Below are 72089 nucleotides of genomic sequence, written 5' to 3'. Positions count from 1 at the left end.
GTCATTTGTAGATTCTATATTTTATATATATCAATATATATTGAACTCATATATGAATATTTAGAGCATGTATGAGTGTATGTGAGAAAGAGAGATAGAGAGAGAGATAATAAGAAGATAGGAGAGGTACAACATTAGTCAGAAGTCTACTGAAAGTATTGGTGGGTTTCCATGAGAGTATCTTTAATAAATTGGTAGTATATGCAAATAATATATACCATTATGTGTGTGTGCATGGAAGGAAAGAAATGCAGATGGTCAGTACAATTATAAACCAAATTTTATAATATTTCCAATGACTTATGTTATGAATGTAGTACTAAATGGTAACTACCAAGTTACCATAGGTTTTGAAATTAAGTTCAAAGAAGCTTACATTTTTATATGAGTGCAATAATCTTGTTGAGATAATTCGTAGGTTCAATGTTGTTTTCAATTATTGTTTTATAAATCTAAGCTCACCAAAATTCTGACAGAATACTTTAAATTTCATTACTCTATCAATTGTCTTAATCTATTCTTTAAAAATATTTGATATGCCAATATAATTATTAAGTATATTATGGTACTAAAGAAAATATAACAGGAAATACAGATGTCAAGATTAGGGACAATGTAATTTAGATTTATAAATATGTCATATGGAAACTGACGGATTAAGCTTATTGTTTTTATATAGAGATTGTGATACACGATGCATTTCATTCTTGGTGAATGCACATGGATGTGACTGCTTAAACCATTGACAACAAATAAGAATTGAATTCTCAGTCCTGTAGAAGAGATCTGTATACCATTAAAACTTCTAACAATGAATTGTTGTCCTTCTTGATTTCAAATTCAATAGGAGAATTTTGATAAAACCCCTGAAACCCCATATAAACATACATGAACTCACATTCCCAAAATAAATGGAAGATAATATTAAATGACTGAGACTCTTTCATTAATTTACAGAAATGTTAAGATTGTGATTTAAAAAAGTACAATTAATAATTACGCACTATCATCCAGTCTATATGTTGACATCCTTCCCAATGATGGAAGACTATGTATCAATGTGTCAATTTTGGATGACGTAATTGGTTTTAATGTGGTTAAATCCTATATATTAATACCTTACTGCTGTAACTTTAAGTCACTTTGTTTTAACTTACTTTTATGTCACTACAAATGGAAGCCCAAAAATATGATCCTATTGCCATGCTGACCAAAGGTCAGAGAGCTGGGACTAACCTCTATTCCTTCAAAGTTATTATGTTTCTACCTCAACAAAACTCCCACCTAGATTTAAATCAGTGCATTCTGCTTTATCAAGGTTATTATCAACAGGTGTGGCTAATAACCAGACCTTGTATTTCAGGAATAGAGAAGTAGATATATTTCTACCTCAAACAAAAGTCTAAGGATCCAACTGGGTGTTCCAATTCTTTTAAGGAGATAACTTTGGATTCCACCCAGGGAGTTGTTTGTTTACAGAATATTTTGGTCTACAGTGTGCACTTGCCTTGTTTTGATATAGTCACAAAACGTTTAACTATGGATAAAGCCCACAAACTTCAACTGGTCTGTTCATTTCCCTGTATCATGTTATTGCCCTTTTTGTTGTCTTTCTCCTACCTTTTGGGATATTGTAAGCAATTGGAAATTAAACTCAGGCTATTTCAGTATTCACTGAAACTCCCTCCCGATACTATTCTATGACTTTCTGTCTTATTATTTTCATGTCTTCATTTTCTTTACTATATTTTTGATTCCCAATGGCCCTAACCTGGCAAGAGATATTTTCTTCAAGTTGGACTCCGACAACTACATAATTGGTATTAAGCATCTTTTGTATGTTTTTTCCCATTTAGTCGCTTAGTAAAACTTTGATTCTATTCTATTGAATATTTTGTACAAAGATAAACACAATTCAGACATTAACTTTAGAAATTCATTTTCTTTTCCTTTCTTTTTTTCTTTTCATTTTTGTTTTTGTTTTTCAATAGAGGGATTCTCTGTAGTTTTGGAGCCTGTCCTGGAACTACCTCTTGTAGGTCAGGCTGTCCTTAAACTCAAAGAGATCCTCCTTGGCTTCTGAGTGATGGGATTAAAGGAGTGTGCTACACTGTCTGGCTAGAAATTCATTTTGTTATTTTAAGTGAACATAAATGCTATATTCAATTACTAAAAGTCCTTTGCAAAGTTTTGTATCATTTCTATGTGTGTGAACACACAAAATCTCACCAATGTGACTAACTAAAATTTAACTAAACAAGGATAACAGCAATAGACAGGCTAAGCTGGAATGAGGAAAGTCAAGAAAGCTTGACCTATACCAAACAACTAAAGGCAACAATAGAACACTAACAGAAAAACAAATATTCTTTTGTCTTTCCAGGATAAGAGCAGGTGAATTGGTTATCCAAAACCAAATGATCATCCCTAAAAGTATGCAAACAAATAACATTAAACACACTGAGCAGTCTGTATTTAGGAAATACATATGTCTACAAATAACACTATCAAAAATAAGTTAAGAAAATGATGAGAAAACTTATTCTGCCTACATAAATCCTATCTACTAACAGATTCAATGAGAATGAATAAGAATCCATGCCTAAGGTTGATTATGCATAATATATTCAAACCTGTGATCACATAGAGGGCTTAAGTTATGTTCAATGGGTCATGAAAGAGCAAAAACACCTATATGTGGGGAAGAATTTTTATAGAGGAATTGAGTTTTAATAAGATTAGGGAATGTATTACACACATGTAGAAAAATGTCAAAGAAAAATTTAACTAAAATGTTTTATTAGACATACAACATTGACAATAAATCAATTTGGTTAGTGATTTTTAAGAAAAGTCGTGCTATACTAACTTTCAAAAGTAGCAAAGGGAGGTCATAACAGTCAGTAACATTTCAAAGGGGAAATGCATGTGTAACAGTCTATGTGAGAACTATGGTTGCAATTTAATCACTTAACATAAATCTATTGTACTGTTCTAATTAATAATTTTCTCAGAGCTGCAATTACATCCTTGTTCCTAAGGCTGTATATCATGGGATTGAACATGGGAGTCACAGTGGTATAAAAAAGAGAAAGGAGTTTGTCACTTACTGCAGAATGTCTTGACTTTGGCATTAAGTAGGTAATAGATGCAGAGACATAAAACAAAAGCACCACCACCAGATGGGAAGAACATGTGGAGAAGGCTTTTGCCCATCCTTGAGCAGTGGGCAGTCTCAGAATGGTGGCAATGATTTTGCTATATGAGGTCAATATTAATAAAAAAGGGATTGCAGCAAGCAAGACAGTCACTAAAAAGACAAACAGTTCATTAAGAGAAGTATCTCCACAGGCCAGCTTAAGTACAGGGGGTATGTCACAGAAGAAGTGATCTATCCGGTTAGCATTGCAGAAATGTAGAGAGAATATCTGACAAGTTTGCCCTAGCTGGAAAGGCAATCCATTGAGCCAGGAACCCACTGCAAGCTGTGTGCATTTTGTCTGGTTCATGACCAGAGGATAGTGCAGAGGTTTGCAGATAGCTACATAACGGTCATAAGACATCACAGCCAGGAGAATACTGTCTGTAGTTGCCAGAATTAGAAAGAAACACATTTGTGTGGCACAGGCCAGAAGAGAAATGCTTCTGTCCTGGGTCCAAATGCTATACAGAATCCTAGGCAGAATGACTGAAACATAACAGATTTCCAGAAAAGAAAAATTAGTCAGGAAAAAATACATGGGTTTGTGTAGTGTAGGATCAATTCTGGTTATCACAATAATGAAGCTGTTTCCAATTATGATAGTCACATACATTATGGAGAACATACCAAATAGAAAGCCCTGGAGGTTTGGAAGGTCAGAGAATCCCAGGAGGAGAAACTGTGTCACTGTGGAAGTGTTTTCCTCTGCCTTGATGTCTGCGTGTTTCATCTGTGGGGATGATTCAACCAGAATTGCACTTCCCTTTACTCAGTATTATTTTATCATATAGAAATTGATATTTTCATATTCACAGATTTTTAATTTCTGCTTACAAATATTTGTATATATATTCATAAAAATATATATACTGATGAAATTATAGTTTGTCCTAACATATATTCTTTGGCACTAATTATATGTTTGAAATAAATGCTATTGTTTTAACATCTTTCTACTGAGTGATTAATAAATATTCTTATTAATGGCATGATGACACATAATATTTTAAATATTTATCTAAGTAACCAATGTGACAATTTTAGAATTATTTAATTTTCAGTTGGCTCTTTAATACCAAAATTGTTTTCTTTTATTATGATAAAAATTCTCTATTTACATATTAATTATCTAATGAAAAATGTATTCAATGTTCTAGTATGTTTTTTAAAGCTCAATTTATCCTGATATTCCTCTATAAATGCTCTTTCATTGAAAAATTCATGATAAACTGGACCATATTTGATAAGATTCTATTTTACATTTAAATTTTGTAAGTTAGTTGTAATATCTATGCATTCAGAATTTACATTTTTACATCTGTGGAATTCTTTGACACCATAGACAAATCAAAAGATATAGTAATTAACGCATTTTTGACAAATGGTACTTACTCTCTAGTTTCATTTGTTTCTGGCTCAGCAGTCCAAACCACAGCCTTATGAATCCTAGAAGTGCTGTCTACACCCAAGATATTTCCTCAGCTCCTGTAGGCAAGTTATAAACACAAATTACTAAAAAAAATTTTTTTAATCATTCACCTTTCCGCTCTGTCTCTACCTCTCTATCTCATATCTGCAGGTGTGAGGTGTCTCATCTATAAATCTCTAGATTCTCATTTTCACGCTATGAAATAAATTCAGCAGAAATTTCAAGTAACTACTGGCATTTTGTTTAATTTAAAATCTTTATAAATATTAGCTGTTCTCACATTTGAAGCAGTGGTTTTCATTCATTTAGATAGTGTGTCATTAATTAAAACCATTAATATACACTGTATTGTATTTTACTAATGAACTTTAGAAAATGAAATTAATATGCAAACAAAAGAAGATATAGACTTTTAAAAATATTATTGAGACGAGATTGTGAGTTTTGTCTTTATGGTCTCATTTATGGTCTTTTACATATATAATTGCCTTGTTTTTTGAAGAGTTTTCTATAAAAGATTCTGTGGAGCCAAATGAAAATATGCAATAATTATAACATTTTCAGATTCCCTTGTGATAGATATTGACACTCTGCCACTAGAACCAGTTGCGATCATTGTAGGTGTCAAGGCCACATCAGTGATCTTCACTAGACATTTCATTCTTTATCGTAGATAGGTGGAGTTTTATGATATATGTTCCCGAGATGTCATATCACTGAAACATTTAAATACATGCCTGACAGAGAATAATAATTGAATACACCTTACCAATTACATGTTGATTTTGGTGACTATGATCCTTAATTCATCACTCCTTCATATCAAATCAAACCGTGATGTATTAAGGATCATAGTCATCATATATCATCAATTGTCGGAAACAGTGTAAAGCCAAACACAAATAGTTTTTGAAACAAACCAAAATAAATAATTAATTTTTTAAATTACGTCATGTAATTTTATCCAAATGCTGATATAAAAAAAATGTAAAAATAAAAGAAGTCAAACTTGTTAGTCAAATCCAGTCTACGCTCTTAGGAATTAGATAAGTTATAATTCTTACCTTGATTTATTGATATACAATAATAAAAGGTTGAGGAAGTTTCTTTTTCTAAGATCAAGAGTTTTCTTTTATTTGAAACAGAGTTACAACACCTCCCAAAATATATTCCCCTGTCATAACGAACTATTCTAGTTAACAAGGATTGTTCGCTAACAAGGGAAAACTTTTTTCCCGTTAGTTTCTAAATGTAAAGAACCCTTTTGTCCTACCAGTCATGAATTTAGCATTAGAAGAACCGCAAATTAAATTAACACATACACACACATATATTTCTTAACAGTATCTGAAAAAAATACTGACTAAATAAATATACATATTTACTGACTATAAATACATTGACTATATATACATATTTATTCAGTATTTATTTCTGTTATTATTAATATATATGTACTGACTAAATATATGTGTAGTGAATATTTGTTTTTGTTACTATTAAAAAATACTAGAGTTGCAAAAGGAAAGAAGTTGGTAACTATAGTTCTGTAGTACTGAAGAAATCAGTGGGATCTGATACATCCATAAGTGTATCTGCATTTTATATAAGCAAGACATTTACCATGACTGAAAGTCTGTACTATCTTAGAATAGATTAAAATGTATTTTTGACACAGCAAATTTAATGATACTTTGACATCTTCAATATGTCTTTCATTCAAAAGCATACTGCTGAGAATATACACATTTGATCTCATCTGACAAAAATAAAGAAACAAGCCAACAAATAATAAATAAATAAATAAATAAATAAATAAATAAATAAATACAGTTGCCAATGTTCTGTCATTAACTATTTGAAACAAGGACATATGTAGAATTCTAAGTAACAATATTACACCAAAACTAGCTACAAATCTTCAACTTCCAAATGAATTGTCTAGCTGGACTACCATTGGTGGGCTAGTATTCTCAAGTCTTGACAGCAATTGCATTTAGATGTCACATCCAGAGGTTCACCTAGTCATTGATTGAGCTCCCCATCAATGATTGCCCTTTTTGATTCCTTATTCATGAGGAAAGTTTGGATCAAAACTCCAAAGACCCCATTTAAACAAACATGAACTTATATTCACAAAATAAATGGAAGTAATATTAAATGACTGAGACTCAATTGTTAGTTTACAAAAAGGTTAAGATTGTGATTGGAGAAACTATGATTAAAAACCATGCATTATCATCCAGTTACATGCTGACATTCTTCCAAATGATGGAAGACTATGTATTAATTTGCTGATTATAAATAATGCAATTTGCTTTAATGTTGTTAAATCTTAGACATTAATAGCATACTGGTATAATTGTAATTCACTTTGTTTTTCCTTACATTATGTCACCACCTAATTGGTATTAAGCATCTTTGACATGTCTTTTTCTATTTATTATTTTAGTATACATTAGCAAACCTAATATATATGTTTAAGCAAATTTTATATTTTTCAGTCTTTATAAGGCTCTAATATGTGTTTCAGATCATAATATTAAGTTTGTCCCCTTAAATTTGTATCTAAAATTTCAAAGAAATGAATTCTTAATTTTCTTTCAGTTACTCGTTATTACCATTGGTATTTTCTATTATTTTTTAACAATTTGTTATTATCTTCTGAAATTAATATTAATGAGTTAATATTTCATATGTATTCCTAAAATGTCTTGTAAATGATTTTTTATTCATGAAAATGTCTTTTTTATTCAATATTTTCTGTCTCATAATTCTGAACAAATAATATTTTATTACAATACCTTATTATCATCTTTAATGCTATTAAAATGTTTCTTTGAACTTTCAAATAAATTTCTAGGGTAAAATCTTGTGCTCAGACACATATTCACCTTAAGACAAAATTGGAAGGCAACTACTTCATAGAAGTGAGTTTTCTCTTAGCACTATTAACTTTACCAGAATTCTGCTTTCTTTTCTCTGGAACCAAGGTGGGTTAAAATAATTTGATCTTGTAATAATGACCATACTAACTTATCTCTCCTGAACATTCAGCTCTACCTTATGGGGCCTGCACATAACCTTCACACTAGTTCTTTGTGGATATAAACTAGGACAATTGCTTTTCTCTTGTAGTAACATCAATCACAGAGAAGCCTTGAATTCATTCTGACCTGCTAGAGTAAATCACCCAAAGCATCAAACTAGTTTTGGTCAGCTAGACGCTGTCAACAATATGTTCAATATATTGAATGGGTTCCCAGATGCTTGGGAATTTTAAGTTTCAACATTTTAATTTAAATTTCAGACTTACTTATGGTGAATTTTCTAATCTCTTAGCTCTCAGTCAACACAAACCTTTTAGATCCCAGGGGTTCAGTTGGTTTCTGTGATGTTCATTCTACATTTTGATCAACTCTTACACATAGTTAGAATTCTAGAAGTTATGATACCTTCATATTATGCATGACAAACCTTTACATGAATACCTAACATGAAATGAGTTGATGATACTGATGATAATAGTATTTAATCCTTTAGTATTACATATTTAAAAGGAAAACAGATGTCAAAAGAACAGGAAGATATTTTTAAAAAATATTTGAAATTTACCATAAATAGATAAATCTGTTTTTCTTTTAGTTTTCAAAACTAACAATATCTCAAGTATTGAAGCAAGTAACTGTTTCAATTGTTCTTTGCATCATGTTAAAGCAGACTTTTGTCTTTTTCCTCTTTGTAATAAGGTTTTAAAGTGTATGGAAAATAACTTGGGTATATTCAGCATTTAGAATTCACTGAGTTGCCCTTCTTTTACTATCCTTTGTCTCTGTGATTCTTATCTCTGTTCCTCCTACTTAACATTTTCTAATCCTTACGCTCCTATCCTGGGACATAGGAACCCACCACAGTTAAGATCTCCTCAGAAGTCACCCCATAATGGTGGCCCCTAACATTGGTCAAATCTTTTATGGCTAAATAATTTTTGCCTGACTACCCTGTATGAAAGGTGCTATTAATATGTAAGCCATATTTACCTTTCATTGTAAAGTCCAAAAGATCAATATTTATAACTTTTATTCAGATTTTAAGTTCTGAGTGTCACTCAGCTTTGAATTTAGAATGTATAAAATAAGCTCTCAGATGATCATCCTGGATGGACTAACTCCTGCAGGGAAAAACAATTTTTTTCACTAGCATTGATAATCAAAAGATCTAAGGAGTATATGTATTTCTATAACTAAAATTATATCTTTTGTAGAAAGGGTATCAACTGCAGATAACTTTGAGCTGTTCCAAAATCATTGATCTCTTCACTGATTGTCCTTATCAATTTGATGTTATTTGCTTCATTTTGTCTGCCACATGAATTAGTTCATGAGGGTTTATGCATACATTTCTTATTAAGTTCTTATATATCATATTAATTCTTATTTTGTATATATACCTGCATTATAATTTTCTGGAGTCATTTATATATTCCTATATTAATAAGTATTTGGTCAAGTATTTAGTAAATGAACACGTGGAACAACATTATTTTCATCTACTCTTACAGAAATTGCTCATATCAGTTATTTTCAGAATTTATTGAGTAAGTTCTATATTAATCATAATTAATTTAAGGAGAAAGGTGAAATTTTCAGCCAACAGAAGGCAGACCACCAGTCATATATAAAGACTTAAGTGAGATTGGTGTTCCACATGTCAGTTCTAAAGCATATGTACAAGTTTGCATAGAAAAGAAACCTGAGAATTTCTGATGCTGGGAATGTAAAGTTGTAATTTTTTGTCCATTGTACAATTTTTCATATTAAATGTTAATGGACTAAAACCAACGATAAAAATGTGGAAGTGAATTAACTGAAATTATAATGAATAGAAACTAGTAAGCAAGATTTCACAGTACAAAGGTATAATTTTACAGGTCCAAATATACAACACAAAAGTTTTCATTTTTCTGTACTACATGACATAATTCATGTAAACATTCATTCAACTATTTAATTCAATAGACAACTAATCATAGAGAAAATTATGAAAAACTTTATTCATTCCATTGAAGATATAAGATATTATGTTTTCTAAGTTTATTCAGTCAAATATTTTCCTCAAAAACTGCTTCCTTCAAGAGACATACACAGAAAATGCTATTTAGTTTTTAATTTACAACACTTTTTTTTCTCTCAACAACTGTGAGATGTTCTTCTGTATATGTGTTGCTTTTATTGGTTAATGAATAAAACTGCTTTGGACTGTGGCAGAGCAGAATATAGCCAGGCTGGGAGAGACAGAGAGTAGATGGAGTCAGGGAGATGCCATGTAGCTGCAAAGGACACCTCTGGGACCTTACCAATAGGCCACAGAATCGTGGTGATCCACAGATGAATAGAAATGGCTTAGTTTAAGATGTAAGAGCTAGTTAGGAATACACTCATAGGCTATTGGCCAGGCAGTTTTGCAATTAATATAGTTTCTGTGTCTGGGCAGTTGGGAAAGGAATGAGCAGTCCCCATTTACAAAATGGCACCCACCATTTGGAGCATGGATCCACATTAGATCAACAAAAAAGCTTAAAAAAAAAGAGGACTTTTAGACCAACAAAAGTGAGAGCAAGAAACAGTCTCTTGATAGCTACATTTTTTCACATAGGCTCTGTTTGCTGGTGCCAAGCAAAGGTGCCTCTCTTTTCAGAGTTGGCTTCCTGGTTCGTGCTGGTTTGTGTTAGAGGCAGGATTAAATCTGGAACAAGGTAGTAAAGATGACAAAATAAATATTAAATATAATAGAGCAAAAATTAAGCCACATAAAGATGGAATATGCACAGAGAGTCTGAATTATGCATATTATTGTGCTTTTTAATTTTTTTTAACTTCAGAGAGACATTTGTTTCTAGGGGCTGCTAAACTGTACCATCATAAAGGTATTTTGTCTTCAAAATTTGTGTCTAAGGATAAGTTACTTTGCAAAAAGGTTCTACACTTGCTTCCAAAAAAGATGAGAACCTATCGATTCCTTTGTGGCTAATGTGATTTGATGTAATGACACCCACTGAAAGGTCTATGAACCTTAAAATTACTTTGCCCAACAAACAACAGGAAGCAGTTTATAGAAAACTACAAACAAATTCCCAAATGACTGTTTATAAATATTTGTTTCCATTTAAATGGGATTTATTATAAGTAATTAATGGTCATAGTTTCTAAAAATATATATAAGGGAATATAATATATAGAGATGAATACATTATATTGGTATTGACTTTGGTTTATTGATACAAACTTAAGGTCAATTTTGTTATATGCATATTTCTACTCTTGTTTGATGGAGGAAGGTCATTGGCTAATAAAGGAACTGCCTTGGCCCATTTTATTGGTTGAAAGATAGGTGGGAGAAGTAGGCAGAACAGGACGCTGGGAGGAAGAGGAAGTGAGCTCAGTCTCGACAGCTCTCCTCTCAGGAGCAGACACCTGAGAGAGACGCCATGCCCCGCTCCCGGGATGAAGCTCCGACCCAGGATGGACATAGGCTAGAATCTTCCTGGTAAGCGCACCTTGGGGTGCCATACACAGATGATTAGAAATGGGCTAAATTAATATGTGAGAATTAGCCTAGAAGAGAATGGGCCAAGCAGTGTTTAAAAGAATACAGTTTGTGTGTTGTTATTCCGGGCATAAGCTAGCCGAGCAGGTGGCCAGGGTGCTGGGAACGCAGCCCCGCCGCTCCCAATTACTACAGAATGGCGCCCCATGTGATGGGCTAAACCCACTTAAAAAAACTGAGAAGGCTTAAAAATAAGGGAGAGAGAGTTTAACACAGATTTTTGCTGTTTGTTGGTGGTGTGCTGTAGAGAGATTTCCTGATTCGGCAACAGTAGCAGAAAAAACGCTGTGTCATTTTAAAGTGTGACTTCCTGGGGCTGTGCCGCCATTGCAATCTCTGTCTGGCTCCTGTGGGAGACAGAGCTTTTGAATAGAGCATTTGGAGTAAAGTGCTACGATTTGTTTGATGGCAACTAGACTGGCTGTGTTCTCGGGTCTGCTCTGCTTGTTAGAGGCAAGCATGCGCTTTCATCTAAGAGAGGCTTCCTGACTCAGCTTTAGTTGCAAAGCCTGCAGCTCATTAAGAGGTCCTGCCACGAAACACTTAAATGGTGTTGACGAAAAGCTGAACACATGCTTTTCGGTTTTCAGCCATAGCAGGAAAAAAGCTGCGCCGTTTAAAAATGCCGGCTTTCTGGGCTGTCCTGCCAGGGCAAACTCTGACTCTTTTATGCAGGCGGTTCCTGCGGTTTGCAAGCACAGGCTGCTGAAGCTCGCTTGCTGGCTACAGCCAGTACCTCAGCCATGAGGCTGGAAAGCTAAGGAATGGGCTGGATCCAGCCAGCAAAGCCACGCCTTTAATCCTACTGATATTGCTTGGTAAATTAAAGACTCGTGTGGTCAGAAAAAGAGAGATATATAGTAAAGAGAGACTCAAAGACAAAGAAAATTTCTAAATGGTTTGAAGTGTGTTAAAAATATATGCAGACTAAAATTTAAAGTTCTTAAAGTAACAAAAAAAAAAAGAAGAGAGTTGTTGTGTGTGGTACACACCTTTAATCCCAACACTTGGTAGGCAGAGGGAGATAGACCTCTGTGACTTCAAGGTGTGGTAGCACACGCCTTTAATCCCAATGCCTGGGAGGCAGAGACAGGCGGATCTCTGAGAGTTCAAAGACAGCCTGGTCTACAAAGTTACTTCAGGTCAAAGATACAGAGAACCTATCTCAAAAAGCAAAAAGTTAAAAGTAAAAATAAACAAAATAGAGGTTAAAATAAAATGAACAAAGATGGAAAATACACAGAGAATTTTGATACTGAATGCTATTATGCTCTCTTTAAATTATTTAAATGCCGAGGAAGGAGCAACAGATGCTAAAAGATATTTATTTATAAATTCTGCTGAACTAATCCAACATAGATATTTTGATGCCTTGACATTGAAATTTGGATCTAAGGACATGATGATTTGGAAAGGAGTTTCTTATTTTGTTTTCACAGAGGATGAGACGCTGTTCATTTCTTCTATTCCGATTTAGTATGATGGACCATGTCCTCCTGAATGGTTCCTGTGCACGCCTTCAAAAAATTGCTTGGCTCAACTGCCAACTGAGATGAAACTAGCACACAGGTTAAACCATGAAAGACCTAATTAACGATGCCCCCATTCAGCAGGAAGCAGTTTGGAGAGAAAAAACTGCGCCCATATTCCCAAAAAATGTTTATAAACGTTCTTTTACATTTAAAGGGGGATATGATATAGGTATGAATAATTTGCATTAGTATAGATTTTGCTTTATTGATAGAGATTTACGGTCAATTTTGTTATATGTATATGTATTTCTGATATTGATTAAGGTATTGTGATTGTGTAGTTCACTAAAATGTAATGTATAATTAGGAAATATAAGTTGTTAATAGATAATCATAAATAATAGTCAAGTTTGTAGTCATGTTAGTTAATATTTTCTAGATGTGCGTAGATATATTTTAGATAGACATTCTTCATGTCTTTCAAAGATTACAGAATAGGACATTTAATGTTTTAATAACTGAGGACTTTTCATGACAATGAGACACTCTGCTCCTGGCAGCACCAATCTACTTCAAGGGAAGATGGGCATCGAAGAGGCACCTTATGGAGTTTGATAGCCATTTGGGCAAGAAACTGCTCTTGCCTGGACTATTGCATAAACTGGACATGGAGAACCCGCAGAGAGAGGACTACTGAACTTGCCTAAGGTGAGATGATCTTTCGGGGTTCCTGATTCATGAAAGAGTCTGGGAGACATTCTGCAGGACACAATAGATAGTGACTGAACTGACTTTGAATTTTCCTGCTTTATGGAAATGTCTGCTGGATACCATGGGCCTGAAGGCTGAAGATGGATGCCCCAACGGTACAGAGGAACTTTGGGTGACTGTCCAGGCAGCGAGATGTCTCTGTCATTTCTAGAGTTTTAAAAGTGGCTTTTTCTTGTTTGCTTAGGTAGTATTGTATCTTTCTGGAGTCTTTGATGGAGTTAAGAATAGTTAGTTATAGTTTTCCTTAGTTATGATAAAGATTATTGTAACTTTTACTTGATAACTGTTTTGTTATATGTAATTTTGCTTTGTTAAAGTTAAAGCCTTTTTTTTTTGTTTAAACCGAAAAAGGGGAAATGATGGAGGAAGGTCATTGGCTAATAAAGGAACTGCCTTGGCCCATTTTATTGGTTGAAAGATAGGTGGGAGGAGTAGGCAGAACAGGACGCTGGGAAGAAGAGGAAGTAAGCTCAGTCTCGACAGCTCTCCTCTCAGGAGCAGACGCCTGAGAGAGACGCCATGCCCTGCTCCCGGGATGAAGCTCCGACCCAGGATGGACATAGGCTAGAATCTTCCTGGTAAGCGCACCTTGGGGTGCCATACACAGATGATTAGAAATGGGCTAAATTAATATGTGAGAATTAGCCTAGAAGAGAATGGGCCAAGCAGTGTTTAAAAGAATACAGTTTGTGTGTTGTTATTTCTGGCATAAGCTAGCCGAGCAGGTGGCCGGGGTGCTGGGAACGCAGCCCCGCCGCCCCCAATTACTACACTTGTTTAAGGTGTTATCTTTATAGAACTAATTTAAAAATGTCAGGTATAATTAAAAATTATGGACTAGTAGAAAGTAATTTATAATAGTCAAACTTTATCATGGTTGCGGCACACCGCACCCATCTGTGCTCTATGTGCCACCATACAGTTCATGAACCAGGAAAAGGGTCTGGTGATTAAAACACAGAAACACACAGACAGAGACACAGGTCAACCTTGAAACAGGAATGCCTCAAAAATATCCTCTTTATTGTGTCCAGGGGTAGCTTATATAGGGATAGCCATGCCCCAGCTAAATGCACCAGAAACCATTGTCCTGCCATCAGGAACTCCTGAGAGTCTCGTGCTTAGAGCAGCTGTAGGCACTCAGATCAGAGGAAAAGAAGTTGTTTAAAAGAAATTCAGAATCTGGGGGTTCACAGCTCCCAACATTTCACCGCCTTTATATATATAATTAGAAAAATGTAGAGCAGCTAACCACATGCAAATCCCACAAGAAATCCAACTGCTCTTATAAACTGAAAAATACTCTAGCAAACATGCTCATTCTATAGTCAACATGAATGATATTAAATGCTGGTACAAGATAGTCACAGCAGCCATCTGACTGACAAAAATTTCAACTGCCATGAAGGAGGCTGCAGCAGTGACAATAGCATACCTGTAGTGATCCCAAAGTCTCTAGGATGGCTTGACAGTTCCTCCTGCCTCTGCCTCCTTCAGCAAATCCTTTCAGCGTGCTCCACCACAACAGGCCCGGGCAGCAGGTAGGCTAGGAGACCTTACGCAGCTACTTCTCGAGGGAACCACTTAATGGGCTCCACATTTAGGGAATTTGGACTTCACCAACCTGTCTGGCTTCTTCGAGCTAAGTGGGCGCACTGCATTCTGGGGGATATTTTAAATCCTTACATCCATATTTTTGCATCAACATTTCAGGGGATGTCAAATCCTTATATTACACCAACATTTCACATCAAATGCTTTGCAGTTCTCAGAGTCAAATGTCTTTTTCAGTCCAGAACACAAAAGACAACACAACCAACAAACACCTTTTATCTTTTTGAGCAGTATAATTCTGTCTTTTGGAGGCTTTCAATTCACCCTCCTGCCTCCTCTTTCTCTGAGGAGTGTCCCTCAGAGCATCTCTGGGGATGCAAACACATGCTCTTTTCTCTTTTAAACTTTTTTTTTTCTTTTCCTTTCATTCTTTCTGTACTCCTTTTACTCTGTGCTCTATGCACCACCATACAGTTCGTGAACCAGGCAAGGAGCTATAGATTGAAACACACAAAGACACAGAGACAGAGACAAGGGTCATCCTTGAAACAGGAATGCCCCAAGAATACCCCCTTTATTGTGTTCACGGGCAGCTTATATAGCCATAGCCATGCCCCAGCCAAGAGTACCATAAACCATTCCTCTGCCATCAGAAACTCCCGAGTGTCTCATGCTCAGAGCAGCTGTAGGGACTCACATCAGGGGAAAAAAAAGTTGTTTACAAGAAATTCAGGATCTGGGGGTTCACAGCTCCCAACAATGTTAGTTACAGTTTCCAGATATACAAAAATGTATTTCAGTTAGATAGTCTTCAATACTTCAAAGATTACAGAATATGGCATTTAAAATGTCTTACGAATGTAGACTTCTCTCAACAGTGAGACATGTCTACTTCTGGCAGCACCTACCTACTTCAAGAGATGATGGGCACTGAAAAGGCTCCTTATGGAGTTGGTTAGCCATTGGTGCAAGAAACTGCTCTTGCCTCTACTATTTAATGGTATGTTTTATGATTTGGACATGCAAGACCCACAAACAATGACTGCCGCACTTGTCTAAAGAAGGTGAGAAAGTCCTTCAGGGTTCCTGCTCCATGAAAGAGTCTGCCAGACATTCCCCAGGACAAAGAAGAAAGTGACTGACAAACTGCCAATATACATGAAACAATTTTTCAACTTTTCTTCTTCATGAAAATGTATACTGGATACTGTGGGCCACTAGGCTGAAGATGGATATCCCCATGTGTCAGAAGAACTTTCGGGTGAATTCCTGGCAGGGAGATGTCTCTGTCAATTCTAGAGTTTAGGAACTTTCTTACACTGCACTTCTTATTTACTTAGGTAATATTATATCCTTCTGGGGTTTTTGATGGAGTTGAATAATAGTTATAGTTTTCCTTATTTAGGATAAAAGATAAATTATATATGAAACTTTAGACTCATAAAGAAATATTGAAATGGTAATTCTTGCTTGATAACTACCTTGTATATATAATTTTACTATGTTAAAATCTCCATTTAATTTAGGCAGAAAATGGGAGATGATGTGGGATGTTCCTCTCTATATGTGCAACTTTTCTTGGTTAATGAATAAAGCTCCTTTGGTCTATGGCAGTGAAACACATATCCAGGCTTGAATTCATACATATAGAGAGTAGGCAGAGTCAGGGAGATGCCATGTAGCTGTGGAAAGAAAAAGATACTGCTGGAATTTTACCTGTAGTACAAAGCCTCCTGGTGATACACAGATTAATAGATATAAGATCTAGCTAGAAATGTAAATAGACCAATGGCTAAGCAGTGTTGCAATTAATATAGTTCCTGTGTGATTATTCCTGTCTGGGTGGCTGGAAAACAAACAAACAGTCTCTATTTACAAAGTGTATGAATAGAATTGAAGATAGGTAATAAAAATTTCACTTCTTCAAAGCCCATTAGGTAAATCTTGCCTTTCTCCTGATTTCATTGGAATTACTTTGAGTTTCTCTCCATTTAAGTTGATGTTGGCTATGGGTTTTCTGTCAACTGCTTTTATTATGCTAAGGTACATCCCTTACATTTTTATGTCTCCAGGACTTTTATCTTGATGGGTGCTGTAGAAATGCTCTTTTCTACATCTAATGAGATGATCATGTATTGTGTTTTTCAAGCTGCTTATATGGTGGATTACATATACTGAGTATGTATCTTAAGTTATCATTCCATTTCTGGGATGAAGCTTTCACAGTAATGTTGGATAATCTATTTGATAGGCTGTTAGATTCAGTTAGTAAATACTACTGGGTTTTTTTTTTTTTTTTGGTTTTTCGAGACAGGGTTTCTCTGTGGTTTTGGAGCCTGTCCTGGAACTAGCTCTTGTAGACCAGGCTGGTCTCGAACTCACAGAGATCCGCCTGCCTCTGCCTCCCAAGTGCTGGGATTAAAGGCGTGCGCCACCACCACCTGGCCAGAGAACTGATTTTTAATGTATATCCATATATTTCTCTGGTTTTCCTAAATTTTGTTCTCAAAATTTGTTTCCCAAATTTCTGTTTCCCTTTTTATCTCTATTTTAATTAATTTGCATATTTACGATAATTTAGTTAATTTGTCTCAAAACTTATTAATCTTATTAATTTTTTTAAAGAACCAACTTGTTTTCATTGAAAAATATGTATGAATATGTACACACACACACACACACATATATATATATATAGTATGTAAGTGTTTTTCTATATTATCATTTTCAGTACTATGTTGAAAAAGTATAGCAAACTACTTCTTCAAGTGGTTATTATTTTTTTGCTTCTATATCATTTAATTGTGCCATTGTTATTATCAGATCTCCCCTTTTGACTTTATTAATTTATTTTAGGCACTTAATAATATGTTTTCTTAGAAATGTGTTTATCATATCCCATAGGTTTTGAAAAAGGTTGTATTTATCTGTATATTTAGTAATACTTTTAAAATATTTTTTCTTACAATCAATTTGGATCATTTAACCCTGTTTCTAACCCCTCTAAGATTCAATCCACCTATTTGTCTCTTAAAGATAAAGATAAATGCTCTTTGGTGTTATTCCTTCTATATACAAAGCTTCTCTAAGATTGTCACAAAAATTCTGGCTTTCCTTTTTGCAGTATATTTTAGCTGAAGACAGAAATAATTTATTTTTATAAATATCGTTGATAATATGTGTTTTCTGGTATACTGATTAATAAAAATGAGAAAATCAGCTGGAAATCACCTTGAATAGTTATTAATTATTACTTTCCGGAAATCAAACCAACTCATATGTCTGTACTAGGCCCAACAACAATAACAACATCCCATTTGTTATTTATCATTTCATCATACATGATAGTGATATCTATAACATCTATATTTATATATGTAGTGAATCTATAAGATCATAGATATTCCAAACACATTTTTAATCTTAAAAGTATACTATATTTAAATATAAGTAAATCATATGACTGTTTATATATAAACTGTCTAGCTTTATCTTGTTTTACTAACATAGCTATCTTCATTTCATGTCTTATTATTTTCTCATTTTTATCATTTTTGTTATCATTTGCTATAATATCATGTGTATTTTATATTTTTTTTAAAAAAAATTAGAGACAGAATTTCTCTGTGTATCCCTTGCCATTCTGAAACTTGCTCTGTAGGCCAGGCACTAGCCTTGATCTCATAAATCCACCTGCCTCTGTCTCCTTAGTATTGGTTATAAAGGTATGAACCACCTCTGCCTAGCTAATAACTTCTTAACAAACAAGAATAAGATTTATACATAAATGAACCTCCTTGATGATAACACTGACAGAAATACCTACACACCTTTACTAGGTGAGGGATGAGGACAAGCTATTGATTAAAGTGTGACTACACATCATTTGCCAGCACTGGTTGAAGTTTCTATTGTTCTTACATGAATGTAAAACTGTCAGTAGTTTTTTTTTTTCATTTTCATTTATCAATCTAATGGTGATGTACATGTCTTATTTTGTTTTATTTCTATTGGGGATAAATCTGCTAAGCCTCTCATGGTTCAGAAGGACCACCATAGCAGGCAAAAATCTGACTAATAGGGTAGGTATGAGGATAAAATAAAAATAAATTGACTTAGGTAAATTTTTTTCTGTCATGTCATGTTTATTCTTTCCGCGGCTACTCAAATGCCCACTAGGTATTTCTTACAGTTCTACCCATCCCACACGGTTTCCAGGTTATCCACAGACAGTTAAGAAGAACGTATTTCACAGAATCACAAGGACTGGTGGATCTCACAAGAAGACACCTTGCATCACAGAACGTGCATGACTGTGAAACTTGGCAGATACTTGAAGGATTAATTAAGATGTGATACAAAATTCTAAGAAGTTATTGTTTACTAATCACATTTTGAAGTGTAATTAGAAGTTTATAATTAATAATTGCAGAAAAACACAACGATTGCTTTTGCATTTTCTGAACACTTGCTTCCTTCCCTGGCTGCTGGGAACACAGTGTTGGTAACCACAGCAACCTGCGGGTTTGCAACTAAGGCACGGTGCTTGACTTCCATCAGCATCTAGCTGGCTGAGTTCAAATGAGTCTAAAGACAAAAACAGTTAATTTCCTGGGCTATGATCTTGTGGTAATTGAAACCAACGTGAAGAGTAAATACTGAATACTAGTAACTTGCTAGGCTAGAGCAAAAGACCAGTAGAGTATACCTTCCTGAGTTTGCTGACAGAGGGGCCAACCAGATGTTCTCTCTTCTCTTCTCTCTCTCTCTCTCTCTCTCTCTCCTCACTCTCTCTCTCTCTCCTCAGTGGATGCTGCTTAGTACTCTTTTCTTTGTGGAAGTCCTTTCATAGGGTATGTGTGTTGGACTAGTTTTATGTAGATTTGTATATGAGGGCAAAGGTTTAGTCAAGTGAATGCTTTCACACAATTGCTTCTTGGTATGGAAAAAGTTATGATTTATACACTCCTGGGACATTATGGAAGAGAGAAACATCATGATATTACAAGAATTTTACAGAATTAACAGTGACTTGTCAAAGAAACAGGTGTTCCCTGAATTCTGCGTTCGGGTTCTCCACCAGATCATATTCTTGTGGATTTGTCTATTGGCCTGTTAGCTGTAATTTTGCTGTAGAGTCTTGTGGGCTCTCCACATATTTCCATATTGCTTATTATTACTGGGAAAATTATTTTTTGTTTTTTTGAAGTATAAAATTATTTATTGACTGATTTACATTTAAAAAATTATTGTCTAACATACATTATTTCCCACCATGAGACTATAACTGTACATTTAAGCATTTTTTCATTATTTAAAAAAAATTGACCTTCTCCTAAAATATACACTCCTGGTCTAGCCTTGAATGTCCTATAAACTTTTGTCCTCTTATTCTTATTCTTGAATGTGTGCCTTCTAGTGTGTGTGTGTGTGTGTGTGTGTGTGTGTGTGTGTAGATGTCTATGGCAGATTAAATTTTTTTGTGTGTTTGCATGTGTTTGTGTGTGCGAATGCCAGGGATCAACATTGAATATAGCCTTCAGTCATGCTTAATCTCATTGCTTCTTTCCCCTTTTATTGAAAGCGTACTATGTTCTAACATTCTTTATCCTGATTATAATTCAATACTCTCTAATCTTTCAATACTATCCCTATCTCATATCCCATAAAGATCCAGTCCACTTATTTCTCTCATTACAAAGAAAACAGGTTTATAAATGATAAGAATAAAATATAATCTAATAATATAAAACAAAAACTAGTACATTAGAGTTGGTCAAGACAAACAAGCAGAGAAAAAGAGCCCATAAGAAGGCACAGAAACAGAGATCTACTCACTCAAACACTTGGAAATCCTATGACAATATTAAATTGGAAGCTGTAATATATACTAAATGAACCTGGTGCAAACCCATGCAGGTCCTATGCATGCTGCCTTAGTCTCTGTGAGTTCATATGATCTTTCTTCATGTTCATTGAGGGACCTCGTTTTTGTGGTGTCTTCCATGTCCTCTGGCTCTTACACTCTTTCTGACCTTTCTTCTATTTGGTTTTACCTTGACTTTATTTGAATTAATCACAATTTTCTTGTAAAAATTTATTTGATTCTTATGCAGTTTTTATTTGAAAAAATGGCTTATGTGACATATTTAACTTTTAAGTTTAAACATTCACTTTGAATGATAACTTGGAAGAACAATTTTGAATTAACAGTTGAAATTACTATGATTATCCATTCTTATATATATAAACATACTATCATGAATGAGGAAGAATATTAGTGCACATTATGATAGGAAATCAAAGCAAAAGTTTATGATTAAATGTAAGAGAAATTAGGCACAAGATATGAATCTGTAACTAATACTTTAAATTACATGCAAGAATCTTAAGGCACTTAGGATATCTTCCTCAGTATTTACACTATTCATAAAGATTATGAAAACCAAGATATATAAAAAGAAAAAAACATATTTCTCCCTTGAATATAATATAAAGAATAACGTTTTGCTTTATTTGTAAACATAAACAAACAGAATTCTAACATGTGATGAGGTAGGGCAAGTTTTCTGACTTGTCCGGTCACAGCATAAGGTAACAGAATTACTCTCTGTCTCTCTCTCTATTTCTGTCTGTCTGTCTGTGTTTGTATTTCTGTCTCTCCTTTTATCTCTCCATATATATTTATCTCTCTATATATTTATAAACACATATGCATATATATACATGCAGACACATATGTGGGTACATTTGCATACATGTGTATGTACATTTATTTTGTGACATAACTGAGATCTAGTATTTAAACAATGCTATTCTCTTGGTTATTTTCATCAAAAATATTTGGTAACTTACAATTCTAAACAGATAGCTAAAGCAACACCTGAATTTTAAACAGACAGTTGAATGTTCTAAGAGAAATTTAAAATGTGGGACAGTAAGATCATTAGGAGACATACAGTTTTGAAATTATATTGACTATGGAAAAATGAAAAACAAACAGATTAGAGGCAGATTAAAAGTACCATCAATTTTCTAAACAAATTTTTCTAGAAAAACATATTGAAAATATGATCAAAATTAGTTGTCATGGGAGCCAAATCAATGCAAAAACTCACAAAACACAAATGTTAAAGTTTAGAAAACAGACACAGAGAGCATTGTGTTAAGAAAAACCATAGATTAGGGACACCTAAGCACAAATGGAGGAACACAACAATTGTAGAAAATTGAAGGACGTGATCAGCTATGACAAATGCAAACTGAAGAACAGCGAACAGCAAACCTAAGCAGGACTAAAAAGGATACACAAAGCTCATTTTAGCAAATGACCCCAAAACTTGGTGGTAACTTACCGGTCTTACATGCTACAAAAGTTGCCTGGAAATACAATAGATAGCAATAAGAGCATTAATAGATCTCAAAAATTACATTTTCACAATGAGTTCATTCATTCATACTGGTTTTGCTCATTACAATAAGCTCTAGGTAACAAGTTTCTTTTTAAACATTGTAATTTGTTATCCACAAAACAGACTTTCAACATGATGTATGCATCTGTGTTTTCCTATATTAAACTTTTCCACCACGTCAATAACTTATTCCGCAGTTTTCTCAGTGCCATCATGATGTCCTTGTTCCTCAGAGTGTATATAACAGGATTCAAAGCTGGGATTAAAATAGTGTAGAAAAGAGACAGCAGTTTCCCCATTCCTTCTAACTGCTTTGATTTAGGTTGTAAATAAGTGATGCTAGCTGTTCCGTAGAACAAGATTACAACTATCAGGTGAGAAGAGCAGGTGGAAAAAGCCTTGGCCCTCCCTTTGGATGAAGACAATTTCATAATGTTGCAGATAATCTTGACATAAGAGACAAGGATCAGAAGAAATGGAACCATGACAAACATCACTGCAACAACATAGACAGCTACTGTATTCACAAAGATGTCACCACAAGCAAGCTTGAGTAGTGGGGGGATGTCACAGAAGAAGTGATCAATTTTGTTAGAAGCACAGAAGTGCAGAGAGAATATCTGGTAGGTCTGTCCAATTTCTACTGGAATTCCACTGATCCAGGAGGTGGCTACCAGCTGCAAACACACCTTATCCTTCATGAGTAAAGAATATTGTAGAGGTTTGCAAATGGCCACATGGCGGTCATAGGCCATTGCTGCCAGCAAGAGGCACTCTGTACCTCCCAACATAAGGACAAAATACATTTGTGTTGCACAGGCAAGCAGAGAAATGTTTCCTTTTAGGGTGTAAAGATCCATAAGCATTCTTGGGATAGTGGCTGTTACGTAACAGACTTCCAAAAAGGAAAAGTGGCTAAGGAAGAAATACATAGGGGTCTGGAGAGCAGGGTCAGTTTTTGCTAACAGTATTATAATGCTGTTGCATATCAGAATTCCCAGATACATGAACAAAAATATCATAAACAATGTCCACTGCAGACTAGGAACATCAGAAAACCCTAGAAGAATGAATTCTATCAGTGTAGAGACATTCGATTTTTCTGTTTTAAATTGATCTTCACCTGTAGGCATGTTAAATATGAAGTAGTCAATTCAATGCTATCATGAACTGCACTGAATTGTCAAAATAACCGAGTCATATGAACATATTTCATATTATATTTTAAATTCCAGTTCACCTTACTCTGACTATGATAGTTGATACTTCAAAAACAAATATGTTGCTGAAAACAATTGAATACATATATCTCTATTACATCTTTGTTCCCTACAGATTTTTTTTCCTTGAAAATTTTTGTGGCTTTTCATTTAAAATGAGTTAAGTCTTCCTTTTAAAATTTTAATTAGAATCAAATTTCTAAAGTTAATACGTTCTGAAGAAAAGGCGTTTGTTATGACTCTACTCTTTACTTTTATCCTTTGAAATATTCCAGGTATGAAAACCTTAGCCTCAACTTTCTGCTCAGCAAACTTTTCAGCTCAGCAGCTCTGATCCGGTTTGCAAAAAATACTAATTCTGGCAGACTTGAAGCTTTGAGTTATAGCACTTTCCTGCTGAAAGGAGTATATAGGTTCAATTGACTTGTGAATAAAGAAAAATGTAATATTTTTATCTCATTAACATGAACTTAATGAGTAGAAGCTATTGCTCAAATTATGCATTGTAGTGCTCTTCTTAATGTAGAATTCTTCTCCATAATTTTCTCTGAAATTCTGAGAAATCTCATGTGTATTTTTTCTTAAGCTATATTTCACCTACATATCATTGAGAACATTAATTTCTACCCTGAATCAATATAAACAATGAATAGATTTCAGTAGACAAAAATTCCTCATACTTTCTTACTTTTGTTCGTACTAGATTATAACAATTTCAAATACATTAATAACAACATTATTGTCACTAATATTACTTAAAATAAGTATTCTTTCTTTTCAGCTAAGAAAATGAACTAATACGGGAACTGAGGTAAATAATTAGTTTCTTTAGAGGATATTCTCAGAATTACGTGGTTCCTGCTTCAATGACTTAATTTTTAAGTTCAGAGATATCCTAAGTTATATACCGTAGCAACAAAATTAATCATTACCTTGATTTAACGTCATCAAATTACTTCGGATAGTAGTAGTGTCTTTTAACCTGTGTCTTATCAAACCCTTCTCAGGAAATCACTGCCAGCAAAAGGTAATAGCTGGGCATTTATTACTCTAAAATGAAATACGTACATTACACCTGGGGACCACCTGGACTCATGTGTGAATATGATTTCTAGTAGACACACAGATGGTAATTATTCTTGTTCTATTTCAGAGCCATGACTCCTGAATGGACCCATCTTTGTTGTAAACTCTTTTTGGCATAGATGACTCTTGTAATTTGGGGAAGTCCTCTCAAAGTCAGATGCTAATAATTGCTAGTTTTAGTTTAGGGAAAGATGTGAAGTATTTCTAGGTGTTGCAGTTGAGGATCTTACTGACAAGGCTTTGCTTTCCTTTATTTTTCTCCTGACTCACAAAACCAGATCATCCTGTCCTAAAGGACAATGAGCCTATGTTCTTCCCTACATTCTGGGCTCTTTATCTTGCATATTTAGAGTACTAGAACCCTTTTCAGCAGTGGAGTTTGTATTCCTAAATCAACTTTAAAAAAATAGGCAACAAAACCTCAAACAGCATGAATAATGAGCAGAATTTAGGCAAGTGTTTATGGGTCACACCTTACACAATTATCTTAGAGGATACAGTCATTTTTACTCATCCAACTTGCATTTCTATTGCTACTTTAGAACACTTTTCCCAATCTCATTTTCATTGTGTTCTGAATCCTGTATATGTTTACAATAGCATTACTGTCACTCCTTGTACCTCTGCATACATTATAAATGAAATATATCTTGGTCTGTTTTATATCCTATTACTAAAGTACCAAGTAAATATTTTGTGATTGACTAAAATATAACAATAACTGAAGTATCTCAGAAACTAGAACATTGCCTTTCCAACAATTTCCAAAAAAATAATCTTACACTCATAATAAAGTACACTTTTGTGGTTTGTAATTAGGAATTCTGATTATGTCATTCCTAGATAATAATCAAAGACACATGGACTACTGGGTTTCAGAAAATTCTTTGCAAGATCACATTGTCATTTAGAGACTATTTTTAATGCATAAAAGTTTGAAAAGTAAATTGCAATTCAGCAATACACACAGAAGAAATGCACACATGAAAATCATTTTTATAGGATGATTTGAGAATTTTGTACAAGGTATTCTGATCACATTCACCACTTAACCCATCCCCTAACTCCTACAACCTCTAGATCTTTTCTGTGTCTTGCCCCAACTTAGAAATCTTTACTTCAAAATCTCATGCAACCAAATTTGTGCTCATCTACTTTAGACAGAGTAAAACCACTAGAGACCAATACATCTTTATAGAAAATTGATTTTATTGCCCCAAGAACACACTAACTGCAAAATTCTCCTCAATTAGGGGTGGAAGTTCATTATCCCCTACATCCTTGTGCTTAAATGCTGACTCCTGAAAGTAAAGATTGTTTTAATTTCTGGATTCTTATAGATTCACTTGGTTAAAGTTCATCAAACAATGTTCATTTGATATGATATTCAACATCCCATTATCACATGACTCTTGTGTCTCTAACATCTTTGTTCTCCATCCAGGCACCAACTTCGAAGCTTCATACAGTGACAACTTTACTAAACCTTCATTCAAGGGCAGTCATGACACATACCTGACTTGGAGCTTTCTTGGAGAATGGAGGCAAATCCCCTAACCCATTTCTTCTATATTTAACCCTAAAGCCAGAATCATGTGGCTGAAGGTGCTGAGCTCTGCTGCTTAAAGGGCCTTGAACATTTTCCCTTCATTCCATTAGGTCTTTATCAGCTTTCTGTCCTTCACTGCCTAAGCATGATTCTCCTGAAACTTGTTCTGTAAACCAGACTGCCCTCAAGTTCAGAGATACACCAGCCTCTGTCTTCCTAGTTTTGGGATAAAAGGTGTTCCTCAGCATATCCATCAGCAAGTTTTCCTTTAGTTTCCTTTCACAAATTGGAATCTTATCTGGGTGGTACTTTGTCATTGTGAGCACTTCCTATCTTCCATTTCCTAGTCCATTTATCTCCTGGAACACAGGACTTAGCTCCATCGTACTTCCTGAAACACTTTTCTCCTCAAATTTTACATTTTGTAATTTACTCTGCTCAGCTTGCTACCTTTTATTACAAACTGTATTACAGCTGCCACTAATAAATACAGAGCAGTGTCTATACTAAGCTGTTTTAAGATTTCCTCTTCCAAACAAGTCAACCCATTACTACTCAATTAAGCTACAGACAGATTCTTCAGACAAGGGCAAAAAGCAGTCATTTCTTCAAAAAAAAAATCACAAAGCCAGTCTCTAGGTCACATAATATCATTCTTCTCCTCTGAAACCTCTTGATTCCCATAATTCATCAATTCAACTCCAGTAACACTGTTTTACATGCTCCTACTTGTGGCTCATTTAACAGTGATTAAAGTATCTTTCTGCTTTTTTAATTCAAATGTCCAAAGTATATATTAAGTCAAGCAAAAACGTAAACAGGCCTACACAACACCTCCAAAGTTTTCAATCACCAACTTCTGTTTCAGTTAGCATTTTCATTGTTGTGAAAAGGCACCAGGACCATGGTGACACTTATAAAGGAAAATATTTAATTGAAACTGCAGATTACTGATTCAGAGGTTCTGTCTATTCCCATCATGGTATAGAACATGGTAGCATGAAGGCAGATGTAGTGCTGTAGGAGTAGCTGAGAGTCCTACATCTTGCAGACAAAAAGAAATTGTCTGAGACTTTGGAAAGTATCTTGAGCAAAGAAAGCCTTCTCCCTAAAGTGGCAACTTCCTCCATATGTACTCTAACAAAACCATATTTTATTATAATGTCAATCTCAATTAGATTACAGGAGTCAATTGTAATGGGAGCTGCGGGCTGAGTTCCTGCCACACGGCTGCCTGGCTAGCTTTATGCCCCGAAATAACAACACACAAATTGTATTGTTTTAAACACTGCCTGGCCCATTAGTTCTAGCCTCTTAATGGCTAATTTTCACATCTTGCCTAACCCATATTTAATAATCTGTGTAGCACCAGTCTTACCAGGAAAGATTCAGCATGTCTGACCTGGAGGCTTGCTTCATCGCGTCTGCCCTGGAGAGGAGAGGCATGGTGTCTGGCGTCTGCCTCACTTCCTCTTTCTCCCAGCATTCTGTTCTGTTTACTCCACCCACCTAATGGCTGGCCTATCAAATGGGCCAAGGCAGTTTCTTTATTAACCAATGACCTTCCTCCATCAGTCAATTAAATTCAAGCTATCAGACTTCTATTGCCAATTGTACGGCTTTTGCAAATTTATACTCAATCTTTCATGATGTTTGCTGAACACTGGATGAGGGAAGTTGATAAGGGTTCATGCTGATATTGTACACTGGACATATCTTATTTAGCAAGTAAATACAAAAGTACCCACAGGCCAGTATTAGGGGCAGAAAAAAAAACATCCTACAACATCATAAGAAAGCTTACAAAGAAATTTAATTTTAAATGCTTAAAAAGCCCTTTGCAGAAGTTTATTTCTTATTCTCTATAAAGCTAAACTTTCACCACTACAATGGTGTTACTGCACAGATGAGACCTTTCTCTTTGTTTGCTAGTTTTTGTAGATCATGCAATTTAGATTTATAGATATTTCATATGAAAATAGACTGATTAAGCTTACTGTATTGATACAGAGATTGTGATACATATTGCCTCCTCTTCATGGCGAATGTGCAAAACATACCTGCTTAAACTGTTAACAATAGATAATAATTGAATACTCAGTTCTGTAAAAGACACCTATATACCAAATAAAGTACTAGGAATATTAGAAAAGGAGACACAAAAGAAATAGAGAGTGACAGGAAGGGGAGTGTATTTAGAAAATACCAACAATTGATCTTAACAAAGTAAAAGAGATTTTGAAGAAACAGCTTCTACTCTTCCCTTCACTGAGCCTGAATGAAACGGGCCCCATCAAAAATAAGTTATGAAAATGAAGAGGAAACTTCCTCTGCCTACAGAAATCTTATCTGCTAGCAAATTCAGTGAGAGCAGGAGTCAATGCGCTCAGCTGGTTAAGCACAATATATTCAAACGTGATCACACAGAGGGCATCAATTATCTCTGTAGTTCATGAAAGAAAAAAAAAGATTTGCATGTGGGGAAGGATTAGGATGGAGGAATTGAGTTTTGAGAGGAATGGGAATGTATTATACACATGTAGAAAAAAAATCAAAGAACAAATTTAATTAAAATATCTCATTAAGCATACAACATTAACAATATAACATTACAATTGGAGTATGTCTATAGAAAGTAATGGTATACTAATATTTAAAAATAAAAAAAAGAGGTAAAACAGCAATTAACACAAAGTACAAATATAGATGTAATAGTCTATGTGAGAACTGTGATTAGGTTCAATCACTGTACATAAGTCCATTGCACTATGCTCTAAGCAATAATCTTTTCAGAGCTGCAAACACTTCTTTGTTCCTAAGGCTGTATATCATGGGGTTGAACATGGGGGTCACAACCGTGTAAAAAAGAGACGAGTTTGTCACTTAATGCAGAATGTCTTGACTTTGGCATTAAGTAGGTAATAGATGCAGAGACATAAAACAAAAGCACCACCACCAGATGTGAGGAACATGTGAAGAAGGCTTTTGCCCGTCCTTCAGCAGTTGGCAACCTAAGGATGGTGGCAATAATTTTGCTGTATGAGGTCAATATTAATACAAAAGGGATTGCAGCAAGCAAGATAGTCACTACATAGACATACAGCTCATTAAGAGAAGTATCTCCACAGGCCAGCTTAAGTACAGGGGGTATGTCACAGAAGAAGTGATCTATCCGGTTAGCATTGCAGAAATGTAGAGAGAATATCTGACAGGTTTGCCCTAGCTGGAAAGGCATGCCACCAAGCCAGGAGCCCACTGCCAGCTGTGTGCATTTTGTCTGGTTCATGACCAGAGGATAGTGCAGAGGGTTGCAGATGGCCACATAGCGGTCATAGGACATCACAGCCAGGAGAATACTGTCCGTAGCTGCCAGCATTAGGAAGAAACACATTTGTGTGGCACAGGCCAGAAGAGAAATGCTTCTGTCCTGGGTCCAAATGCTGTATAGAATCCTAGGGAGAGTGACTGATACATAACAGATTTCCAGAAAAGAGAAATTAGTCAGGAAAAAATACATGGGTTTGTGTAGTGTAGGATCAATTCTGGTTACCACAATAATAAAGCTGTTTCCAATTATGATAGTCACATACATAATGGAGAACATTCCAAATAGAACGCCTTGGAGGTTGGGAAGGTCAGAGAATCCCAGGAGGAGAAACTGTGTCACTGTGGATGCATTGTCCTCTTCTTTGATGCCTGTGTGTTTCATCTGTAGAGATGATTCAACAAGGAGTACATTTCCTTATCCTCATCTGTGTTATATAATTCTGAAACTGATGTCTTCACATTTGGATATTTGCATGTTCTCAGTTTTGCTTGTAAATATATATGCATATATAGATATGTTCATGTAAATATATTTACATATATATATGTTTATGAAGATATATATGTAGAAATAGTCTTTATTCACTTAAAAGTTATCTAGAGAAAAATTTATCCTATATTTCATTTGCTTTTCTAAACTCCTTTTCACCCAATAATTCTGTATACATGCAATTTCATATATTGCAAATTTAATTAAAAATTAATGATTAGATGAGAACTACATTTGATGAGATTTTATCTTATATTTAAAATTTTTGGAAGTTTGGTGTAAAAGTCTATGCAAACAGCATTCATATTCTTTATATTTATGGATATTTTTTAACTATTTTAAATCAAAAGATATAGTAATTAAATCTTTCTTCAAATAGTACATACTCTGCAGTTTCATTTGATTGTGTTGCAACAGCTGAAGCCATACCTTTATGAATGCTAGATGATCTGTCTACCCCCATGGTATTTCCTCAGCTCCTGTATGCAAGTTATAGACCCTAATTGCTAAAACAAACTGCCTCAAATCACTTAACATTTCTTTCTTTGTTTCTGTCTCTGCCTTTTTATCTCTTTCTTGTCTTTTTGTGTAGGTGAGTTGGTTGACAACCTTTAAACTCTCATTTTTATACTAAGAAAAAAATTCAGTAGAAATTTCAATTAACTATAAGCATTTGATTTTAATTAATATTTTGTAAATATTAGCTGCTATCACCTTTGGCACAATGATTTTTTTAATGTAGACATCGTGATATTAATTAAAAGTCGGAATATAGATTGTATTGTTTTACTAATGAACTTTTGAACTTTAAATTAATTTAAATAAAAATAGGTATGGACTCTACTGAGACAAGCCTGTGATTTTTGATTTAAGCCCATTATGGTGACTATATTTAAAAAATTAAAAATTATATAAAATTTATATAATTTTCTTAATTCTGAAGAGTTTTCTAATGACAAAATTCTGTAGAACCAAATGAAAATATGCTAATATTTCTATAACATTTTCAGATTCACTTCTGTAAGATCTTAACAATCTGCCACCAGGTGCTATTTCAATGATCTTCAATGAGTATTTTCATTCTCTATTTTTAATAGGATTTTATATTATTGAAACATTTAAACATATACTTAACATAAAATAATGAAGTAACACAACTTAGCGCATACTATGTTGATAATCATAATCCTTAATGTATTATTCTCTCATATTTCATAGGATTGTATTTGCTGTTTATTTGGATCTTGTATCACCAAATGTCAGGAAAGTCATGAAAAGCTCAGCAGAAATGGTTTCTAAAGCATCACCAAAATAAATGATTTATTTTTTCTTTTAATTACTCTGTGTAATTTTATCCAAATGCTGATATTATGAATATAAAAATATAAAAACACAAATTTGTTGTCTGTTAAACATAGTCTCTGCTGTTTGGAATTAAGTAAATTGTTATTCTTACCTTGATTTATTGACATACAATAGTAAAATTATAAAGAGGTTTCTTTTTCTAAAGTCAAGAATTTTTCTTTATATGAAACAGAGGTCAAATACCTTCCAAAATATATTCTCCTGACATAGCATACTACTCTGTTTAAAAAGGAATGTTTTCTACCCTGGGGACAACGACTTTCCCAAGTTAATTTCTAATTGTAGAGAACTCCCTTTTTCCTGTCATTCATAATTTTAGTACAACAAGAATACAAATTGAATATATATATGTGTGTGTGTGTGTGTGTGTGTGAATGTTTGTTTTTGTTATTATTAAGAAATATTACCAAAGATAATATTTTAAATTTGTAGGTATGATTTTTTTGTAGCACTGAAGAATGAAACTTAGGCTTCTTGATGGAAAAGAAACACTCAACGACTGAATCAAATTTTCTTCTCTTTTACTTATTGAGGTAAGGGACTGCTAGATGACACAAAAAAAAATGCTGTGACCAACGTACCTATGATTTTATTTTTCTGAAATCAGTGGTTTCTGACACATACCTAAGTGCAACTTCATTTTATATACAATAAGACAGTTGAACAAGAATGAAATTGTACACTTTCTAAGAGTAAATGGAAAGGTACCTTTTGACACCACAGACCCAACAACATTTTTATGTCTTATATATGTATCTGCTTCAAAAATATATTGCCAAGTATGGGCACATTTTTCTCATCTGCTAAATAAATAAATTCATATAACTATCCATGTTCCATTATAAACTACTTGAACCAGGAAGGTATATATAAAAAAAGAATTTCCAGTAACAATAACACATCAAATCTAGTTGCAAATCTACAGCCACTGGGAGGATAGACTTCTAAATTTACTGGCTTTCTGGACTGCCATTGATGGACTAGATTTTTAAAGATTTAACAATAATTGCATTCAGGTGTTACAATCTAAAAATCCAACTATTCATTCTTTGAGTTCCCCATCAATGATAGCCCTTTTTAACCATGAATTCATATGCACAATTTTTATCAAAACCACAAAAAATGTATTAACACAGATTAACTCACATTCACAGATTAAATATAAGAAAATATTAAATGACTGTGAGAATCTGTATTTACAAAAAGTTAAGACTGTGAATAGAGAATTTTTGACAAAGAATAATGTATTGTCATTGAGGCTACAAACTGATATTTTTCCCAATGGTGGAAGATTATGTATTAGTTTGCCAATTTTAAATAATACAATTTGCATTAATGTGGTTAAATTTTAGATATTTACTTACTAGTATTACTGTAAGTCATTTTGTTTTTCCATATGTTTATATCACACCCTATTGGTGATAAGCATGTTTGATGTCTTTTTTCTGCTTATTACCTTAGTAAACTTTGATGCTATTTGCATCTTTTGTACAACGATGAATAGCAATTAAGGCATGAATTCTAGAAATTGATTTTTATTTTAAGTAAACAAGGCAAATGGCACTTATAATTATTAAAAGTCATTTCCAAAAGCATTTGTTCAACTATGTTCATATCAGTATTATTTGTAATAGCCAGAACCTGGAAACAACCTAGATGCCCTTCAATGGAAGAATGGGTGAAGAAAGTGTGGAATATATACACACTAGAGTACTACGCTGTGGTAAAAAACAATGACTTCTCAAATTTTGCATGCAAATGGATGGAAATAGAAAACACTATCCTGAGTGAGGTGTCCCAGACCCAAAAAGATGAACATGGGATGTACTCGCTCATAATTGGTTTCTAGCCATAAATAAGGGTGACGGAGTCTACAATAGGTGAACCTAAAGAAGCTAAGTAAGAAGGTGAACCCAAGGAAAAACATATAGTTATCCTCTTGGCTAAGGGAAGTAGACCAAATTGCCGGGGAGAAAATTGGGATCTTGGGGTTGGGGTGGGATGGGGGTAAGGGGTGATGGAGAGAGAAAAGGTAAGGGAAGAAGGGGGGACTTGGGGAAACAGGAGGATTGGGATAAAGGAAGGGTGGATAGGGGAGCACGGAACCACAATTCTTAGTTAAGGGAGCCACTTTAGGGTGGGCAAGAGACTTGACCCTAGAGGGGCTCCCAAGTGCCCAAGATGAGGTTCCCAGTTAGTTCCTTGGGCAGCTGAGGATAGGGAACCTGAAATGACCCTATCCTAGAGCAATACTGACGAATATCTTGCATATCATCCTAGAACCTCCATCTGGTGATGGATAGAGATAGAGACAGAGACCCACACTGGAGCACTGAACTGAGTTCCCAAGGTCCCAATGAGGAGCAGAAGGAGGGAGAACATGAGCAAAGAAGTCGGGACCACGAGGGGTGCACCCACCCACTGAGACAGTGGAGCTGATCTACTGGGAGCTCACCAAGGCCAGCTGGACTGTGACCGAAAAAGCATGGGATAAAACCGGACTCTCTGAACATGGCGAACAATGAGAGCTGATGAGACGCCAAGGACAATGGCATGGGGTTTTGATCCTACTTAATGTGCTGGCTTTGTGGGATCCTAGCCAGTTTGGATGTTCACCTTCCTAGATATGGATGGAGGGGGGAGGACCTAGGACTTACCACAGGTCAGGGAACCCGGACAGCTCTGTGGTCTGGAGAGGAGGGGGAGAGGAGTGGGGGGAGGGGGAGAAGGGTGGGAGGAGGGGGAGAAGGGTAGGAGGAGGGGGAGGGAAATGGGAGGCTGGGAGGAGGTGGAAACTTGTTTTTTGTTTATGTTTCTTTTCTCCTTTTCTCAATAAAAAAAAATAAAAAAAAAGAAAAAAAAGGCATTTCCAAAATTTTATAGCATTTACACCCCCAGCACACATAATGTCTCACCAATTTGACTAATTAAAGTTTGACTAACGAGGATAACAACAACAGAGATGCTAAGGTTGTCTGAGAAATGCTCAGAATGCCTTAACTGTGCCAAACAACTAAAGACAACTATAGACTACTAAGAGCAAAAGAAATAGTCTTCTGTATTTACCAGACAAGAGCACACCAGTAGGTTATCCAATACCAAATGATCAGTCTTGAAGACATACAAACAAGTAACATGATACAAATTGAGCAGGTTGTATTTAGGAATATTTATGTTTATGTATGTATCTATGTATATGTATATGTGTGTGTGTGTGTGTGTGTGTGAAGTTGTAAGGAGGTCACTTGGTTTTTCCAGCCATTTAGACCGGAAATAATCACATAGAAACCATATTATTTAAAATCACTGCTTGGCCCATTAGCTCTAGATTCTTATTGGCTATCTCTTACATCTAAATTTAATCCATTTCTAGCATTTTACATTTAACCACAAGGCTCATGGCCTACCAGCAAGGCTGCAGCATGTCTGTCTCCAGCCACGGCTCCATGGCTTCTCTCTGACTCTGCTCTTCTTTCTCTCAGAATTCAGTTTACTTTTCCCGGCCTACCTCTATTCTTTTGCCCTATCAGGCCATGCCAGTTTCCTTTACTAATTTACCAATCATATTCATAGCATACAAAGGGGAATCCCACATAATATACTAAAATATTAATGCTAAAAGAGATTGTGAACTTGAAAGAAATGTAGAAGTAGTATACGGAAGTCTCTGAAGAAAGGAAAGGGATTGAATATTTAATATATTTATGTTTAACATAAAAATAAAAATAAATAAAATAATTTTTTTCTGAAAATAAAAGATCAATCTTTCCTTTAGTGTTATTTTACACTGATCACTCAATTCCTTTGAAATGATTTTTTAGGTAAAGTTAGTTTGAAATGTCTTTTTTTTTGTTTTCTCTATTTAAAGTTTCTTTTTTAATTTTAATTCCATTTTTCCATACAATTAACTTTTATAATGATTCTCTTCTCTTAACTCCTCCCAGATTTTTGCCACTCTCCTACTTACCGCAATTTCATGCTCCCCCTTAAAAATAACAAAAAAAAATAATAAAACATGGAGTCAGTTTCTGTGATGGTAAACTTCTCCTCTTATCATAATAGCCATAAAGTGGAAGCAAACTAGAAATCCATTAATGAACAAAAAGATAATGTGAATGTGGTACATTTGAACAATAGAATATTATACAACTGTTAAAAATGTATAACCTTCAAATTTTAAGGTATTGAATGGACCTAGAAACAATTATCCTGACTGAGGCACTGAGAAAAAGACAAATATTATTTTCTATCCTATGTAGAATCCAGTTTTTAACCTTTGATATATGTGCAACAGTGCAAATAACCAGAGAGGTTGGGATCCTTAATAAGTACCTATGAAGAAGAGTAATTTTCAAAGGATAGAAGGTGGAATATAGTGTTATTTAAGTTTGTAGACTTCAATTCAGTTTTCTTCGTCTTTGAAGAGCATCACTAACTTAAAGTTGAAACTCAAATTGTGGTAAAGATGTGACACAGTATAGAAGAAGGTCATGAATTACTTCAGTGGCACAAATAAGTAAATATAAGAATAAATAATGAGTTTATCACTTGATTTTTGAACAGGTACCTAACAAAACAACAGGGGCCCCTCTCATGATCAGTGTCACGAATTATAAACCAAACTTTTCTGACTTCCTTTATTGATTTGTAAGAAAAAAAAGTTTGCAACTATAGTTATTTTGTGAATATTTTTGAGTATTTCTGAATTTCATCAGTCTATGTCTACAATGATGAGTGTGTTCTTTAATATGAAAACTATCTTATTTGTTACTTTATAAAAGTTTCTGTGGTCATGGTGTCTCTTCATAGCAATAAAAACCCTAACTAGATAACATTCTTAGACTGAGAAGCCACCACACCAGGAGCCCACACTTCTAGATCAGCATTATATCTTATTACATTTTAAATTTATCTTCGTATCCATAGGTAAATGTAGCTACAAATCCTTTTCAAATCTGACTCTCTTTACAGCAAATGGAAGCCACAGGAAAGATATTCCAAAACTAAAATGAAAGCTGTCATATGACCCAATTAAATTACTATTTATTCAATCTAATTGAAATCAGCATGTCATAGAGATGTTTTTCAAATGACTTTTATCTACAGTCATTTTCTTAATAATTATTGCATCTTTAAGACAATGACATGTGATTCTATGGTTAACATCTCTATTTTGGCAATATGGACATACTTTTGCCTTGTTTGGTGGTTTTCAGTGCAACAATAAAATAATAGAAACAACAATAGCAGCAACAAAATCAAAACATGACTACATATGTAAGCTAACACACTACCCCTGTTCAATTTTAAGCATATCATCATTATCCTGGTTAAAAAAGGTTCAAGTCCTTTAACTTAATACATTTATGGAAATGTGATGTACACACTAATTTAAATTTGATAAAATTATATGTATGAAGATATTTAAAATAGTATATTTTATGCCAGAAAACAGTTTAGGACAGTTTAAAAGATTTTGAAAATTATGTCTTTTGTTATTGTTATTCAAGGTAGCCATATTTAGTGTCACAGCAGGAATCCTGGTCTTCTGATTCTTATAATTCACCTCCCCTTTTCTGTCATGCTTCCTCAAGCTTAGAAGCAGGAGTTGAGTTGAAGAGCTTGACTCTTCACAATCCATTTTGTCTGTGTTATGTCCAGTTGTGGTTTTGTTTAATAGTCTTCATTTGCTATAAAGAATAGTTTATTTGATGGGGGTAACTGTCCTGAAATCATATAACCATATTCACTCAAACAGCACAGAAAGACTACGAAGTTTGCATTAAAATATTTGTTTATATCTATATATCTGTCTATAAATATCTGTCATCTAGATAACTGGCTAACTATCATCTATCAATCTACCATCGATCTATCTATCTCTCTTATCTATCATCTATCTATCAACTACTTTCTATCTATCTATCATCTATCTATCATCTATCTATCTATCTATCTATCTATCTATCTATCTATCTATTTATCATCTATCAGCTATCTACCTATCATGTATCTATCATCTATGTATCCATAATATATCTACCTATGATTGATCATTTATGTATCTATGTATTTCTATATTTTTTACCTATGTACTTATCACCTATAATTTAAGTACTTATGTATCTTTCTATCACCATCTATCTATTGACATACAAATAATAATCAAAGAAAAAAGTCCATCATTTTGAGACAGAAATGTAACATGTGAGGGACTGGAGGAAGAGACATGGGAGAGTTAGAAGAAGCAAAGGGAAATGGGAAATGATGTACAAATATTTTAAATAAAATATAGTATATTTAAAAAGTAAATATATGTGATAGCATAGACACAGCGAACATGTGAAAAGGAATCTACATAGTTGAAATATTTCTGATAAGTGTGGAAAAAGCTGCTAATTCACTTGTACATAAAACATTGGCTCGATATTTTAAGTAAAACTCTTCTTAGAGCTGCAGTCACATCCTTGTTTCTAAGACTGTACATCAGGGGGTTGAACATGGGGGTCACAATTGTGTAAAACAGAGAGAGTATCTTATCAGTTACTGGAGAATGAATCGACTTTGGCCAAAAGTAGTTAATGATTCCTGAACCAAAAAACAAAACCACTACCACCAGATGGGAAGAACACGTGGAGAAGGCTTTTGCCCGTCCTGTGGCTGTTGGCAGTTTCAGAATGGTGGCAATGATTTTACTATAAGAGGCAAGTATCAGCATAAAAGGGAAGGCAACAAACCCCACAACCACTAAATAGACAGAAAACTCATTCATTGAAATGTCCCCACAGGCAAGCTTCAGAATTGCTGGAATATCACAAAAATAGTGGTCTATTCTATTAGATCGACAGAAATGTAAAGAGAATACTTGACAAGTTTGTCCTATCTGGACTGGGATGCCGCCGAGCCAAGAGCCAATGGCCATCTGAGTACACTTTGTTGGGTTCATGACAAGAGCATAGTGCAGAGGGTTGCAGATGGCCACATAACGGTCATAGGACATCACAGCCAGCAGGAAACACTCAGTAGCTGCCAGAATTAAAAAGAAAAACAATTGAAGAGCACAGGCCAGAAGACAAATTCTTCTATCTTGAGTCCAAAGATTGTACAGAATCCTCGGAAGGGTGACAGATACGTAACAGATTTCCAGAAATGAAAAATTGGCCAGGAAAAAATACATGGGCTTCTTTAGTGAAGAGTCAATTAGGACTATGACAATTATGAAGCTATTTCCTATTAAGATAATTACATACATTAGGGAGAACATCCCAAACAGAAATCCCTGCATTTTGGGAAGTTCAGAAAACCCAAGAAAGAGAAACTGTGTCACTGTAGTAGCATTGTCCTCTGGCTTGTTGTCTGTGAATTCCATCTGTGGGAAAATCCAACGATAAATGCAATTATTTCTTTGGCGTTGTCTATAACTTTATCTTCATGGTAAACAGTATCATACTCAATGCCTGAAACTCAGAGAAGAAGCTCTCAAAAATGTGTTAAACTATGTTATTGGTTACTAAACACATCTGTAAGGATTTTTATTTTCATTTTCACTTTTGTCTTTTGATTAGATGCTAATGTGTATATTAGTTATAATGTACAATAAGACATGCTACTTTTAATTCTCATCTACTCAGAGGCAGAACTCCAAATTAATTCTCCTTTATGCAATGATTCTTAACTTTAAGTTTATATTTTTTAAGTTTTTTTAACTTTAAGTTAATTCTTAACTAATATTTTATTTTTGTATATGTAATTATCACACTTAATGATTTATTTAGCTTAATAAAAATTTATTTTGTTATTTTAAATTATCTTTTCATGTAAAGTGTTTTTCATTCTGCCTTTGCCCTCATTCTTCCAGATACTTCCCACCTCCCTCCCATCCAAATTTATGTTCTTTCTTTGTCTCTCTTACTCTCTCTCTCTCTCCATGAAAAAGATAACAGAAAGAATAAGACAATAATATTCATACAGAACAAAGCAAAAGTCCACCATAGTTAAAACAAAACGTGATGTTTTGTCTTGTATATCATCCTGAGAATGGTGAGTTGTAGGTAGACACAGTGACATTCCATTAGAAAATACAAACTTTCCATTCTCTGCCAGGTATCAACTGCAAATGGTTGTTTCTTTAGTGGTGGGACTTTATGGTCCCTTCTGTTTCTAAGTGCTGGATTTTGTCTGTTGTGAACCTGTGTTGCTCTACGTGAGGAACTATCCTCTAAACATTTGTTATACATTTAGGCAAGGACATATTTATTATCTAAATATTATTTTCTCAAATCTTCTTTACTTCTTTATTTCAGCACAAAGTCATTCATTGCTAAATAATTATTAACAAGCTACTATGTATAATGAGGTATAATTAATATGTAAACCCATGCTTACATTTCATCGTAAAGTCCATAAAAATCAATATTTATACGTTTTACTCAGATTTAAAGTATGGTGTGGCATCCAACTGTGAGTTTAGGATGCAGAAAATAATGTTAAGGGTGGTCTTCCTGTATCAAATAACTCTTGAGACAGAAAAAATTTCATTGGCATTGAGGGTCAAAAGAAGCTAAAGGAAGGTGGGCATTTCTATATCTGAATGTAGATCTGCTATATAAAGGGTATCAACTGCAGATCATTGTGATAATCCCAAATCACTGAAATAGTCGCTGGTTATCCTTATCCTTTTAGTCTCATGAGTTTCATTATGTCCACTGTATTGTTTTAGTTTGTCAGGGTTCATGCATGCATTTCTTATTTTATCATAATTTGTCATTTTGTCTTTAGGCATGTATTATAATTTCACTTGGTGTCGTGTGTGTGTGTGTGTGTGTGTGTGTGTGTGTGTGTGTGTAGAGAAAGAGAGAGAAAAAAATGAAAGAGAGAGACAGGAACAGAAACAGAGAGGCAGAGAAAGAAAATGTAAATATGCATTTGGTCATACTTTCAGAAGATTCATGCATGAATACATTGAATAGCATTTTCACCTCCTCTTAGAGAAATCACTCACAACAAGATTTATTTTCAGCATTTGTTGATTAATATCTAAGCTAATCATTTTTAATTCAAAGAGAAAAGATAAAATCACAGCAAATAGGAGGCTGACCACTAGGAATATTTAAAGATTTATGTGTGGTTGGTGTCCCAAGATGTTAATCCTAAAAGATATATATATTAGCTAGAAAGCTTGTCTTAAATATGAAGATGACGGGAATGGAAAGTTATAATTTATTTTCCATTTTGAAGTTTTTCATATTAAATATTAATGGACTAAAAGCAATTATTAAGATGTGAAATGAATTAACTGAAAATTTCATGAATAGAAACTAGTGGGTAACAGTTCATATTATGAAGGTATGATGCTACAATCACATATGTATAACAGAAAATTTTCATTTTTCTACACACGATAAATTCATGAAAACATGTGATCAACCATTTATTTCAATATATGACTAATTGTAAACACAGTGATGTTAAAAATTATTCATTCAATTGAAGAGTAAGAAGTATTAGGTTTTCTTAGTTTGTTTAGCAGAATATTTCTCTCAGAAAACGCTTCCTTAAAAATAGCATAAATAGAGTACACTGCCTTGTTTTCTTTTAACTTCATGTGCTTCTTCTTACACTTTTATCCATCATTGCTTACTGTTTATGAAATATAATAAATATCTGCATTGAACTAAACTAGGTTTAGAGCTTTTTAAGGAAAAAGAAAACACCATAAACAGATTCCCTCTACATCTCTAGAATTCTTTTATTTTTATTTATTAAACGTCTCTGATTCTTCTTGAAAGGTTTTAGATGAAGGAGTTTTACTTTTACACTGTTTAAAGAACAAATAATTGTACTCACATTTATGAATTTCTACATTTAAAACTGTATAGAAAGGAAAAGAGAATGAAATTGTATGATTCAAGACATTATTACATTCTCCTTTTTTGTGTGTTTTTGATTCTTCTCTAACTCGAGGATTCATGTATGCCAAGCAATCTACCCCTGACATGTGTCCTTAATACAGTCTTGGCACGAATTTCTTCAAATGTTTCACCATGGCTACTTTTATGTTTCTCACAATTGGACAACATTATTGGGAACCTTTAAAAATGAGTATTTACAGTAAGAAGTAAAAAACCAATAGTCATTTCAGGTAATTCTAGGAATATTCAATTCATAAACTTTATCTTTATTTAACTGGCATTCTTTATGAAATACTGACTTCTGTTACTGTAGCTGTTGCTGTGGTATTAAAAGTAACATTTAATATCAATCAGAGTTCACCAACTAACTATTCTATTTCTCTGAAAAGGTATGTGAAAAATATTGAAGATGAGGAAGAAAAACATTATTTTTTTAAAGCCCAAAAGAAATATGTTAATTTTTACAGATTAATTTTTCATTAATATTATCTCTTAACAGTCAGGAACACTTTGGGTAACAGTAAGTTAGCGTTCTTACCTTTATTAATTAAAACTTCAGAAACTGATGAAGAAATTAGTTAAACTGTGCTTCTGGATTCTGTTTTTGTCAGAGATTGGTATATATTATGTTGGTGAAAAACACACTGCAGTTTCTCTGGGAAGAAATATCTTTCCCATGTTACTTTTTAATTGAACAAAACAAAATTTTTCTTGCTACTCAGGGAGTTTAAATATTAATAAGTTGATTAAATCAGGAAAAAAAATCCCATGGGCTTTAGAACTAGTCTTTCTGTTATGTGTACAGTTATTAAGAAACACAAAATCTGACAGAAGAAAGAATAATAAAGTGGTTAGCACAGTAATTAGAGTTTTTATACTTTTTAAGTATTTTGGATAAAACCTAATGACAGCTCAATATCAGTCTGAACACACTGAAACTGATAGAAGAGAAAGTGGGAAGTACTCTACAACATATAGGCACAGGAGACCACTTCCTAAATAAAACCCCAGCAACACAGACATTAAGGGCGACATTGAATAAATGGGACCTACTAAAACTGAGAAGCTTCTGTAAAGCAAAGGACACTGTCACTAAGACAAAAAGGCAACCCACTGACTGGGAGAAGATCTTCACCAACCCGCAACAGACAAAGGTCTGATCTCCAAAATATATAAAGAACTCAAGAAACTAGACTTTAAAATGCTAATTAACCCAATTAAAAAAATGGGGCACTGAACTGAACAGAGAATTATCAACAGAAGTTCAAATGGCCAAAAGACACTTAAGGGCATGCTAAGCCTCCTTAGTGATCAAGGAAATGCAAATCAAAACAAATTTGAGATACCATCTTACACCTGTCAGAATGGCTAAAATAAAAAACACCAATGATAGCCTTTGCTGGAGAGAATGTGGAGTAAGGGGTATATTCATCCATTGCTGGTGGGAATGCAAACTTGTGCAACCACTATGGAAAGCAGTGTGGCGGTTTCTCAGGAAACCTGATTACCTATTTTATTCCTATGTTCATGCAAACAGTGACTTCTTTTGGCATAATTTATTATTCTCTGGAACCCTACCATGGGTATTTTCCTTTGTTAGAAAGGTATCCACTTTTAGAAAAACTACTTCCTAATGATGAAATATTGTTAGTAATTTTGAACATTGCATAGACTGTAAATAACTGTATGGAAAACAAAGGAAAAGTAGTTTTATTTTTATTATTATATCATATATCACATCCTTATCACAGTTTATCCTCCCTTCCAGTCTTCCCACTCTCTTCCACACTTCTCTCACCCAGATTCACCCTTCAACCTTTTCCACTCAGAAAAGAGAAGGCCTCCTGTGTCTATAAAATGTAACACTGCATAAAGAGCTACAATGAGACTAGCCACATACCCTTTTGTCAAGACCGGATGTAGAAAACTAGTAGAGAAAAAAGGTCCCAAAAATAGGAAAAAAGAGTCAGAAGAACACAAGGACAGAGATTTTACTGGTGATGTTTTGCAGTAGGCAAAGCACAATCATCTCTAGTTGTCTTACAAGCTTCTGTACATCCATATAAAGCAAGGAGAAACACTGATGTTTAACATCAGAAGATGGCTAAAGAGCTTGCACATCAGTATGAAACATAGAGTTGATTTAGAGTAAACCATTTCATTAATTTGTTTACAAAATGAAATTATGCTCTAATTAAATGTATAAAATATATAAAAATATTTTAACGGACATTATTTTTCTCACACTGCTACCAATCTGGAAAATAATTTTCTCAGTGCCCCTGTGACATCTTTGTTCCTCAGGCTGTATATTAGGGGATTAAACATTGGAGTCAAAATGGTGTAAAACAGAGAAAGGAGTTTGTCTGTCCCCTCATTCTTATTAGACTTAAGTTTTAAATAGGTGATGCTAGCTGATCCATAGAATAAAAACACAACTATAAGGTGGGAAGAGCATGTGGAAAAGGCTTTGGTCCTTCCTGTGTTTGATGACAATTTCAGAATGGTTGAGATGATCCTGCTGTAAGATGCAAGGATCAACATGAAGGGAACAGTGACAATCAAGACAGCAAATATAAAGACCACAATCTCATTCACAAAGATGTTTCCACATGCCAATTTGAGCAAGGGAGGTATGTCACAAAAGAAGTGATTGATTTGGTTAGATTCACAGAAGGGAAGAGACAGAATCTGATATGTCTGCCCCACCTGAATGGGAATCCCAATGATCCAGGAACCAACCACTAGTTGGGTACACACCTTGTGGCTCATGACAACAGGATAGTGTAGAGGGTTGCAAATGGCCACATAACGATCATAGGCCATCACAGCCAGGAGGAAGCACTCTGTGGCCCCCAGTATAAGGAATAGGCACATTTGTGTAGCACAGGCAAAAAAAGAAATATTTCCTCTCATTGTAAAAAGATCCATAAGCATCCTAGGAAGAGTGACAGATACATAACAGATTTCCAGGAAAGAAAAATTGCTGATGAAAAAATACATGGGGGTTTGCAGAGTGGACTCAACCCTTGTGATTAGAATGATGATTCCATTTCCCAACAGAATAATTATGTAGATGGATAGGAAGATTCCAAAGAGAAACCAGTGCAATTTGGGAATATCAGAAAATCCCAAGAGAACAAATTCCATAGGTAGAGTAAGATTTGTTTCGATGATTTTTAGTTTGTTTGCTCTTTGTAGGTTCCCCAGGTTGAATTTCATTTTCCTCTTTTCAAATAAGAAGGAATTTATGTTTTGGTCTTTATAACTTCTATTTTTCTGAATCTTGCAGTTGGAGTTTCTGTGCTCTGAAAATAGAAGGAATGAATCAAAATGTAACCAGTTTTATCAATAAGGTCTTCTGAATGTATTTGTCACGTTAGCTATATACTCTAATTATACCAATGAAATCCATGCAGACGTATGATATTATTCACTTGCCATAGCACAAAGATAATACGCACATACTTGATCTTCATGTTACACTATAGGGACATTTCTCTATCTTCCCTTGGTATATCATAGCCTCAGAATTTGTTTAAGCTAGTTCCTGACTTTTAAAAACTTTAAAACTTTCAGAATATTATTTATCTTTGAATTTTAAAAGTAACTTTGACATCTTTGAGACTTTATTATTATTAACTTCACTCATGAATTTTTAATCTTGCATGTAGTCTAAGCTAAACAGAGCTGAAGGTTTTGCCTCATTTGCCAATGACCGGATGAGAATTTCCAGTTACTTTTCCTGTGAATGGAATTACTATTTCTCTTTAGATGTATAAAACATTGAGGCTGATATTCCTTTAAACAAACTTTTTCTTTCACTTGTAGTGTAGAAAATGACTGACTATTGTTACTTTGTTATGATAATACGTATTTTAATAACAAATAAAATGTATTAAATAAAAATATTTATCTTTATGCTTTTATTAAATAATATCCAGCTTTCAGCAATGACAATGTGTTAACAATTATTTCAAAAGCAGGCTAAAAAGTGGGGTATTATGTAGGAAAGAGAAAGAATAAACATTTTAATCTCAAATAAACAAATAATGATTTATTATTTGGTATACCTTTGGCACATAGACAAAGATCTGGCAGCCTGATCCACAGACACTTGCTCAGCTGTGTTTATTGTCACTTTATTTACAATAGCCAGAAGATGGAAAATAAAACTGTTTTCCTCAATGATAAATTAATGAAGAAATTTGGCATGTGTACACTTTGAAGTTATATTGTGCTATAAAGAAAAAAGTAATCATGAAGTTTTCTAGAAAATGGATGGAACTAGAAAATTGTACATTGTATAAGAGAATGCAGACCCAGAAAGATAAACACCGCATGAAGCCTATTATTTTAAGTTTGAATTAAAATTCCTTTTAACTTCTCATATTTGATATATTTAAATTCCCTTCATATTATGCAAATATTAAGAATTACTTAATTTTAGATTGTCTATTTATAATTTTTATTATGTCTGTCTCTTTCCCCCCTTCATGTCCCCCTCCTCACCACCTCTCTCTCCTATCCCTTTCTCATTCAGTCCCTCTCTATCTCCTTGTCTCTCCATCTTTCTCTACCTCTCTTTTTGTATTTGTAGCCTCAGGAGGGTTTTGTACAAATTCCACAGCCCACAAGCAGAGGTCATAGGATTTCTTTTGGTATTTGATTTTTTTCTTGCATGTGTAACCAAGGAATTGAATTGAAGCAGCTACTTCCCTTATTATTGAGCTATTTAACCAAACTTCAACTCTGACTGTTCTTTACATAACCATGCTATTCTGTGTATTCATTTCTCCAATCCATTGTTTCTAATACTATGTTCTAGCTCAGGGTCCTATGAAAGCCAAGCTTAAATGCCTTCAACTATTTTCTTTTATTTTTGACATGATGAAATACATATTTAGAAACCCTTTAAATATGGAAAACTTAGGGCATTTACAGATTTCATGGAAGTCACTTGTCGCTTGTGAGAATTATCACGAATTGCATTCATAAAAATGGGTCAAATGGTTTATTATTTATATTTCATCATTTCATGTAATAAAAATAAGTTGTTTATGTCCCCAATGTTTATTGTACAGGAAAATAATGAGAATCAAAATGTTGGTGAAAAACAAGTCGTCGTAATGCCCATCCATAATCCAAGTTCTTAGGGTTTGAAGGCGAGGGGATTGGTGTGAGATCAAGGCAATCCTGGTTTGAAGGCGAGGGGATTGGTGTGAGATCAAGGCAATCCTGGCTGTAAAAGTAAAATGTCTCATAAAACAAAACATTCTCCCAATAGCAGATGCTGTTAGTTAAACAATCATGTTGGTTTTTGAAAATTTTAGAGACTTTTCTTTTTGTCATATTTTCAAAATTTTCTTTTATAATTTCTTAATTCTTTTTGTCTATTCATTTTATTTGGTGTCTATTTGTTAATGAAAGGACTTCAGCAGATTTTATGGAGGAAGTAAGGCTTGAAAATAGGCCAATGCTATCGTACTAGCAGATGTTGTGTCCTAATCCAAGAAAAGAAAAATTAGATGCATATATAAAAATGTGCCCTTTATGGTAGAAAACATACAGAGATAGTTACTGGAAAGTACCACAGCCTATTTCTCTGAAGTCAAATATTTAACAGTATTCAGAAAAAACAAAACCCTAATCTAGTTATCAATCATGTTGTCTAGATTCTGGAAAACCCCTTCTAGTCTGTGTTCATGTCAGTTCTGCACGCCACACAATGTAACATGATCCATTGTATTACAAATACATACAAGATTCTTCTCTACTATTTCATCCGATATGATTTCAAAGTAAAGTAATGGTACACCTTATCACTAGAGTTGGGTACTTCATGTGAATCAAGATATCAAAATATCATACTAATTTTTACTGATTAGATTAAAATACGTGGTATTGCATAAAATATACAATTGCTTTTTATTCTTTATTTATTTGAGTAAAATTCTGTATATTTTCCTTTTATCTAAATTTATTTCATGAAAATTAAAACAACTTTTACCATATTAAGCACATTTAGTCACATACTACATACAAATTCTGTCAGGATTTTTATTGGGAGTCATATGTCCAATATAAAGACACGAATCTTTACAATCAAATCAGCTACTGTTCAGCAATCATGACACTTGTAATGTAGAAGAAAGAATTGCTGCTTGTTTTTCCATCTGCCAGGAGAATCTTTAATACAGGGAAAGTGTTTCTAGGAAAGCTGTTACCATAGTAGATTTCCCTTTATTAGCAACACAACACACTGTACTTTCATTATAATCAAAACAACACTCTTTCATTATCCTCCTTAATATTTTTTCATAATGATAGATAAATGTAAAAAAATAAATTTTCAGTGGGTTACAATATTATTTTATCAATTAAATTATTCAGTAAAAAATTACAGGATTACCAAGCAATAAAACTTTAAGTTCAATATATTAAAATTCATTATTTAAGATGATTAACATGAATTATTAAATCATGATTCTCAAACTCATATTGCAGAGAGAAATGAGAACATATTATCAGGTTACCTTTTTGGTTTTGTTAAAGTTGTTCTTTTTCATGGAAATACTTTGTTTTTAATATATATAAACAGGAGCTTTAACACATTGAAATCAGAGCCTTAGTTGTCTTCTAAACACCCTATGTCATTTATAGGGAAAATACTTCTTTCCAGTGGGGATAACTATTCTCAATTGTCACACCTAAATTAATACCTAGGTGCCCAAGTTTGCAATTAATTTGGCAAGTGTCCACATTACAAATTACTATTGTGTATCACACACTAGACTTTTTTGTAACATCTCCACAGAATTCTTCCCCAAACACATTCAAATTATTCACTAAAAAAAAAATATTCACTAACCCCAGAAGAATAAATATTACAGCTTTTATATTATCTATGAAATTTGAGCATTCACATTGTTTATCTGTTTGATTTCTTAGCTGTGTTATGTTGTTTGTTTTCATTCCCATGGGAAGAATTACACTATCCAGAGGAATGAAGATGAACCACCCTCCCATCACATTGTTATGCTCTAGCAATCTAACAGATACTCCAGAAACAAATCCTTCTGAAGCCACAAAATCAATGCCATGAACAACTGAAGAGGATTTGAATTGTGGAAGAAGAAGGCATTTAGCACATTCTGCTACCAAATGTTAATATTTTAAAACTCTCATGCTTCATTTATTCTAAACCGCTTTATACCTTGTCCTAAATATTTCTCAATTTAAAAAATGTAATTCATTTAATGGCTGGAATACTTTTCATTTTTTATTGTTTTTTTTTAATTTTTAAAACATGAATACTGCTCATATTTGCAATTTCAATATTAACACAGATAAATTGAATACCTTCATTTTTATACTAAATTAACAGATCAAGAGACAGTCTGTATTTCATTAAATTCATCTCATATATATTACATGCACACAGTCAAAAAGATTGATTACGGCTGAGAATCATAAAGTTGGCCTGGCCTACCCGATATGAGAGGCGCAAGTCATAGGATTTTAAGAATCCAGTCTATGGCTTCTGGGGCACTATGAGTTTTCCACTTCCTGAGAAGGCAAGGAACTCCCTTCTCAGTACAGTGAAGTACTCAACATTTCCTTCTATTTTTCTTTAGAAATGAAGAAATCTTGGATGCATGATAAGAAAATTGGTCTTAGACATTAATCATGAGTACCATACATACCTTGTAAAATTCATTGTATCCAGGTTATTGATGCTAGCAATTACTATATTCTGTTTCAGATAAGGATGTAAAAAGTATGATTGCTCTCAATAAAAATGTAAAGTCTCAGTCTTGCTATGTCCCCTCCAACACAGCTGTGGTTTAATTTATCTCCAGCAGTATCCTTAACCTTGGCCTAGTAAGAAAACAAACACAAGTGCTTGTAATTAACATTAGTTCATGATGGAAGTATACTTGCTTCAATGTAATGAGCCCTTTCTGAAATATTTACCAAGTGCCTATACCTTGTAATTTTTTCCATGTCTTCTTGAATTTCAAGAAAAAAACAGCTTAGTACTCCTATGTAGTAGCATTTCGAACTTGAGAAATATCACTAACCTAAACTTGTGTGACAACCATTAATAACATTTCTCCTGGGATTCTCTTACTAAGTACTGGAGGTAAACCACACCATGTCACTAGAAATGAAGGTCTAAATCACTATCGATCTCTGTCATGAAGATTTCGTCTAATGTGTTCTAAGTAAAACACCTGCCAGCAAAATTACTGGCAATCAGATATTTCAATCCTACATCATCAGAAGAGAAGTCAAGAACAATGGCACTGAGTTTTGATCCTACTGCACGTTCTGGCTTTGTGGGAGCCTAGGCTGTTTGGATGTTCACCTTACTAGACCTGGGAGAAGGTGGGAGGTCTTTGGACTTCCCACAGGGCAGGAACCCAGTCTGTTCTTGGGGCTGATGAAAGAGGGAGAGTTGATTGGGGGAGGGGGAGGGATATGGGAGGCATTGGCGGGGACAAGACAGAAATCTTTAATAAATAAATAAAACAATCAACAAAACTAATGATGAAAAATGTACAGTACAATATATTCAACTGACATGCACAAGACCATGAGAAGATTTTCTACAAAGTTTTGTTTAGTGACTTTACAGATATAAAATTTTAAAAATTCTAAAACTTAGAAAATTCCAAATATCAAGTAAATAGGATATTAAAAATACACCAATAATGAGACAAATAAATCAATGCAGTTGTTAAACCTACCAACAATATTAAATTTAAAGACTCATCAGGTATACTACTATTTCAATGCACAAAAGATAATTAAGGAAATGTTCAACTTCCTTAGCTATCAGAAAAATGCAAATCAAAACAACTCTGAGACACCATCTTACACCTGTCTGAATGGCTAAGATCAAAAACACCAAAGCTTATGCTGGAGAAGATATGGAGTAAGGGGAACACTCATCCATTGCTGGTGGGAATGCAAACTTGTGCAACCACTTTAGAAATCAGTGTAGCGGTTTCTCAGAAAATTGAGAGTCAACCCACCTCAGGATCCAGCAATACCACTCTTGGGAATATACCCAAAAGATTCCCATCATACTACAAAAGTATCTGTTCAACTATGCTCATAGCAGCATTATTGATAATAGCCACAACCTACAAAAAACCAAATGTCCCTCAACTGAAGAATGGATAGAGAGTGTGTCACATTTACACATTAGAGTACTACTCAGTGGTAGAAAAACACTTGGCATCTTGAAGTTTGCATGGAAATGGATGGAATTAGAAAATACTATCCTGAGTGAGGCAATCCAGACCAACAAAATGAATATGGTATGTTCTCATAAGTGGATACTAGTTATGAACAAAGTAAATTGAGCCTATAGTTCATGATCTTAGAGAAGCTATAATAATAAGGTGAACCCAAAGAAAAACATATATAGACACACCTGGATATTGGAAACAGACAAGATCACCTGACAAAATTGGGAGCATGTGCATGGGAGGATAGGAGGAAGGGGAAAAAGTGAAGAGAAGGAGAGAAGGGGAAGATTGGAGGAGCACTTGAAGGAATAGGATAGTCAAGATGGAGGAAGGACAGATATGAGAGAAAGGAAAGAGATGACTTGATTGAGGAAGCCATACGGTTAGCAAGAAACCTGACTCTAGGAAACTTCCCAGGGATCCACAAGGATGACTCCAGCTAAGATCCAAGCACTAGAGCAGAGGGTGCCCGAACTGGTCTTGCCCTGTCATCAGACTGACAATTATCTTAAATATCACCATAGAACCTTCATCCAACAGCAGATAGAAACAGAGGCAGAGACCCACAGTGGAGCACTGGACTGAGCTCCCAAGGTCCAGTTGAAGAGTAGAAGGAATGAGAATATGAGCAAAGAGTTCAAGACCATCCACTGAAACAGCTTACCTGAGCTAATGGGAGCTCACCTCCTCCAGCTGGACTGGGAAGGGAAAATCATAGGACCAAACTAGTACATCTGAATGTGTTTGACAGTTGTTTGGCTTGGGCAGACTGAGGAGCCACTGGCAGTGGCATTGGGATTTATTTCTACTGCATGTACTGGCTTTTTGGGATCCTATTCTCTTTGAATGTATACAATGTGCAGCCTAGATTAGTAGGGAGGGCCTTGGACCTTCCACAAACCAAAGTGCCTACCCTCTCTTGGGATTAGAGGGGGGTTTGTGGGAGGGGGTGTAAGGAATGGGAGTAGGAGAGGGAGTGGGAATTTTGATTAATACTTTAAAAAACTATCTAATAAAACAATCTAATACTGTTACTACTCAGTGTTCTGTAAAGTTAATGATCAGAGTCACTTCCAAATTCACCCTGTGATGTTAGTATTACTGTGGTAATAAAACTTTGTTCTTCTTAAATATAAAATCAAGTGAAAACTATACATCAATTTACTTGAGAAGCATAGATGCAAAACTTCTCATAAAATAATTGAAATTTAACAACATAAATATCTTATATTTATAAACAAGTATCTTTTTTCATAATGGATGATCATGCCAGAAAATCATATAGGAAGTAATATGTATGTTTTCTGTTAAGAATTGTCTTTAAAATATTTCATGTCACATTTTAAAGTCCTAATTATATTGGTGGATCATACGAATACTTGCCATATTAGCAATTATTTTTGGAATGCTTTTAAATCTTTGAAGTTTGCATAACTTAAGTGTTTTGAGTCCTATTCAACTACAAAAGACTCATATTTTATAAGTTGACCAAATTATATCAATGCATATGCATACAATATCCTCCTTCCCAAGACTTTTCAATGGGGGTGTATATTCTAAGTAGCCTATGAAGATAGAACAAAACCTATAATTTTCCCCACCCTCTGCAGTATAGTAATAATGAGTTGTAAAACCTCCTAGAGAATATAAAATTAGAAATATATGGGACTTGTCAGGAAAGATTTGATATTTTTGAAGATGCAGTATTAATTACATATGGTGTAGGAGGTTCAGTACATAGTTTCATTGTAGTTAATCTATGTTAATGTGGCATCCATGAAATGGCATAGCATTTAGTCACATCTCTTTTTTTATTATTATTTTATTTTTTATTAATTTTTTTAATTAAAAATTTCTGCCTCCTTCCCACCTCCCTTTTCCTTCCCCCTCCCCCCACTCCCCATGCCCTACTTCCCTCCCCCCTCCCTCTCAAGTCCAAAGAGCATTCAGGGTTCCTTGCCCTGTGGGCAGTCCAAGGACCTACCCCCTCCATCCAGGTCTAGGAAGGTGAGCATCCAAACCGGCTAGGCTCCCACAAAGCCAGTTACATGCAGTGGGATCAAAACTCAGAGTCATTGTCCTTGGCTTCTCAGCAGCCCTCATTGTCCACCATATTCAGTGAGTCCGGTTTTATCCCATGCATTTTCATTCCCAGTCCAGCTGGCCTTGGTGATCTCTTAGTGGGTGGGTGCCCCCTTATGGTCTTGACTTCCTTGCTCATGTTCTCCCTCCTTCTCTTCCTCACTTGGACCTTGGGAGCTCAGTCCATTGTTCCATTGTGGGTCTCTGTCTCTATCTCCATCCATCGCAAGATGAAGATTCTATAGTGATATGCAAGATATTTGTTAGTACGGCTATAGGATCTGGGGGGTGGGGTGGGATGGGGGAAAGGGGAGATGGGGAGAGAAAAGTGAGAAGGGGAGGATAGGGAGAACTTGGGGGAATGGGATGGTTGGGATAAGGGAAGGTTGGATATGGGAGCAGGGAAGTATATATCTTAATTAAGGGGGCCATTTTAGGATTGGCAAGATCCTTGACTCTATAGGGGTTCCCAAGGGTTCAGATACATGTTCCCAACTAGGTCCTTGGGCAGCTGAGGAGAGAGAGCCTGAAATGGCCCTATCCTATAGCCATACTCACATCTCTTTTTTTGAAAGATGGCAATCTTCACACATTTAGAAATGTTTCTACTAAATGCTAAAACAGGATTAAAACTTTAAAACACAAATATTTGAAGAATTGATTTCTGATACTCCAACTAGTATAACCTGGGCCACCATGAGCAATGACACCTTATGAATTTATTGGGGTAAGTTGAGATTATATGGTCCATGGGGTACTACAATACTATCAGATACTAGACCTAAGAATGATTCCCAAGAACTTATAAGATCGAACAGACTAAGAAAGTGGTACTACTTCCACACCAGCACCCTATTAAAAATGACAAAAATTATTTCATTAAATAAAAAATATCTATACAGCAATGAAACAGTGAACTAAGGAGATATTTACAGAATATAAGATACCTTTGCTTGACAAGATATGGCATAGAATTAATGTCATATATATATATATATCAACAATTAAAGAGAAAATAATTTAAATTACACAAAATATGAACCATCTACTAAAATAGACATCTTACAAATTATGATAAGCAGATATTCACTGCACATAATGTAAAATGTTCTGCCTCTTGGGACATCAAGGAAAAGTGGACCAAACTACACTTAGATTGTATATTGACCCTGCAAATTTTAGTCATTAGGAAAATAAATAAAAGAACTGGAGCGGTAGTTTAGAAATAAAGAAAAATTAAAGTTCCAAAGGATATAACAGCCTTTTCTGTCTTCCTGTGGCCCTGTCCTCCTGTAATGGACAGAAACTCACACAGGTACACAGAAATGCAAATAAAGAGAAAATCAAAATAAAGGAAAGAAATACCAAAAATTTATGAAAGCAAGAGAAAAAAAAGAGAGGACTATTTATACTTTTGTAGAATGCTTAAGGGGTTAGCCTCTATGGAAAGGAGCATTAAAGATTTGGTTTTCAGACTAAACATAAGTCATCTGTATGGTCAAGCTATAGCACTTTAAGGTAATGAACTAATGATTCTATATCAACAGATCACATAGGTACTGGCACACTAATTTTCATTTAAGTGCTTATTAATGAAATATCACTACAGCCTCCTTTAGAGAAAATCTATACAACTGAAAACAAAATGATAAACTTAATTCTTTCTCAGAAATATATGAGTTTACTTATGCCATTAATGAAAGATTCCTTGTTTCTTGTTTTCTGTAATTTATGGGTTCTATATTGTATCTATAATGATGTGTATTATAACTCATGTATGTAATATACTATTGTTAAAAAGAAATAGAGAGAGAGGCCAAGAAGACAGGTGAGGAAGGACTTTAATAGGAGGCAACTACTGAAAGTATATTATGGATTTATATGAAAATACCTTTTATAAAATAGTAGCATATACAAATACAAGCAATACATACCATTTTGTGTGTGTAGGGATGTGAAGAAGAAAAATATATATTCCAAATACAGAGATCATCAGGACACATCTAAATCAAATTCTATAATATCTCCAATTCTACCTACTACTAGATTCAGAGAGAGCAGGAGTCAGTATCTGCAATTGGTTATGCATAATACCTAAAAACATGTGGTCATGCAGAGGGCCTCAGTTAAATTTCATGGTTCATGAAAGAAAACAATAAGACACACATGTGGGAAAGGATTTTGAGAAATTGAGTTTTGAGAGGAGTAAGGAATGTTCTTCACATATGTAGAAAAAGTCATAGAACAAATTTAATTAAAATGTTATGTTTCATAAAACATTGACAATATAACAATTTGGTTAGTGCATTTTTTGCAAATAATGTTATACTAACTTTCAAAAGTAACAAAGAGCAGTCAAAACAGTAATTAACATCCCAAAGTTTAAATAAAGATGTAACAGTCTATGTGAGAACTGTGGTTGCATTCAAACACTGTACATAAGTCCATTGCACTATGCTCTAAGCAATAATCTTTTCAGAGCTGCAATCACTTCTTTGTTCCTAAGGCTGTATATCATGGGGTTGAACATGGGGGTCACAACCGTGTAAAAAAGAGAGAGGAGTTTGTCACTTAATGCAGAATGTGATGACTTTGGCATTAAGTAGGTAATAGATGCAGAGACATAAAACAAAAGCACCACCACCAGATGTGAGGAACATGTGAAGAAGGCTTTTGCCCGTCCTTCAGCAGTTGGCAACCTAAGGATGGTTGCAATAATTTTGCTGTATGATGTTAATATTAATAAAAAAGGGATTGTAGCTAGCAAGATAACCACTGCATAGGCGTATAACTTGTTAACAGAAGTATCTCCACAGGCCAGCTTAAGTACAGGGGGTATGTCACAGAAGAAGTGATCTATCCGGTTAGCATTGCAGAAATGTAGAGAGAATATCTGACAGGTTTGCCCTAGCTGGAAAGGCATGCCACCAAGCCAGGAGCCCACTGCCAGCTGTGTGCATTTTGTCTGGTTCATGACCAGAGGATAGTGCAGAGGGTTGCAGATGGCCACATAGCGGTCATAGGACATCACAGCCAGGAGAATACCGTCCGTAGCTGCCAGCATTAGGAAGAAACACATTTGTGTGGCACAGGCCAGAAGAGAAATGCTTCTGTCCTGGGTCCGAATGCTGTACAGAATCCTAGGGAGAGTGACTGAAACATAACAGATTTCCAGAAAAGAGAAATTTGACAGGAAAAAATACATGGGATTGTGTAGTGCAGGATCGATTCTTGTTATCACAATTATGAAGCTATTTCCAAATAGGATAATTACATACATTATAGAGAACATTCCAAATAGAAAGCCCTGGAGGTTGGGAATGTCAGAGAATCCGAGGAGGAGAAACTGTGTCACTGTGGAAGTATTGTCCTCTTCCATGATGTTTGTGTGTATCATCTGTGAGGATGATCCAACAAGAAGGACACCTCCTTATTCTCAGCTTTGAATCTTATTTGCATATTTTAAGTTCTGCTTACAAATATGTATATTTATACCTTATTAAATCAGAAATTGCAATGACATATACTCTTTGTTATTAAATGTACCTTTGAGGTAAATGGTGCTGCACTCTCAGCTCTCTACTAGATATATAATACATATTCTTTTTAGTGGCACAATAACTCATAATATTTTAAATGTTTATCTAAATATGCAATTGACAAATTCTGAATTAATTATTTCATTTCTAGTTGTCTCCTTAATATTCTTCCAAAATTGCTTTTTATTATTTTTACAAATCATTTTCATTTCAATTAAATATCCTTTATATACTTAAAATTATGAACAGAAAAATTTATTCATCTTTTCATGTGATTTTCTAAATCCCCTTTATCCCAATAATCCAAAATATATACAATTTCATTGCAAAGTACATAATAAATTGTACACATGATTTGATGAGATTCTCTTTTACATATAAAATTTTGGAAGTGTGGTGTAAAATCTATGCAATCATAATTTATGTTTTCTACATTGTTGAAATTATTGAATACTAAATGTAAATCAAAAGACACAGTAATCATAGATTTTTAAATGGTACTTACTCTGCAGTTTCATTTGTTTGTGATGCAACTGTCTCAGACATAGTTTCATGAATGCTAGGTGACCTCTCTCCCCCAAGGTATTCCTTCAACTCCTCTAGGCAAGTTATACACAAAAATTGCTAATAAATAAAAAAGCTTTTTCAAATCATTTAACATTTCTGTCCTTATCTTTCTCTCCATCTTATCTGTGTTATTTGCAATTCTCCATATTCTCAAGTTCATACTAAGAAAGAAATTTAGTAGAAATTTCAACCTAACTACAGGTATTGGTTTTTATTTAAATCCTCTATAAATATTAACTGTTATTGCTTTTGAAGCAATGATTTTCTTTGATACAGATGCTGTGGCATTAATTAAAACTTTTAATATACATTGCCTTGTGTTTAAATAATAAAATTTAGAAATTGAAAATAAAAGTAGAGGCTTTTCTGCTATTATTGTGAGGAGCTTGTGATTTTTGTCTTTAAGTTATTTATATGATAATATAAAATAATCTAAAAATTAAATATTATTTTAATATATATATAAATGTGCATTATTTTTGAAGAACTTTACTATGATAAAATTCTATTGAACCAAATAAACATATACAGTGATTCTATTAATATTTTTAGATTAATTACAAATAGATATTAACATTCTGTCTTCATGAGATGTTTTGAAATTGTAGCTTTCAAGGTAATATCAGTGATCTTCCTTTAATATTTTCATTCTATATTGTAGATAGGTGTATCTTTTGGATATATTCTCCCTTGATGACTTATCATAAACACATTTAAGTATATACCTGACAGAAAATGGTAAACTAATACACCTTAGCAATACTGTGTTAATATTGATGACCATGATCCTTATTGTACCAATCTTCCATGTTAAACAATGCATATGATGCTTTCTCGAGTCATATTTCATCAATATGTCATCAATGGACAGAAAAACAGTGCAAAACCAAGCTGAAATGAAATGGTGTTTGAAACTAAACCAGAAATAAATCATTCAATTTTTCTATTAATTACTTTGTGTAGTTTTATTCAAATGCTGATAGTAAAATATCAAAATAAAAGTACAAAGGTTTTTCAGTCAATTGTAGTCTATGATCTTTGGAATTATGTAAGTTACAATTCTTACCTTGATTTATTGACATACAAGAACAAAATGATGAGGAAGTTTCTTTTTCTAAGCTCAAGAGTTTACCTTCATTTGCAACAGAGGTCAAACACTTCTGAAATATATTCTTCTGTCACAATACACTCTTCTACATAAAAAGGAATGTTTTCTACCCTGGGGACAACTCCTTTCCTTGGTAATTTCTAATTGTAAACAGAACCCTTCTTTAAAATGTCAGTCATGAATTTAGTAAAACAAGTACCACAAATTAAATTAAAATCATATATATATATAGTCAGTATTTGTTTCTGTTATTATTGGGAAACACTAGAAATGAAAATATGAGAAATTAGTAACTATACTTTTTGTAATGCTGAAGATTGAAGCTAAGGCCTCCTGATGGAAAATACACACTCAGCTACTGAATCACTTCTCAGCAGTTATTTATTAGGGTAACAGACCACTTGATTACAAAAACTGTTTTTGCTGTGATCAACCTGCATATGTGTTCTTAGTGCTGAAGTCTGTTGTTTCTGACACATTCATAAGTGTTTCTGCATTTTATATATTCAAGATATTTTACCATGACTAAAAGTATGTACTATCTTAGAATACACTGAAATGTACTTTTTCAGACCACAAATCTAATAACATTTTGACATCTTCAGTATGTCTTTCATTCAAAAATATAGTGCCAAGAATAGACACATTTAATTCTAATTGACAAAAATACACAAAAAATCAAAACTAAATAAATAAATACAGCTGCCCATGTTCCATTATTAACTATTTGAATCAGGAAATAGTATTTCAAGTAACAATAGCTCATCAAAATCTAGTTACAAATTTACAGCAACTGGGAGAAAAAAACTTCTGAATTTATTGTCTAGCTGAACTACCATGATGGGTAAGTATGAATTTAGCTGTCTCAACCATTTAGACATCTACCTTGTCACTTAATGAATTCTCCATCAATTATTGCCCTTTTTCATTCCCAATTCATAAAGAAAATTGAAAAAAACTCAAACACCCCATATAAACAGACATAAATTCACATTCACAAAATAAATGGAAGAAAATGTTAAATGACTGAGAATCTGTCATTAATTTACAGATGTTCAGATTAAGATAAGAGAAATTATGATTAAGAACTATTCAATTTCATCCTGTCTACATGTTGACATCCTTCCCAATGATGGAAGACTATGTGTTAATGGGCTAAATTTGACTTATACACTTTGCATTAATGTGTTTAAATCCTAGTTGTTATTAACATACTGGTATAGCTGAAAGTCGTTTTCTTTTTTCTTATATTTATGCAACTATGTAATTGGAATTAAGCAAATTTGACATGTCTTTTCTCCATTTATTATCTGAGTCAATCTTTGGTTGCATCCTTTTTTTTTAATTTGCATCTTTTGTCGAAAGGTAAACAGTAATTCGGACATTGATATGATAATTTTAGCTGAATCTGGCCTGCCAGCTTCTCTCCTGAGTTCTAATTTCAAGGATTCTAGAAAACACTATGCCAACTTTCAAAGGATAGAAACAATTAAGCAGTTCTAACCAGCTGCAACATCTATAAACCATAACAATTACCAGTATATCAAGATATGTACAAAGGTAAATTAAGTGGCATTCACAGATTAATGGGATACAATTGCTGATTAATCAGACTTGGGAGTTCTTTAATAGGAGAAGACTCATGTCTACTCCAGGAAACATGCCCAGCTTAGAAAAGAATCTACTATTACAACAATTCAGATTAGCATAATTTCTTTCTACATTCAAAATCTTATCTTATGCCCATTAGTAAGTACATGTACAAATCCTCATCAAAGGAGACTCTCTTTACTGCAAATGGAAACTACAAAAAACCGCAGAGATCAGAAATGGTGGAGATCTCAGACCCAAGAGATAATATATCCTGCATCTATGACTCTAAGAACTTCATGGAAAATGGTGCTAAGGGATAGTTAGAACCAGAATTATGAATAAGGTTGCTGCAAGACAATCTCTTCTAGAAATGGTTGCATAAACAAGAGCATAATAAAGGTAAAAGCAATGGACATGTTAACATGGGAAGAGGGAAATTTCCTAGGGTTCTAGTCTTAGGCAAAAAGAAAAAGAAGAACACAGGTAAATATTTTCTACTGGTAGAAGGAAAACTAGGCTTTCCTAGTGATTAGCCCCTTTTTGGTTGTTTTATTGTAGTGTGGTCAGCTTTACAATCACATATATACAAATAAATAAAAACACAGCATGCTGTATTTATATATAATTGTGCATTTGTGCACATTTGTATTTGCTTGTAGGCATGTACATGTGAATGTGTGTCTGTAAAACAATAATAATAAAAGAAAAAGTGCCAATCAATATACTAAGAGTGAAGTGCTTCATAGAGATTCAAAGGAGAATAATGGGATAAAACAGAAAGGAGAAAATGGAGGGCAGAAATGGATTTAATATTATTTCAATTATATTATTTAAATGAATACAATTGATAAATAAAATTTTAGGGCAGATAGGGACAATGGGGAAACTTGAGATATTGCTGGTATGTGTATAAACCTCAGTTTGAAAGATATTCCAAAACTAAAATGAGAACTGTTATGTGACCCAGATAAACTGCTATTCATTCAAACCAATTGAAGTCAACATGTCATAGAGATGTTTACAAATCAATTTCATCTATAGTCATTTTCATATTAAGGATTGCACCTTTAAAGTTAATGAGACATATTCAATGCAATTGGAAGTTAGCTTCCATTTATGTTTTAAAGGGTTAGAGTTTTAAAGGTTGTTGTTAAGATTCCAAGCTTAATACCTAGAGAAAAATTGAGTATAATAAGATGTGATATACTTGCAAATACTCAGGATTTCATTATGATATCAGGAATATTAAAAAATTTCATTTTCCATAGATAAAACTCCATATTAAACAGTAAAATACTAAAATATCTCATCTTTCATCACCATAATCAAAATATCCTACGTGAATAAACATTTTTTCATATTTATGTATGATATAGATTAAAAGATACTATGGTTAACAAATACATATAGGCAGTATGTAGATGCTCTTGTTTTGTTTGTTGGTTTTCAATGCTACAATAAAAAATGAAAGCAATAGCAAAATCAAAAACCAAAGATGACTGCTATGAAAACCTAGCACACTACCACTGAGCAATTTTACACATAATATTTACATAATATCTTGTTTAAAAAAACTTTAAGAACTTTAACTACAACCATTTATGAAAATATGATGTGAACAACAATTTGAATATAATAGAAATTTATAGATGAGGATGTATTTAAAAGTATATTTTATGACATAAACTATTTTATGATAGTTCAAAAGATTTTTAAAAGTATATTTATTGATATTATCATTGTTCAAGTCTCACTTAAGCCACTGTTTCTGGTATCACAGCTGGAATCCTTGTCTTCTGACTTTTATAATCCCCTTCTACTCTTTTGCCACATTTCCTGAGTCTTATATGCAGGAGATGAACTGAGGATGTATAATTTGGTGCTGGACTTTTCATAACCTATTGTTTTTGACGTTATATTCAGTTGTGGTTTTCTTTAATAGCCTGGTGTGGAAGGTTCTTCTGTCTATGTGTTTCTGTGTGAACATTTTAGGGCTAAGTGGTGGAGAACAAACAAGCATCCTCCTCCAGCAATAGCCTTCATTTGCAATAAAGAAATGATACTTGATGACCCTATCTGCCCTGAAATCATATATACACAAACAATACAGAAAAACTGAGAAAGTTGTCTTAATGTATTTGTTTATATCTATATAACTATCTATCATCTATCTATCAGTCATTTATATATTTATGTATCTTTATATTTATCGACTTATACATCATCTATCATTTAAATATCTATATATCTATAATCAGCTGTCTAATCACATACCAATAATAATCAAAGAAAAAGAGTTCATCATTTTGGAAAGGAGATGGTATAGGTAACATGGAATGATGTAATTATATTTTAATTAAATACATTAAATTTAAAAAGTAGATCACATTATAACATAAACACAGTGGACGTGTAAAAGGAATCTAAACACTTGGAATATTTTTGATAAGGGTTGAGGAAGCTGTTCATTCACTTGTATATAACTCTGTCGCTCTTCATTTTAAGTAAAACTCTTCTCAGAGCTGCAATCACATCCTTGTTCCTAAGGCTGTATATTAGGGGGTTGAACATGGGAGTCACTGTTGTGTAGATGAGAGAGAGTAGCTCATCAGTTCCTGCAGAATTAGTGGATTTTGGCCTAAAGTAGTTAATGGTTCCTGATCCAAAAAACAAAACAACTACCACCAAATGGGAAGAACACGAGGAGAAGGCTTTTATTTGTCCTGTGGCTGTTGGCAACTTCACAATGGTGGCAATGATTTTGCTATAAGATCCAAGTATCATCATAAAAGGGAAGGCAACAAACATCATAAACACTACATAGACAGCCGTCTTACACATTGAATTATCCCCACAGGCCAGCTTGAGAACTGGTGGAATATCACAAAAGAAGTGGTCTATTCTATTAGAATAACAGAAACGTTGAGAGAATATTCCACAAGTTTGTCCTATCTGAATTGGGATGCCTCCAAGCCAAGAGCCAATGGCCATCTGAGTACACTTTGTTGGGTTCATGACCAGCGGATAGTGCAGAGGATTGCAGATGGCCACATAACGGTCATAGGACATCACAGCCAGTAGGAAACACTCAGTAGCTGCCAGAATTGTGAAGAAAAACATTTGGACGGCACAGGCCAGAAGACAAATTCTTCTATCTTGAGTCCAAAGATTGTACAGAATCCTAGGAAGAGTGACAGATACATAACAGGTTTCCAGAAATGAAAAATTGGCCAGAAAAAAGTACATGGGCTTTTGTAGTGCAGGATCAATTCTGGCTATGACAATTATTAAGCTATTTCCTATTATGATAATCATGTACATTATGGAGAACATCCAAAACAGAAATCCTTGTAGGTTGGGAAGCTCAGAAAATCCCAGAAAGAGAAACTGTGTCACTGTAGTGGAATTATCCTCTGGCTTGTTGTCTGTGTCTTCCATCTGCGGAGATAATTCAAGTAAAAGTGAAATGATTTCCTCGTGATTGTCTACTTTTTTTTTATATTTTTGAGACAGGGTTTCTCTGTGTTTCTTTGGAGCCTATCTTAAAATAGCTCTTCTAGACCAGTCTGGCCTCAAATTCACAGAGTTCTGTACAATGAAAATAGTATAATACTCAAACTCTTAAATGTGCTCATTATGATATTTCTTTTCCTTTTTAATATCCTGGCAAGATGTCAATATATGCTCTAGTTAATAATAATAAGATATGCCATTATTACTCAGTAGCAGAACTCCAAATTGATCCTCCTTTATGCAACAATTCTATTCCTTCCATTTGTATTTTTATTCTTGCCTAATATTTTATCTTATATGTGTAATTTTCACACTTAATGTTTTACAGTTTAATAAAGATTCATTTTGCCATGTTAAATTATTGTTTTACATATGTTTTATTATGTTTTTCATTTTGCCCACACCCTCCAGATCCTTTCCACATCCCTACTCTGCAACTCTTTGTTCTTTCTCTCTGTTACTCTTTCTCTCCAAACAAACAAAAAAAGACAATAATTTTCAAGAAAAACAAAAGACCATCAAAACTAAAACTAAAAAAAAAATAACACAAAGTTTATGCTGTCTCTTCCAAGTCCTCCTGAGCAAGATGTGCTGTTTGTACATCCAGAGACACTTTATTAGAGAACACATGTTTTCCATTTCCCAGCAGGTATCAATTGCAAATAGTTTTTAGGTTAGGAGTGGGAATTAATATTCTCTTCTGCCTCTAAGTGCTGGGATTTTATCTTGTGTGAACCTCAGCTGCTCTAAATATTCTTTAAAGATTTTTAAAAGAACTTAGGCAAGAATATATTTATTATCTAAAACTGATTTTCTCAAACATTCTTAACTTCTTTATTCTGGCACAAAACCTTTCATTGTTAAATAATTATTAACAAACTACCATGCATAGTGAGGTGCTACTAATATGTAATGCTATGCTTATCTTTAATTTTAAAGTCCATTAAAATTGACATTCAACACTTTAATTCAGATTTTAAGAAAATTTAAGTTGGATAATCTAATTTTCAGGATCTTCTTTATATCTTCTTGTATAGATTAATTCAGGAGGTAGAAAAATTGTCACTGACATTGATGGCCAAAGAGAGAGCTAAGAAGGGTGTGCACTTCTACACTCTGAAAGTAGAGATGTTGCAGAAAGGTTATCTACTGCACTTTTCTTTGAGCTGTTGCCAAATCTTTGAAATCTTCACTATTGTCCTTAATATTTTGCTCTCCTTCGTTTCATTCTGTCTTCTGTATTGTATTAGTCCAAGGTTCACTCACGCACTTATTATTAAGTTCTTATTTATCATAATCATCTCATTTTTGTCAAAAGGCAAATATTATAATTTCATCTGGTATAATATATACATGATATTCCATATATATATATATATATATATATATATATATTCCAAAATTTATATTCAGTCATATATTCAGTAGATTATTTCATTGGAATAGCTCTTATTTCATCTACTCTTACAGAAATAGCTCACAACATACATTTTAAGGATTCGTTGAGTAATTTCTAGATGAATCATTATTAACTCAAAAAGAAAGGTGAAATTCACAGCAAATAGAAGGCAGACCACTAGTTATATTCCAATACTTACATGTGTGTGGTTTTCCAAGATGTCAGTTCTAAAGCGTATGTATAAGCTAGAAAGCTTGTGTTAAATATGAAAAACTAACCTAATAATTTTCTGAGTATAGGAATGTAAAATTATAATTTATTTAATATTCTACAATTTCATATTGAATAGTAACTAAAAGCAATTATTAAAAGATGAGAATGAATTTACTGAAAATTTAAAGAACAGAAACAAGTAGAAAGTTCTCACATCTTGAAGGTGTGACTTACATTCACAAACGTACAACACAGAAGTTTCCATTTTTCTACACTAAGTAATAAAATTCCCGTGAAGATTTATTCAACCACCTAATTGAACATATACCTGATTGTAGAATACAATGTTAAAAAATTTCATCCATTTCGTTAAGGACTAGAAAGTATTGTCATTTCTGAGTTTGTTCAGACAATCGTTTTCCTCAACAACTGCTTCCATCAGATAACGCCACATATAAAATATCACGTTGTTCTTCCCACAGTGAGCCCCTTCTTACAGTTTTCGCCTCTCATTGCTCTTTAAGTGATAGAACACATCTCTACGTTGGACTCAACAAAGTTGTGAAGATATTCACAAGAAAAAATAGCCGGATGAACAAACCCACTTCCTCGACATCTCTAGAATTTTATTTCTTGCTTTATTAAATTTCTCTGATATTTTGCTTGGATTTAGGTGAGGAATTCTCACTTTTACACCTTAAAAGAACAAGTAATTTTACTCACCTTTATGAGTTTTAACATTTAAAACTACAAAAAAGAAAAAGTTAATGCAATTGTATGATTCAAGATGTTCTTAAATTCTCATATTTTTTATTTGTTTGTTGTTCTGTTCTAACTCAGGGATTCATGCATGTCAAACAACACTCTAACCTGACCTATTTCCTTAGTATAAATGTCTTCAAATGTACTGTAACATGTCTGCTATTATGTTTCTAACAATTTGAAAATATTTTTGGATACCATTAGAAGTGAGAAATTGCAGTAGGAAGGAGAAAATAAGTAGGCATCTCAGGTAGGTTTGGGCATATTGGATTCATGTACCTTACCTTAATTTCACTTGCAGCTTTTTGAAACACTGATTTCTGCTAATGTACCTATTGCTGTGATATTAACAGGAACACTTAAAATCAATTAGAGTACACCTAACACTTAATTTTATGAAAAAGTGTATGAATAAAATTGAAGATGGGAAATAAAAAAGTTCACCTCTTTAAAGCCCGAAGGAAATATGTTAATTTTTCTAGATTAATTCATCATGAACAGTTAGGAACATTTTGGGTAAGAGTAGGTTACCAAGAAACTTCAATCATATTCATCAACATTTTGATCATCTTCTATGCGGTTGGAAATCCAGATTTAATACAGATATGTTTAAACATATCTGTCCAAAAATAAAATGATGTGATACATATTAGCACATAAGATAACAATATCAATGATAACAATTTTCCTCATCCTCCTTTTACAAAATGTATTTTCATTTATGTAATTAATGTCAAATATTAAACAGCAAAAAGTCCATCTGAAGTAATGATAAGTCCTTGAATTCTATTCATTATTTTGTGTGATTCTACTAGAATGATGATATTAAAAAAATAAAAGCACAAGTAAATTTGACATTTGTCAAAAGTAGTTCAAGAGTATCATTTTGGACTTAAACATATAGCATTCTTACGTTTATTGATTGATAAATTTCATAACTGATGAAGAAATTAGTTGAACTGTGTTTAAGAATTTGTTTAGTGTTAGACTGGGCATCTTCTAGTATATATTCTATTGGAGGAAGACACACTAAAATTTCAGTGGGAGATCCTCACTGCTCTAGGGAAAAATTCCTTTCCCATGTTACTTTTTAACTGAATGAAACAAAATTCTTGCTACTCGGGGAGTTTAAAGTAATAATGAAATGAATAAATGAGGGGAATGATAGCCTTGGGCTATCGGTCCTATATACCCTTAACCTTAATGTTTTGTGTGCGGTTATTAAGAAATGCAAGTTCTGACAGCAGAAACATAATAAAGTGGTAACCATAATAATTAGAATTATTTTCCTCTTTTTGAAGTATTTTGAATATAACGGAAGAATTTTGCCACTTATCTAGTTTACATAGACACACACAAACACACACACATACACACACATATATGTACAAAAGACATATTTAAATAAGAAAAGTAAATCCTGTGTCCACATTTACTAATTTACTATATTTTGCTTAGACTCAAGAAATATATCTGAGGTGATTCATGCTTTGTCATCATTCACTGGAAAAGTATTTATCTCTGTTCATAGAATTATTCTATTGATTGTTAAAATGGATGGCTATATTTCAGTATTATTTATTTACATAACCATGATTTCCCACAATATGGATTACTTGTATACATACATAAAAGATGACTGTGTCTACTATACTTAATAAAAAGCAGAAAAATAACTATATGCACCAAAGGGAGTACAGTTAGGGGTTTGAAATCACTACATGATGAGCAAATTTCCTGGATGTGCAAAGTCATTGTTAAGGTTTTAAACCCATGATATAAATTAATGGACAAAGCCAAGGACTTTTTATGGTGATTCATTTGGTAAGTCATATTTAGACAAAACTCTAATATGTAAAAGAATATGAGCATTTATTATTTTATTTCAGGTTCATTGTCAGTCTGCAAGTGTCATTTCAAATACTGCTGTCACTAATTCATGAAAGTAAATGATATTATTTCCAATAAATTTATAACAAAGTGTGGCTTTCTATCTTAGACAATTTATCAGAAGTTATGTTTTGATAACAAATATTATACAGTTAGATAAAATGTGACATAGAATGAATTGAAATTTGTGATAAATTTTTCATATATATATCTACAGGCAAATCAGTTTCAACATTACAGGTACAGTTTAATTTTGAATAGCTATCTTTGTAAAATAAATCTTGAAATTTTATAATAGGCATGTAAAAGTATACTTAACAGCTACAGATCGATGATGTTCTAGTGAATCATTTAGATAATAACTCTGTCAGAATTTTGTAATAGGATATAAATAGTAACAGAAACTAAACCAAGCAAAATAATACTGCATCTAGGAAAACTACAACCTCATTCATGAATATGTCATCACTAGCAGGGTAAATTAGCAAGAGAATCACAGAAATGGTTGATGCATTAGGAACTACACAATGTTGTAATGAGGCTACTTGCTCATTTTTCCAACCAGCCAGACTCTGAAATATTCACACAGAAACTATATTATTTGCAATACTTTTTGGCTAATAGCTTAAGCTCATTACTAGTTAGTTCTTACATCTAGAATTAACCCATTTCCATTATTTTATATTTTATATTTTACTATGAAGCTCAAGGTCTACTGGCAAGTTTCAAACTGGCAGCTTGCGTATTTCCCCTCTGGTGGCCACATGGCTTCTCTTTTACTCTGCTTTCTTTCTTCCAGCATTCAGTTTAGTTTTCCCACCTCGTTTTATTCTGCCCTATCACAGGCTAAGGCAGAATCTTTATTCATTAAGCAACAAAAGCAACACATATATGACGGACTTCCCACACCAACAAAATAATATAAAGTTTGTGATGCTGGCCCTACCTTTTTGGAATTTCCCTGATCCAAGATCCAACCACAAGCTAGGAGTACATACACAGAGTGTGACTTCTGACTACAGAATAGTAGAGAAGACTGCAAATGCCTACATAGTGGTCATATATTTTCACAGTCAGGGGAAAGTACTCTGTGGGCCACAGAATAAGAGTGAAGTACATTTGTGCAGCGCAGCCAATGAAAGAGATGATTCTTCTCTAAGTCTCAAGGTTGAAGACCATACTAGGAAGAGTAATTAATATATAACATATCTCTAAAAAAAAGTAGCTATGGTAAGGAGTATTGCTGTGATTAGCACAGTGGTACTGTTGCCCAATAGTATAGTGTAATATTTGAAAATGAACAGTCCGCAAAGAAATCACTGGACCTGAGAAATATCAGAAAATTCCAAAACAAATTCCTTTATGTTCATTTTATTTTCTTCTGGAAGTTTTGGTAGGGAGTTTATTGTGGAGCAGATTATATAGTTTCCTTTTAGGGTAAGAAGCACTTAATCAGACATTAGATCATAAATATCAATTTCATGATCATAGTAATTATTTTCTTCAGTAAAATGCAAATATCACTTTAACAGATTTAGAATCTATACATAATTTACAAATATGATCATTTTATAAACATTTATTTTGAAATTCTAATTTTTTTCCTTCCCACTTCTTCCTCCAAATGTCACCATATATGTCACATTTTTTCCCTTCAAATTTATGACCACTTTTTATAATAATTGGCATCACATTCATATATGTATTTGTATATAACATATATTCTCAGCATGGTCTGTTGAAGAGCTAGTTCCAGGACAGGCTCCAAAACCACAGAGAAACCCTGTCTCGAAAAACCACAAAAAAAAAAAAAGATGTTCCATGAACATATGCTTTCATGACTGTCAACTTGTTGCTGGACATCTGGTTGATGTGTTCTTCCCGGTTGAAATCTTTTTTTGTTGTTGTTGTTGAAAAAAAAAATATCCACCTCCTCCCCGTTTCCCATTTCCCCTCCCCCTCCTCCCACACATGATAGTGGAACTGATCTACCGGTTGAAATCTTTTTCTGTGCTCCCTAAAGTACTCAGCTTATCAACAATTTGGCAATTAAAACATTTGGATTATTGTTTGTTTTTTTTTGTTTTTTATTTATTTTATTATTATTATTATTACAAATTTTCACCTCCTCCTCTCCTCCCATTTCCCTCCCCTTAACCCCATTCCCCCTCCCTCTCCCTCTCCAGTCCAAAGAGCAGTCAGGGTTCCCTGCCCTGTGGTAAGTCCAAGGACCTCCCTCCTCCATCCAGTTCTAGGAAGGTGAGGATCCAAACAGACTAGGTTCCCACAAAGCCAGTACATGCAGTAGAATCAAAATCCAGTGCCGTTGTCCTTGGCTTCTCAGTCAGCACTCATTGTCAGCCACGTTCAGAGAGTCCGGTTTGATCACATGTCCATCAATCCCAGTCCAGCTGGCCTTGGTGATTTCCTATTAGATCAGCTCCACTGTCACAGTGGGTGCACGCACAACCTTGCTCATGTTCTCTGTTTTTCTGCTCCTCATTTGGACCTTAGGAGCTCAGTCTAGTGCTCCAATCTGGGTCTCTGTCTCTTATCTCCATCCATCGCCAAATGAAGGTTCTATGGTGATATGCAAGATATTCATCAGTGTGGTTATAGTGTAGGGCCAGTTCAGGTGCCCTCTCCTCAGCTGCTCAAGGAACAATTTCCTCTCGGAATTCTAGGAGAGTTTTGTGGCCATGCGTTACCTGACAGTATAATTCCTAAAGGCATGATTTGTGTGGCCCCTGGAAACTCCATGTGAATTATGCAACATATAATTTTTAAGCAGTCTCATGCTTTTAAGTTAATCCTTTTGCTCATCAAGAAGTCTTTTGGATTTCAGGTACCCTCTCTACTGTTGTTTAGGGTCTTAACTGGAGTCATCCTTGTTGATTCCTGCAGATTTCCCTAGTTCTAATTTTCTTGCTAGCCCCATAATTACTCCCTCAATTAAGATAACTCTTTGCTTGCTCTTTCCCCTGTCCTTCCTTCATCTTGGACATGTAGTTCCCTCATGTTCTCCTCCCCAATCTCTTCCCTCATTCTCCTTCCCCTTCTGCCCTCTCTTCTCCCCATCTACCCTCTTGATATTCTCAGGAGACCTTGACTATTTCCCCTTCTCAGGGTAACGCATGTATGTCTCTCTTAGGAGTTCTGAACTAGCCTTCCAAAGTAATCAAATTGAAATCTACCTTCACTATAATAAAAAAATCGATCAAATGATTGTAAGCAGATGCAGAGATTCACAACTAAGCACTGGGTCAAGCTCCCAGAAAACAGTTGAAGAAATAGAGGAGTATTAATAAGCGCCAAGGGGTCAAGACCATGATGGGAATAGCCTCAGAAACACCTGACCTGAGGTAGTGGGAGTTCACAACAGTAGGGGAGCTACATAGGACCAAACTAGGCCCAATGAATGAGAATGAAAATTGTGTAGCAGAGGAAGTCTGTGGGATCATTGGCAGTGGGACCAAGATGCATCCCTAGTGCTTGAACTGGCATTTTGAAACTCATTCTCTTTGGAGGAATGCATTCATCTAGATATGGGGGGAGGGCCCTGGTCCTGCCTCCAATTGATACACCATACTCTATTGACTCCCCATGAGAAAGCTTACCCTCTCTGAATAGTATATAGGGGCCTGGGTAAGGAGAAGGTGTGGGAAAGGGGGAAGAAAGGAAATGGGAAATGGAATTGTTACATAAAATGGGAAAAGATTGTTTTAAGTTAAAAAAAAGAAGTTTTATGCAAAAATCTATGCTGCCAAAGCCTGGATTCTTTTATTAGTGTTTTTTTTTTCCTTTCTTTTCTGATTTTCAGTCTCTTCCACTTCTTGAATATTTTATGACTGATCAACTAATCTTAGGTAGACCATGGAGTTATTATCCTTGGATTCTATTGCATCTTTACTAACACCTTCAGAAAATTTGTGATTTATTTCTAGTCCTCCGGTATCCTGCTACAAGCCACAATTTTATAAAGTAATTGCTCAGTAATTGCTTTTATGAGTGACTTATCTGAACACAGGGTTCGGGTAAAGGCTAAACCAAAAAACAAAGCTTTTTGGAATTACTACTTTGTAAATAAGTGGCTGTCCTTTGCTGTAAATTTTTCAGTGTAGCTATAACTCTCTTTTTGTTACATATTTGAAAATGAATGTTCACAGTTCAGAACTATTTGTGGAAACAGTTTCTACTGCCAGGCCTTCTTCTTCTCTCCTAGATAATCGCAGAGTTCTGCCTTCTTGCAGTTATCTTCATCAGCAGGCATTTGGATCCAGGCATGGTGCATCCCACTTAAACTTTCACAGATACTCAAGGACATAGAATCATTCCTGCCCAAGCTGCTGCTCTGGTTTAATCCCAGGTTGTACTCCTTGCACTTACTTTCACCTCAGCCTACAGGTGCTTTAATTCGGGAAATTTAGGGCTTGTGTTTTACCCTCAAGGATGACAGAGGAGAGAATTAACTGCAACCCAGGGAAAGACCCACAGCACCCACAGTCAGAGTGGCTGAGAACAGCAGAGTCTGGAACTGATAATTTAGAGCATTGGTTTCTTCTTCACTTAGAGCAGTAAGTCTCACTCCAGACTAGGCCCATACAAACTGCAGCATCTGGTGTCTGTGCTAATTTTATTAAGAGTCATGGCTTCCACCTGACTGTTTATACAGGTTGCTTGGTTACCTGATTCTGTTCATGCTCAGAGAAGAAAAAAAGTACACAATGATTTAAAATACAATTCATGTCCTATTCATAATTTTACTGAAA

General features: G+C 34.1%; 7 protein-coding genes across 7 annotated transcripts; all 7 read right to left on the bottom strand.

Annotated features, from left to right (window-relative positions):
- Window positions 1-2981: 2981 nt before the first annotated feature.
- On the bottom strand, window positions 2982-3932 carry LOC121445119 (olfactory receptor 10AG1-like). Its single transcript, XM_041647117.1, has one exon. The coding sequence runs from the start codon at window positions 3930-3932 to the stop codon at window positions 2982-2984; it is 951 nt and encodes a 316-aa protein (XP_041503051.1).
- Window positions 3933-22601: 18669 nt separating this feature from the next.
- LOC121445118 (olfactory receptor 10AG1-like) lies at window positions 22602-23579 on the bottom strand. The gene has a single exon (XM_041647116.1). The coding sequence runs from the start codon at window positions 23577-23579 to the stop codon at window positions 22602-22604; it is 978 nt and encodes a 325-aa protein (XP_041503050.1).
- A 5537-nt stretch (window positions 23580-29116) lies between these two features.
- Window positions 29117-30010, bottom strand: LOC121445107 (olfactory receptor 10AG1-like). Its single transcript, XM_041647103.1, has one exon. The coding sequence runs from the start codon at window positions 30008-30010 to the stop codon at window positions 29117-29119; it is 894 nt and encodes a 297-aa protein (XP_041503037.1).
- A 7873-nt stretch (window positions 30011-37883) lies between these two features.
- LOC121445117 (olfactory receptor 10AG1-like) lies at window positions 37884-38852 on the bottom strand. Its single transcript, XM_041647114.1, has one exon. The coding sequence runs from the start codon at window positions 38850-38852 to the stop codon at window positions 37884-37886; it is 969 nt and encodes a 322-aa protein (XP_041503048.1).
- A 4783-nt stretch (window positions 38853-43635) lies between these two features.
- Window positions 43636-44592, bottom strand: LOC121445135 (olfactory receptor 10AG1-like). Its single transcript, XM_041647143.1, has one exon. The coding sequence runs from the start codon at window positions 44542-44544 to the stop codon at window positions 43636-43638; it is 909 nt and encodes a 302-aa protein (XP_041503077.1). The 5' UTR covers window positions 44545-44592.
- Window positions 44593-55188: 10596 nt separating this feature from the next.
- LOC121445116 (olfactory receptor 10AG1-like) lies at window positions 55189-56133 on the bottom strand. Its single transcript, XM_041647113.1, has one exon. The coding sequence runs from the start codon at window positions 56131-56133 to the stop codon at window positions 55189-55191; it is 945 nt and encodes a 314-aa protein (XP_041503047.1).
- A 5879-nt stretch (window positions 56134-62012) lies between these two features.
- LOC121445115 (olfactory receptor 10AG1-like) lies at window positions 62013-62981 on the bottom strand. Its single transcript, XM_041647112.1, has one exon. It carries the CDS (start codon window positions 62979-62981, stop codon window positions 62013-62015), a length of 969 nt encoding a protein of 322 aa, XP_041503046.1.
- Between the last annotated feature and the right edge of the window lie 9108 nt (window positions 62982-72089).

This window comes from Microtus oregoni, unplaced genomic scaffold, assembly GCF_018167655.1.
Source record: "Microtus oregoni isolate MIOR12 unplaced genomic scaffold, Mior012 000160F_ref0000428, whole genome shotgun sequence".
Lineage (NCBI taxonomy): Eukaryota > Metazoa > Chordata > Mammalia > Rodentia > Cricetidae > Microtus > Microtus oregoni.
The sequence above is the reverse complement of the archived record's forward strand: the minus strand, read 5'-3'. Positions and strand labels throughout refer to the sequence as shown.

Excerpts from the sequence above, each read along its gene's own strand:
- LOC121445115 (XM_041647112.1), bottom strand. The coding sequence starts at position 62,981 with ATGGAAGACACAGACAACAAGCCAGAGGATAATTCCACTACAGTGACA.
- LOC121445118 (XM_041647116.1), bottom strand. The coding sequence starts at position 23,579 with ATGCCTACAGGTGAAGATCAATTTAAAACAGAAAAATCGAATGTCTCT.
- LOC121445135 (XM_041647143.1), bottom strand. The coding sequence starts at position 44,544 with ATGGAATTTGTTCTCTTGGGATTTTCTGATATTCCCAAATTGCACTGG.
- LOC121445107 (XM_041647103.1), bottom strand. The coding sequence starts at position 30,010 with ATGAAACACACAGGCATCAAAGAAGAGGACAATGCATCCACAGTGACA.
- LOC121445116 (XM_041647113.1), bottom strand. The coding sequence starts at position 56,133 with ATGATACACACAAACATCATGGAAGAGGACAATACTTCCACAGTGACA.
- LOC121445117 (XM_041647114.1), bottom strand. The coding sequence starts at position 38,852 with ATGGAATTCACAGACAACAAGCCAGAGGACAATGCTACTACAGTGACA.
- LOC121445119 (XM_041647117.1), bottom strand. The coding sequence starts at position 3,932 with ATGAAACACGCAGACATCAAGGCAGAGGAAAACACTTCCACAGTGACA.